This window comes from Phascolarctos cinereus, unplaced genomic scaffold, assembly GCF_003287225.1.
Source record: "Phascolarctos cinereus isolate Bilbo 61053 unplaced genomic scaffold, phaCin_HiC Scaffold_5;HRSCAF=322, whole genome shotgun sequence".
Lineage (NCBI taxonomy): Eukaryota > Metazoa > Chordata > Mammalia > Diprotodontia > Phascolarctidae > Phascolarctos > Phascolarctos cinereus.
Genome location: NW_027555958.1, coordinates 239,562,187 through 239,632,003, shown reverse-complemented (window position 1 = coordinate 239,632,003; position 69,817 = coordinate 239,562,187). Strand labels below are relative to the sequence as shown.

The 69,817-nt window shown below is 44.4% G+C and overlaps 2 protein-coding genes across 5 annotated transcripts; one reads left to right on the top strand and one right to left on the bottom strand.

Annotated features, from left to right (window-relative positions):
* The first annotated feature begins 9,529 nt into the window (after window positions 1-9,529).
* On the top strand, window positions 9,530-28,054 carry PI16 (peptidase inhibitor 16). 3 transcript variants are annotated; one of them, XM_020999571.2, is made up of 6 exons: window positions 9,530-9,772; window positions 21,048-21,269; window positions 24,883-25,016; window positions 25,279-25,367; window positions 26,260-26,718; window positions 27,058-28,054. In XM_020999571.2, exons 1-6 carry the CDS (start codon window positions 9,617-9,619, stop codon window positions 27,150-27,152), a joined length of 1,155 nt encoding a protein of 384 aa, XP_020855230.1. In that variant the 5' UTR covers window positions 9,530-9,616; the 3' UTR covers window positions 27,153-28,054. The 3 variants fall into 3 exon arrangements, with proteins under 3 accessions (XP_020855230.1, XP_020855232.1, XP_020855231.1); XM_020999573.2 differs by having other exon boundaries at window positions 9,531-9,772; window positions 26,260-26,490; XM_020999572.2 differs by having other exon boundaries at window positions 9,539-9,772; window positions 24,907-25,016.
* A 6,210-nt stretch (window positions 28,055-34,264) lies between these two features.
* MTCH1 (mitochondrial carrier 1) lies at window positions 34,265-64,322 on the bottom strand. Of its 2 annotated transcripts, none has more exons than XM_020999578.2 (12): window positions 63,925-64,322; window positions 59,436-59,520; window positions 53,131-53,237; window positions 52,211-52,288; window positions 50,221-50,278; window positions 48,298-48,349; window positions 46,129-46,185; window positions 43,368-43,461; window positions 41,624-41,671; window positions 41,406-41,473; window positions 40,940-41,015; window positions 34,265-34,675 (listed from the first exon to the last, which is right to left on the bottom strand). In XM_020999578.2, the coding sequence occupies exons 1-12, from the start codon at window positions 64,216-64,218 to the stop codon at window positions 34,604-34,606; spliced, it is 1,089 nt and encodes a 362-aa protein (XP_020855237.1). In that variant the 5' UTR covers window positions 64,219-64,322; the 3' UTR covers window positions 34,265-34,603. The 2 variants fall into 2 exon arrangements, with proteins under 2 accessions (XP_020855237.1, XP_020855236.1); XM_020999577.2 differs by having other exon boundaries at window positions 46,129-46,188; window positions 63,925-64,320.
* Window positions 64,323-69,817: the final 5,495 nt, after the last annotated feature.

Sequence of the window (69,817 nt, the reverse complement as noted above, 5' to 3'; positions counted from 1 at the left end):
ATGGAGAGGATGCCCATCCATTGGGGAATGGCTGAACAAGCTGTGGTACATGAATGTAATGGAATGTTATTGTGCTATAAGAAATGATGAGCAGGCAGACTTCAGAAAAACCTGGAAAGACTTGGATGGACTGATGCTGAGTGAAGTGAGGAGAACCAGGAGAACATTGTGTACAGCAACAGCAACATTGTTCGATGGCCAGCTTAGCTCTTCTCAGCAATACAGTGACCTAAGACAATTCCAAAAGACTAATGATGGAAAATGCTGTCCACATCCAGAGAAAGAACTATGGAGTCTGAAAACAGATCAAAGCATGCTATTTTCTCTCTCTCTCTTTTTGTTTTTTCTTTCATTTGTCTTTTTTATTCACCACATGACTAATGTGGAAATACATTTAATATGATTGTACATATATAGCCTATATCAGATTGCATGCCTTCTTGGGGAGGGGGAGGGAGGGGAGGGAGGGAGAGAGAAAAAAATTTGAAACTCAAAATCTTATAAAAGCGAATGTTGAAAACTATCCTTGCATGTAATTGGAAAAATAAAATACTATTAAGTGGAAAACAAAACAAACCAAAAACCCAACTCATCTGCCACTCACTACTACTCCTATGGCTAGCAAACTCCTATAACCTACCACCTATCTCTGTATTACTTAATCAATCACTAACTAGGAGAAAATTATCTCTAAACCCCACCTTCCATTCTCTTACTGCTGTCTTCTTCACCTCTAACTCACCCAGGTCTCACTCCAACCCTCTCCATAAAGTCCTTTTTAATTCCTGTTCCACAATAGACAAATTTGCCTTTATTCTAGACCTCTTTCTGTCCTACTCCTTCCATCTTCTTGCTGTCATTGAGATTTGCTGGGCCATCTCCAGTTGTCTTGATCTGTATCTGGCCGTTGGACCCAGATGGCTCCAGAGGAGAAAGTGAGGCTGGTGACTTTGCACAGCCCTCCATGTCATGGCATCGTCTTCCTGATGTCATGGTCCTCTTCAAGAATGAAGGACAAACCACACATGCGCGCACACACACACACACACACACACACACACACACACACACACACACAAAATCACTTAGATTTGCCTTCCCCTAGACATGAGCACCTCTCCTGGCCATCCCATACATTTTCTGGAATACTCCTTGCTCCTTCCTGCCATTTCCAGACTCTCCATTTGCCTCCTCAATCAGCAACTACTCCTTCTTTGAAATTTTCTCTATGAATACTTTTCACACTACATGGATCACATCAGTGATTGTCTTTGTTGTTCAGTTGTTTCAATCGCATCCAACTCTTCATGCCCCCATTTGGGGTTTTCTTGGCAAAGATACTAGAGTGGTTTGCCATTTCCTTCTCATTTTATGGATGAGGAAACTGAGGCAAAGAGGATTACATGACTTGCATAGGTTCACACAGCTAGTGTCTGAAGTCAGATTTGAACTCAGGTCTTTCTGACTCTAGACCAGGTGCACTATCCACTGGGCCACCTAGCTCTCCAGTGTTGGTTCCCAGATAATACTCCCTCCATTCTGAATGAGTTCAGCACCTGGCTCACTAATTTCTTTTCCCCATCTCATGACTAGATGACTTCAACATTCATGTTAACACTTTTTCAAACACCCTGTTCTTCCAGCGACTCAATCTCCTCAAAGCCTCTTACCTACCTCTCTGTTCCACCCCAGGGATATTTACACCTTGAATCTCACCCATTACCCACAAGAGTTTTACTTCATTAATCAAAATTCTGTCATTCCTATATCTGAGCATAACCTCCCATCTCTTCTCCTCTCCTTATGTCTTACTTCTCCTAGGTGTTTTCTTTGCTCTTATGAAACTCTGAACCCTCCACTCTTCAGTTTTTCCTTGCTCTGATTTCACTCTTCTTCCTTCCCAATCTGTACCCAAGTCAGTCAATCAATAGCATTTATTAAGCTTCTGCCATGTGCCAGGCCCGATGCAAAACACTAAAAAGGAAATCAGTTAGTATTGATTACTTTGATTTATTTTTAGTTGGATTAGAGGATTAAATTCTGTAGGAAAAGCTATCCCTAACAGCCAAGCCAAACTAACATAGATAGTGTCTTAAGTCTTAGGTTATCTGTTGTTTGTACTTTGAAGAGGACCATGACATCAGGGAGGTGATGCCATGACTTGCAAGTGAATTGTATTTAAGTAAGGGAAGTTTAAGTGTTTAAGTCATCAGCTCACTCTCTGCTCTGGAGTCATCTGGGTCCAGTGGCCAGATATAGATCAGGACAACTGGAGATGGCCCCACCTAGGTTACCTATAGCTTTAGTGAATAGATAGATTGATAAGACTTTATTATTAGTAGCAGATAATTTAAGAGGAATAAAATAATCATGGGATTATAAGATTTTTTTAAAGGCTAAGTTTCCCTTTCTAGCAGAAACGAGGGTTGACCAGATGTTAAATTCCCCTTTCCGGCAGTTGGGAAAAGGTTAGCCAGAGGTTAAGTTCCTCTGTCCCGTCTTAGTGGATAAGCTCCCTTTTCTTCTTGAGCTAGAATTTGTGAGTAACGGGCGTCTTTTAAGATTGGCAGCTGGAGAGGAGAGGCGGGGGCTGTGATTGCTAACTGCTGACCACAGGCTCCTCATTCCCAGAATGCTTTGTAGTTACGAAAAGCACCACCAGTAAGACAAGGACTTCTGGGGTAGGATTAAGAAAGAAGCCAACGAGTTAAGTGACCTGCCTTGTCCAATTGATTTATGTTCAAAACAAGTTTCTGTATTTTTTTAAATTCCTCTTTTGTGTCGTAAAAATAAGCTCTGTGAGTCAATCCTTGTCTCTGACATCTGAAGAGTGAGATGACCTGGTTTGATATGCAAATTCTAGCTTTGCAGATTAAATCACTGACGCTCAGTAATTTCAGTCCTCAGTTTCTTTTAATTTCAGATAATTAATTTTAACATCAGTGGGAATACAAAGAGAGACAAAAGACAGTCCCTGTTCTCAAAGAGTTCGTAGTCTAATAAGGAGAGAACACACAGACAACTGTGTACAAACAAGATACATACAGGGAAATTGGAAATTATTGTTTGTAGGTATTGTTCATTCTTTGTTCTTGAAGAGGACCGATGACCTCAGCAGGGTGATCAGCAAGTGAGCAGGATTGAAGTGAGGCAGGGCTATGCAGAGTCATCAGCCTCACTTTATCCTCCAGAGTCATGGGAGTCCAGTGGCAAGACATAGGTCTGGATGACTGGAGATGACCCGAAATTGGAAATAATCAATAGGGATAAAGTATTAGCATTAAGAGGGGTCAGGAAAGGCTTTTTGTAAAAGGGGATTTAAAGAAACTTAAAGATTGGGATTTAGGGGCAGTTTGGGGGCAAAGTAGATAGAGTCAGGAGAACCTGAATTCAAATCTGGCCTCAGACACTTAGTAGCTGTGGGACCTTGGGCAAATCACTTTAACCCCAATTGCCTAAAAAAAAAACCTATAAAAATTGGGATTTAAAGGAAGCCAGGAAGGGCAGGAGAAATGAAGGAGAGAGTTCTAGGCATGGGCGACCAACAGTGAAAATGCCCAGAGTTGAGAGATAGAACAACACATCTTATGGAAGGAGTGACAAGGAGGCCACTGTCACTAGCTCCAAGAGTACGTGAGGGAGGGGGCAGCTGGTGGCGCAGTGGAAAGAGCACCGGCCCTGGATTCAGGAGGACCTGAGTTCAAATCCAGCCTCAGACATATAACACTTACTAGCTATGTGACCCCGGGCAAGTCACTTAACCCCATTGCCTAAAGAAAAAAGAAGAATGAGTATTGAGAAAAGGCCATTGGTTTGGAGAGTATTTTATTTGAATGAGATCAGAAGCCCAGCCCCAGAGAACTAACCATCCCTGTTCCTTTGTCCTATCAATGTTCATCCCTTTGAGATCCCAACCCTGTGTTCCTACTCACCTGCCACTGAAAAAAGATGTAGAAGGCACTGTATCACACTGGTAAGGCACATTATAAAAGCCACTCTCAACTTTGCCCCTACTAAGACAAGGCAACCTTTTTCATTCTTCCCTGAGTCTCTCTCTCTCACTCTTTGGAACCTTCTTTTCTCTCCCTTGAGCATCTCACCCTCCTCCACCCTCTCAGCTGAGGATCTTCTTTACTGAAAAAATGGAGGTCATTCGACAGAAGCTCTCTTCTCTCCTTCTCTTCATCTCAGAACCCCTTGATGTCTTCACCCACTGTTTCCTTCTTTTCTCCAGTCTTTGATGAAAAGGTGGCCCTTCAGGGGCAGCTAGGTGGTGCAGTGGATAGAGCACTGGCCCTGAAGTCAGGAGGACCTGACTTCAAATCTAGCCTCAGACCAAACATTTGACACATACTAGCTGTGTGACCCCAATTTAAGTTGCTTAACCCCAATTGCCTAAAAAGGGGGAAAAAAAAGAAAGGGTGGCCCTTCTCCTTCCCAAAGCTAACCTCTCTATTAGTGCCCTTGAGTTCATCCCCTTCTGACTTTTCCAGCAGATCACTCTCCCTCAATCATCTGCATCCCTCTCTCTAATCTACAACTTTTCCAAGTTTACTGGCTTCTTTCCTTATTGCTTTCAAACATGCCCAAGTATCCCCCTTTTAAAGAACCTGTACTAGACCCCACCATTCTTTCAATCTATCTTCCTATCTCTCTCCTTTGTTTCTCAGTCCAACTCCTAGGAAAAGCTATTCACACTCATTTTCACCATGTTTTCTCACTTAATTTCTCAGTCTCATGCAATCTAGCTTCTGATTTCATCATTTGGTTGAAATTGCTCTCTCTAAAGTTACCAGTGGTCTCTTAGTTGCTGGATCAGATACACATATACATATATAGACATGTATATGTATACATACATTATATATATATATATATATCCAATCTTTTTTTTTTGCCAAATCTTGCCATTTGTATCTAGCCCCTTCTTTCTACTTTTTCAGCTGCCACTTTGGTTTAGGACCTCACCACCTCTCACCTAAACTATTGCAATGACACCCTAATTTGGTCTTCCTGCCTCTCCCTATTCCAATGCATCCTCCACACAGCTACCAGAATGATTTTCCTTAAATACAGATCTGCTCACATCATTCTTCTATTCAGCAAACTCAAGGGGTTCCCTATTGCCTTGGGGATAAAATGTAAACTCCTTTGTTGAGCTATTTTTTTTTTGGCAATTGGGGTTAAGTGACTTGTCCAGGGTCACACAGCTAGTAAGTATCTGAAGTCAGATCTGAACTCAGGAAGATGCATTTTCCTGCCTTCAGCCCCAGTACTCTATCTACTGGGCCACCTAGCTGCTCTCTCCTGAAACTTCTCCTGATCCTCATAAATGCTAATTGCTACCCATTAGCTACTTTGTACTTAACTGGTTTGTATTTATTTGTATTTATTCTCTATCTTTATTTTACATATACTTATCTACACATTTGCTGTTTTCCATGATAGAACATAAATTCTTTGAGAGTAGAAGTTGTTTCATTCTTTGCGTTTGTATCCTGAGCAGCTAGCACAGATAGGCACTTTGTGAATTATTAGTAATTAACTGATTGTCAGGAATTACAGTCAACCTTATTTGCTTCTGTTTTTTCCTTTTTTGAAAGCCAGGACATTCACCCGTTTCCAGTGCTGTGGTACTGGAGTCACATCAGTGACTTTCACCCTCATTTAGCCCATCTGCCGAGATGGTTTTACTGGGGTGTGGCCACTGCACATGCTACAGCTTTTTGGAGCCACAGGTGAGAGCTGAGTGCCATGTAGCCACCAAAGGTGGATGAGCAGCCCTGAGAAGGGCTCAGCAAGGAGGAGCTAGTTGTCCCTGAACAGCCCATGCACCCCATCTCCCATCACAGAGCAGGCTGGGAGATTTCCTGTGATGCCCAGGTACGGAGCAGAGGAGTATCTAGAGATTCCATCTTCTGTTGTTCCACCCACCTGAAGAAAATGAAAATGCAGACTACTGGATGAATGACTAAATGCCCTCAGGGGCTGATATGCAAGAAAAGGATCTCAGTGCTCTTTCACTTCAAGCTTGTGAGGACCAGAGCACATATTATCTTCATTTCATAGAAAGAAAGTTGAGAGATCAAATGACTTGCCCAGAGCCATACAAGCAATTAGAGTTCCTGTCCTGATCCCTGGAACTCCTTGTCCTTGTACTCTTTCTGCCCTTCATGTTCTCCAAAGGGAAATGTTTGAAATGTGACTTAGCTAAGAACTGGGGAGTACCAGGGCTGAGGTTACTATGGATGAATAAAATATTTATCAATCTCTCGCTAAGCTAGAGAAACAAATACAAACAAGATGATCCTCGCCTTCATTTCTCACATTTATGGGAAACTGAGCCAAATTTATAAAAATAAGAGCTATTCCCCAATTGATAAATGGTCAAAGGATGTGAATAGGCAGTTTTCAGAAGAAGAAATCAAAGCTATCAATAGTCACATGAAAAAATGCTCTGAGTCACTAATAATTAGAGAAATTAAAATGAAAATAACTCTGAGATACCACTTCAATGCCTATCGGATTGGTTGAGACAGAATGCTGGGAGGAATGTGGAAAAAATGGGACCCTAATGCACTGTTGGTGGAGTTTTGAACTGGTCCAACCACTCTGGAGGACAATTTGGAATTCTGACCAAAGGACTACAAAACTGTATACCCTTTGACAAGCAATGCCACTACTAAATATTTATCCCAAAGAGATCAAAGAAGAGGGAAAAGGACCTATATGTAGAAAAAAATATATTTATAGCAGCTCCTGTTGTGGTGGCAAAGGATTGGTAATTGAAGGGATGCCCATCATTTGGGGAATGGCTGAACAAGTTGTGGCATATAAATATAATGGAGTACTATCATGCCATGAGAAATGATGAGGGAGATGGTTTCAGAAAAACCTGGGAAGACATATATGAACTAATCAAAGTGAAGTGAGCAGAACCAGGAGAATATTGCACACAGTAACAGCAATATTGTAATGATTATCAATTGTGAAAGACTTGACTACTCTGATTAATACAACGATCCATGACAATTCCAAAGGACTCAAGATGAAAAAATGTTGTCCACCTCTAAAGATGTGATGAACTTGAAGTGAGATTGAGTCATTCCCTCCCCAACTTCATTTTTCTTTCTTCTTTTTTTAAACAACATGGCTAATGTGGAAATATGTTTTGTATGATGAAAAAAAGATAATCCCTATCTTCAAGGAATTTACGCTGTAATAGGGGAAAACCTCAAGGGGTGCTGGGAAGGCAAGAAGGGAGTGCAGTTTGGATGCGGTGCCCTGGAAATGAGGTGTAGTCCTCGTTCCAGGCAAAATGAGGCAAAAGCTCACTGTCAGAGCCCGGGGTGTGTCAGGGCAGAGCTAGGGGACGGGATGCAGGAGGAAGAGAGGAAGAGAAGGTGGTGAAGGCATCATGGTTTGGAGCTCATGGCCCATCTTACCTCCGGCACTGATCTCATCCTCTTTCCCCAACGCCATCCCATATTGGTCCTTGGCATCTTGCATAGTATGGCTTCACAAGCCTGGTCAGGACCAGTTTGCCACATTGAAAGGAAGCACTTGGAGAGGAGGTCTTAGGAGGGACACAGCATTGGAGGGAGTAAGGAATTAGCTATACCAAGGGGAAGGAATATCCCCCCTCCTCCCATATGGGCCCCTGGGTTTGAATCCTGCCTTTGCCATTTATGAACTGGGCAACCTTGGACAAGTCAGCTCTCTCTTGAGACCTCCTCCTCCTCCTCCTTTGCAAACTGGAGTTGGCAATACTTGCTTTACCTCACAAGGTTGTTGTGAGAAAAGCTTAGAGGGAGGAACATCTAAATTGATGGAGTCCCTCATGCCTTTAGAACAAGAAAAATGTCACAGTATGAGAAAATATATTTACCCAACTCAGGGTTAACATTTTACTTCATTGAATGCAGGGTTCCACAGCCCATGGACAGATTTCAGGGAGTCCATTAACTTGGATGGGAAAAAACTTACATCTTTGTTTTCAATATAATTGGTTTCCTTTTTAATCTTTAATCCTCTTTAATCTTTAATCTTATTTTGTGCGTTTGAAAACACTGTTCTGAGAAGGGGACCAAAGGCTTCACTGCCCTGCTAAGGGGGTGCAGAGCCATGACACACAAGAAAAAGTTAAGGACCTCTGACCCAATAGAACAAATCACACTCTGCCCCAAGAGACTCATTCCCCTAAAAATCACTCCATCCCTCTTTGACTACCCTCCCTTGCCCACAGCTAGACAGGATTTTAGTGGAGGGCATTATTTCCTGAGAACTTTGATTAAGTATTGATTAAATTTCCTTCCTTTGAGTAAGTCTGAGCAGGGTTTTAGACTAGAGAAATATTTATTTCTCAAAATTTTTAGTTGAACTAAAAAGGAGCTTTTAATCTGATTCCTTACAAGTGGGTGGGAGGCAGCCAGTGCCAAAACACAGACACCGGAATTATTTATTTTTTGTTCTCCTCCCTCCCAAAGAGCTTTCGTTTGAGTGGGTTATATCTATTGATATTGTATTAATAGCTAGCATTTACACAGAGCTTTCAAAATACCCTGGGATGTAAGGGTTATTATTAGCCCCATTCTATAGATGAGAAAACTGAGGTGGACAGAGTGACTTTCCCAGGATAACAGAGCTAGCAAGTGTCGAAGGCAGGATTTCTACATAGCAGTTTAGAAATGAAAACTTTTTTTTTGTTTTGACCTCAAGTTTTGAACTCAAGGACCCCTGAAAAGGTCTCCCAGACACCCAGACCACACTTTGAGATCCAATGATCTAGTTCCATCTTTTACAGATGAGGAAACTGAGAAAAGAGGCAGTTTGTTCAAATTCATACAGAAAGTCTTGAGCAGTGCTGGGATTCAAATCCAAATTAGGTAGAGGTCTTTACAATACATTAGGATGACGGCTCCCCAGGGCTGGGGACCATACCTGTCCCCTTTTCTGTGCTGGACCATGGCCTCTAGTGTGTAACAAATATTCAGCCTGGGTATGTGCTTAAGTGATCAGTGGCACTTTTGAGTGTGTAAGAAGACTCTGATGGAGGTATAGAGAGGCAGCTCCCCACCTCCACTCCCAATGGAATAAAGACTGGCCTAGGAGTTAAGAAACCTGGGTTCCAATGTTAGCTCTGCTAGGGACGTGATATGTGATCTTGGAGAATTCCTTGGGCCTTTGTTTCATCACTTTTATAAAGATCACTGTGCTGGGAGGGCTCTTATTATTCAACAGTGCACCCCACATTTAGGGTGGGACTTTGAAACTTGGAGCACTTGACCCGAACCTTCCCTCCCCTCCTTCACACTCCCCTCTCCCCGCCCCCAATCACAAAGACAAGCAGTTTTGCCAGGGATTCTGATGGGACGTTTTATGTTCGTTAGGAGTGGACAAGGCTTTGGCCAGCTCCCAAAGATCCATTCTTCCTCCACCACCCCATTATGTGAGCTGGGTGGGGTGTGCTGCAAGTGGAGGGGGCTTGGTTAAAGAGGAGCCCCACATCAGTAATCCCAGCCAGGGGTGTTGCTCTTTTTGGGGAGGGAGGGACTTCAGATTCTTTTAAATCCAGCTGCCAGACCCCTAGACTTGCTAGAGCTGGAGAGAGGGCAGGATGCAGAGCTCCCACTGCCTTCCAGCTGTGTTCCTCCTCTTCACAGCTGCCCAGCTGAGCTGTAGCCTAAATGATGAACAGAAGCAAATGGTGGTAAAGCTTCACAACTTGTATCGATCCCAGGTCTCCCCACCTGCGACCAACATGAAGAATCTGGTAAGCTGGGGAAGACCCTTCATCCACTTAGAAGGCAAAACTCCCAATGTGGGCTAAGCCCGGAAGGAGGCTCTGATGAGGGTGTGTGGTATTCTTCTTCCTGGAGGGGCTAGGGGCAGCAAGGTGCTGGGGGTACAATGCAATCAGAAGACCTAGTTCTTCGTGTATATAATTGATATCATGTTGCTTGCCTTCTCAGTGGGTATAGGAGGCGGTGGGTTGGAGGGAGAGAATTTGGAACTCAAAATTTAAAAAGAAAAAAATGGTAAAAATAAATAATAAATTAAAATGTTAAAAAACAAAAATAAAAGCTAGGTTTCAGCCTCAGCTCTGCTGCTTATTAGCTATGTGACCTTGACCTCAGTTACTTAACGTCACTGGGCCTGATTTTCCGGCTGTAAAGTGGGGATGAGACTCTTTGGCCTTGCCTACCTCACGGATGGAATCTGGAGTCAGGAAGAGCTGAGTTTAAACTTGGCCTTGGGCACTTATTAACTGTGCAACCCTGGGCAAGTTACTGTTTGCCTCAGTTTCTCCATCTGTAAAATGGGGATAAGAGTACCACCTACCTCCCATTTGTTGTGAGGATCAAACGAATTAGTAATTATAGCACATAGTAGGTGCTGCTTAAATGTTACCTATCATTAGCTATTACTATAGACACATGGACTCATTATTGCTTGGGGACAGTCTTGAAGGCAGATTACTTCAACTGAATATAAAGGCCTGTGACTCAGACACACTGTTCTGTGTTCTCTGCTCTTGGAATACTCACAGCAGCCCAGGGTCGTGTAGGAGCCTGGCCCAGCCCGAGTCCCTTCTGGCCACTAATCTGAGAAGTAACTTCTTCTCTGGGCCTCAGCCTTATCTGCAAAATGAAAGTAATAGGGGTGGCTAGGTGGCAGTGGATAGAGCACCAGCCCTGAAGTCAGGAGGACCTGAGTTCAAATTCGGCCCCAGAGCAAACACTTGATACTTACTGGCTGTGTGACCCTAGGCAAGTCACTTAACCCCAATTGCCTAAAAACAAACCAAAAAAAATGAAAGTAATAATAACCTTCCATCCTCTCCAATGATGAAACTGAAAGGGGAGAACACAAACCACTATACAATGCTGCTTTGGGTGCTGCAGAGTGTTGGGGTATCTCTGCCACTTGCCTAGCTTCTCCGGAGTTTGAGACCACAGAAAGTGATAGAGGGAGGTAGTTCTCCATCTCCACTCCCAATGGAGTAGAAAGAGCCCTGAACTGAGAGTCAAGAAACCTGAGTTCCAACCTTAGTTCTGGGAGGGAGATGATATGTGATTTTGGAGAATTCTCTGGGCCCAAATTTCTTCACTTTTAAAATAACTACGTGTTCCCTAATTCCATTTTCTCTGACATTCTTTCGTTCTCTGGACTTCAGTTTCCTCTATGGTCCCTCCCTCCACCTCCCACCCCACTTACAGGCCTGTTGTAAGGGAGGACCTTTGTAAAATGAAGCAATGTGGAACTCTGATGTGTTAGGGTCTTCTCTTTGATGGACCGAGGAGCAGGGAGGGTGTTGGAACCATGGACCTGTTGGGTGAAGAATTGAGTCTGCAGGGGCCCAAAGATATTGGAGAAGCCTCTGCCAGGCTTCGGCGAAGTCAGTGTATTCCTGGAACAAAGCTCTCTGAGACTGAGCACTTTCTGGATCATGAGCCCTAGCTCAGTTGTGAGGCTGGGGTGGGTGGGGGTTGCACTGTGGTGGGGGCGGGGAACGAGGATAGAGCCAGCACTGCGTATGGCCAGGACTGGGATCCCCAGACAGAGCCAGGACCAAAGTGGGATTAGGATTGTCAGGGATGGAGACAAAATAGGACCAGATACTGGGATAGATTCAGGACCCAAGTCAAGGATCATTGGGTCATAATCAGCATAATCAGAGGCTCTGGAAGTGGAGGGGACTTAGGGACCACTTAGTCCAACCCCTTTGTTTTACAGATGAGGAAACTGAGGCCCACAATCTTAAATAACTGACCCAAGATCACTAAAGTAGTAAGTGGCTGAGCAGGGACACTGCAGGAGGAGGTCCAACTGGGATCAGGATGAGGTTGGAGCCCTGCTAGGATTAGCGTGACTCTAGGGTGGGATAGCATCTTAGCTAAGGTTGGAAGTGAGCTGGAAGAGCTGTGTTCTAAACCTCCCTATGCCACAGTTATGTGGCTTGGTCTTTGACCTTCTTCCTTTGCTGGGAAAGGCACACCTAGGGACTTGAGCCAGAAGTGGGAAGCCACCGACTTTTCTAGGCACAGATGGACAATATCCTGTGTCTGAGTCATCCTTTCCATTCTGTACCTTCCCTCTCACCCAATATCCCTAAAGCCCCCTAAAGCAATCCCAGGGCTGCTGGGGAGGACCCTTTGGCTCTGTCCAACTTTGGGGCCAGGTTGGGAATGGGCAGGGTGGGGTGGAGGTGGGAGGTGGCAGATGTGGAGAGGAGATCTCACCACAGCGTCAAACCTGGTGGTGGTTTCAGCCTCCTCCCTCCAGGGTGGTAACCATGGACATTAGGACTGGAAGAGACCTTGGGACTTAGTCCAGTCTGCTGAGAGCTCTGTGGGAAGGATGTACTGAGGCTTGGCTATAATCCAGGGTGGAGTCTTTCCAGCTTTCCCCCATTTCCTGAGGCTAACCTGGTTTCAGTCCTCCTAAAGACTGACTGAGGGAGAGCTGTTCTTTCTTTCACAAATAAAGATAAGGAGGAAGCTTCTCCTAGTCCTTAACCGAGGGGTGACATGAGCATGAGGGTGAGTGTGAAAGCCTGGTGATCACAGCAGAACACAAGTGCTAAAGGAAGGCCCAGAATCCACATTCCTCCTGATGCAGGAAACACTCTTTGGGCATTTAAAGCCCATCCTCTAAGAGATAGTGGGAAGCTCACTGGCTCTATAGTCCATGGGCTTGGGTTCAAATCCTCCCTTTTACTCACTACCTGTGTGACGTTGGGCAAGTTGCTAAACCTCTCTGGGTCTCTGTTTCCTCCAATATAAAATAAGAGGGGTGGGCTAGATGGGCTCTCAGGTCCCTTGCTTTTTGCGATCAATACACATTATTTTCCTTTACATATTTTCCATATCTTCCATGCACAGACTCTCCTCCATGTCTGGAACACACTCCCTCGTTTCTGTTTCTTTTTGTGGTTGTTGGTTTTGTTTTTTTTGGCTAGGCAATGGGGTTAAGTGACTTGCCCAGGGTCACACAGCTAGTAAGTGTCAAGTGTCTGAGGCTGGATTTGAACTCAGGTCCTCCTGACTCCAAGACTGGTGCTCTATCCACTGTGCCACCTAGCACTGTGCCACTCCCTCATTTCTATATCTTAGAAAACCAAGCATCTTTGAAGACTCAGTTCAAGTGCTACCTTGCTCATGAGGCCTATCCTGATGCTCCCTCCTTCTTTCCCTCCCCACCACCCCATTGTTAGTTGTGGTTCAGTCTTTTCAGTCATGTCTGACTCTTCGTGACCTCATTTGGGGTCTTCTTGGCAAAGATACTGTAATAGTTTACCATTTCCTTCTCTAGCTCATTTGACAGATGAGCAAACTGAGGCAAACAGGGTAAGGGACTTGCCCAGGGTCACACAGCTAGTGAGTGTCTGAGGTCAGATTTAAACTTGGGAAGATGAGTCTTCCCCACTCCAGGCCAGGCACTCTACACACCAAACCACCTAGCTGTCCCCTGTCGTTAATACCTTCATGATAAAAGAACCAAATCACTTTGTAATTTTTATATTTGCATTATTTGTATATATTTTTAATTGACTTATCTGTGTACATATTTCCCCTGGTAGAATGTAAGCTTCTTGAGTGGAGGGACCATTTCATTTTTGTCTTTGAATCTCCAGTGCCAAGTTCAATGACTAGCACATAGCCAGCATTTAATAAATGATTAATTAATTGATTAATAGGAGGTAGTTACAAAAAATAGAGGGCAGCCTAGGTGGCTCAGTGGATAGAGTGCCATTCCTGGAGTTAGGAAGATTCACCTTCCTGAGTTCAGACACTTACCAGCTGTGTGACCCTGGGCAAGTCACTTAACCATGTTTGCCTCAGTTTTTTCATCTGTCAAATGAGTTGGAAAAAGAAATGGCAAACTATTCCAGTATCTTTGCTAAGAAAACCCCAAATTGGGTCACAAAGAGTAAGACACGACTGAAAAACGATTGAACTGAACAAAAAATGGAGGCTAGAATCCTCATTCCCAGAACAGCTTTCTTACCCCACAATCCACGTTGAACTGTGGCTGGATTAAGAAACAGGTGTTAGTCACCCTTAGCCAGGGCCAGCCCTGGGGCAAAGATGTGAATAGGCAGTCTGTCTTCACACCTTCTCCACTGCTTCTTTTAGCTCCTTGTCCTCTGGATTTCCTCCCTCCAGCTCCTAGCCCCTGCCCAAAGTCAACCCTCCTCCCCATGCTATGCACAATGGGCTTGGAATAACTGAAAAAAGGTAATACATATATATGTAATTTATTTGGTCTACAAAAGTTGTATCCCCCAGTAGAATGTAAGCTTTTTGAGAGCAGGAATCATTCATATTTGTCTTTTACCTCCCCAGCGGCTGGCCCAAAGAAGGCACTTAATAAACATTTGTTTAATTGAATTGCATGCTGGTTAAGTCCTTGCTCTCGGCAAAGTGTTATCATTCAGTTGAAAGAAAACTGGATTTGGAGGAAAAAGGACTTGGGTTTGTACTTCACCCAGATCAGCTACTTTCTACTGGGGTAGGCAGTGAGAGGTATCCAGGGTTGGGGATCCAGGGAGGGGAAGTTGGGCAGTTATTTTCCCTCTCTGTCTCTCAGTTGTCTCATCTGTTAAGATCAGGATACTAATGATGTTTGCACCAGTGACCTCCTAAGGTTGTTGTGATGATCAAAAAGATATCATTTGGGAAAGACCCTGTCGGTGGCAAAGATTGTTAAGAGCTGATTAAGAAGGAAAAAGTACTAGGTATTAGGGCTCCCAGGTGCTTTGCATTTTAATTTGTATTTATTTATTTATTTATTTTAAACTTAAATAAGAAAAGAAAAAGAAACATAAACTTAAATATTAAACCTGAAATACAAAATAAGAAAAGAAAAAAAGTATTGCCATGTGCACAGCAGGACATAAGAGAGTATTCAAAATATACAATTTCTATTTCAAGAAAGCCTATAGGATAAATGCTACACATTGTGTTCAGAGCTGTCCAACTTTTCTTTGCCTCCTTGTAAGTTTTCTTTTGTGTACTTCGCATTTTAATAAAGGACTCAGGGAAACCCAAATGTCTTAACTCTCAAAGGAATGACTCTCAAGGGTGGGATCTAAGGCAGAGGAGACAAGCATTGGTTTTTTTAGGCAATTGGGGTTAAGTGACTTGCCCAGGGTCACACAGCTAGTAAATGTCAAGTGGCCTGAGGCTGAATTTGAACTCAGGTCCTCCTGCCTTCAGGGCCAGTGCTCTATCCACTGTGCCACCTAGCCCCCCCCTTTTTTTGTAGGGGGACAAGCATTTGACAGAAAGTGGGTGCTATCCCCCTAGAGTCCCCTCCTGCTCTGCCTGCCCTCTTCTCCTCGGAGGGTCCCAGATCCTCTCTCAGGAGTGCCCTGGAAGTATGTCTGACTCTCCAGCTGCTTGGTCAGTGGCCAGAGCAGCAGGGGATGGCTCCACAAGGGTGGAGCTGAGGACGGGGAGCCAGGAGAACCCTTTTCCAGGCCCAGCAGGCCAAGCCAAAGGATCGTTGAGCTTAATTAGATCCAGGTTCCCCAGAGCTCTGGGCTGGGAGGTCTTGTAAGTTCCTTCACTGGCTCAACTTGTCCCGCCCTTAAGTCCACCCACTCCCTGACCAGCTGCAGTCATTCCGGCCTCTTCAAGTTCCTGTGTGTTCTGGCCTTAAACACACGCATAATGGAAAGTCACCTAAAAGCATGTGATCCAAAGCCTAATGGAGCTTCCCTCCACACCTTGAAACAAACCATTGGTGTGAAGTATAAATGGCACAGGATTTAGAATCAGGGACCTGGGTTCAAGTCCCATCCCTGCTACTTATTACCTGTGTAACCTTGAGCAAATCACTTCTACCTTACTGGACTTAGTTTTCTCTTCTGTAAAATGAGGGATTAACTAAGGCCCATTCCATTTTTAAAACCTATGATCCTCTATTCCTAGATTCCCTATTCCCATTCCCTCCCTGCCTGCCATTTTAGTGCCTGGAATTTCACCATTAGAGAGTAATTCCTTTGGGTCTTTAAGGCTTTTCCATCTTCCCGAGGCCCTAAGGGATTAGCTGACATGAACTGGGAAAGACTTTTGCTGGAGTAACACAAGATGAATCCTTGCAGGAATGAATGTGAAGCTTGGGAGAAGAAACTGATGGAAGGTGGGAAAGTAGACGCATGATTAGGTTTGCTTTTTGCCCTGAAAAGGGGGAGTGGGGTGGGGAAAGTTGGGAGAGGTGGAGAGAGGTACCATGGTTACTTCCAGGGAAGAAGGATGCTGAGGGATGTGTGATTACTTACCATGTATGTCCACAAGATGGTGCAGTAACTGCACATAGCTTACTACCTAAGAGAAAAAAAAATGATGTTCCCAAGAGCCTGGATTTCTTTTAGAGATTCTGGATGATTCGTGGGGGTCCTGGCAAGCCTAGACCATATGAACCCACTAATGAGAGCCTATGAGAACTACTGGTGATCTGTCTACACATGACAATTGCGTTTGGGTCCAGGTGCAGACCTCCATTACCCAAGGACTGACCCAAGTTCACATCCATTATGGGGAGGAAATATGGCATAGCCCAGTGGTTTCCCACCTTTTTGGGTTTGAAGACCCCTTTATAACATTGCAAAACTTCACCAATAGCAGTTGTATTATTAGTATCTGCTGACTGAGAAAACACAAGACAACAAAAACTATTATGAATTCAGTAATCCTTAAATGAATTAGTATTTTATTAATCATGATAGTACATTTGAAAAATGGTAGTACATACGTGTGTAAGACATATACTTTATTCAGTCTGTAAAAGGTCTATTTCCCCCTCCACCACTGGAGATTTTATTAGTGGAGGGAACTCTCAGTGAGAAAATTCCCTCTACCAATAGGTTCACAGATTTAGAGCTGTCGGGGGCATTACAGGAGGAGAACGCTCTGCAATTTACAATCTTAGTGACTTTTGCGGGGTCACAAAGGGGTTAAGTGTCAGAGGCAGCTCTTGAACCCAGGTCTTCCAGAGTCTGAGAACTCCCCATCTACTAACCCACAGATGCCCCAGAAGGTTTACTTATGGATTTGCATAAGGATTCTCTTACCCCCTTGGATAATTCCTGAGCCTCCCAAAGGTCCAAAGCCCATAGGTTGGAATCTATGATTTAGTAGGAAAGGTGCTACTCTTGGGGCAACTAGGTGACACAGTGGATAGAGCTCTGGCCTTGGAGTCAGGAGGACCTGAGTTCAAATCCTGCTTCAGACACTTGACACTTACTAGCTGTGTGACCCTGGGCAAGTCACTTAACCTCAATTGCCTCACCAAAAAGCAAGAGAAAAACCTGGCTGACTGAGTTCCAGCTGTGCTAATGTCGGACTTTCTTTTTGAGGAGAAGTATGGTAGAGTAGGTGGGGCAGCTAGGTGTCTCAGTGGATAGAGCACTGGGTCTGGAGTCTGAGAAGATTCATCTTCAAGAGTTCAAATCCAGCCTCAGTCACTTATTAGCTGTGTGACCCTGGGCAAGTCACTTAACCCTGTTTGCCTCAGTTTCCTCATCTGCAAAATGAGCTAGAGAAGGAAATGGCGAACCACCCAGTATCTTTGCCGAGAAAACTCCAAACGGGTCATGAAAAGTTGGACAGGACTGAAAACGATTAATAATAATATGGTAGAAGAGGTAGGGCACTGAAGGTTGGGAAGATCTGGGCTCAAATCCTCCCTCATACATTTATCAATTTTGTGCTGTGGGCCAAATCACTTAACTTTTCTGTTACTCAGTTTCCCCATCTGAAAATTGGGAGGAGGGATTTGACTCACTGGCCTCTAGGGTCCCTCTAAATCTATGAGCACTTTCTGTGCCCCATTAAGCCTCATTCACCCGTAACAAGAGGGGCACTAGTGTTCTCCAGGGCAGCTTCCAGTTCTGCTGTTCTGAGAATCTGCAGCTGGGCTCCTTCTGAGGGCAGACAGCTTTGGTCACATGAACCCTCCTCCCCCAGCTGGCAGCCACAGATGAGGCTGTTCCAGCCTCACAGTCTAGGCAACAGGGAGGCTTCTCATGAGAAGGATCAGGGTTCAGTAAATGTTCTGTGAAGGTTTCTCCAACTGGACAGCTCCCTGCAGCCTTGAGCTGCTGCCTCAGTTAGTGTTGAAGTATCTCCCATGTACCTGGTACATCAGGGAGTGCAGAGGGGTACCATACAAAGTCTGCCCTCAAGGAGCTAGAGAAGACCCCTTCCTCCCCATGAAAATAACAGCGACAGGATGTGAAGGATGGGGCAGTACAAATGTGCCAAGGCCTAGTCTACACAAGTCCTTTGGCTCCTGAGGACTGGTGGGTCACTAGGGCCTGGAGCAGCCCCGGGGGCCTTCTTGGTAGGAGTGGGATCCCAATCCAATTGTTTACCAAGCATTTATTAAGCCTGCTATGTGCAGGGTACTTCACTAGGCATTGGAGGAGACAAAGAGTTTTAGATAGGACACCATTTCTGTTCTCAGGGAGGTTAAATCTAGATGTAGTAAATAACTCATGCTTTATCATTTACAAAGTTTTACATCACATAGGTGGTAAACAATAGGGAAGATCTGAATTCGTGTCCCCTTGCCCGTAGAGCCAGGGCCCTTTCCTTTTTTCTGAATGTCTTTTTAAAAAATTTTTAGGCAATTGGGGTTAAGAGACTTGGCCAGGGTCACAAAACTAGTAAGTGTCAAGTGTTTGGTCTGAGGCCGGATTTGAACTCAGGTCCTCCTGACTTCAAGGCCGGTGCTCTACCACTGAGCCACCTAGCTGCCCCCAGGGCCCTTTCTACTATGCCATGTACTGCACTCTATAGCACTTGGCCATGAAGGGCTTTAAATGCCAAAATATGCATGTTCTCTAACAAAAAGAAGGTGGATTCTGGGTCTTTCTTAGCACTTGATTTATTGTAATCATAGGGTGTTCACCTTCACCCTTGTGTTTCTTGTTACAGCCTCAGCTGGCAGGTGCCAGCAGACTTGGAGAGGCTTCCCTCACCTTGGCCTGCATTTCTTTATTTGTGAAAGGAAAGAACAGCTTTCCCACAGCTTCGAAGAGGCCTGGAGCCAAGCTGGCCTCAGGCAACAAGGAAAGCTGAACTGACTGCCCTGGGCCATAGCCAAGCCCTCAAACCATCCTTCCCACAGAACCCAGCAGACTGACCCACCATCTCTTTCTAGCCTTGCGCTAGGAGGGGCAGTGGATAGAGTACTGGGCTTAGAATCAGGAAGGCTCATCTTCATGAATTCAAAACCAGCCTCAGACACTCCTTAGCTGTGTGACCCTGAGCAACCGCTTCACCCAGTTTGCCTTGGTTTCCTCATCTGCAAAAATGAACTGGAATGGGGCAGCTAGGTGGCACAGTGGATAGAGCACCGGCCCTGGAGTCAGGAGGACCTGAGTTCGAATCTGGCCTCAGACCAAACACTTGACACTTACTAGCTGTGTGACCCTGGGCAAGTCACTTAACCCCAATTGCCTAAAAAAAAAAATGAACTGGAGAAGAAAATGGCAAACCACTCCCATATCTCTGCCAAGAAAACCCCAAAGAGGGGTCAGGAACAGCTGGACATGACTGAACAACAAAGCTTTACAAAGCCTTTCCTTTACACTAAAGGTATCCTGCCTCTGACAAATACTAGCTGTGTGACTCACACGGAACTTCTGTGTTATACCATAGGGGATGCAATGGTTAAAATGTTGGATCTGGATTCAGGAAGATCTGAGTTCAAATCCAGCCTCAGACACTCCCTAGCTGTGTGACCCTGGGCATGTCACTGAACCCTGTTTGCCTCAGTTTCCTCATCTGCAAAATGAGCTGGAGAAGGAATGGCAAACCACTCCAGTATCTTTGCCAAGAAAACTCCAAATGGGGTCACAAAGAGTCAGACAGGACTGAAACAACTGAACGATAACAACAAAAAATGGTGATAATCCCAGGTTTGTTGGGAAGATAAAATGAGATAATATTTAGTTCTTTCCTAGCTAAAAGTCTAGTGTACTTTTCATGATATTATGTTAAATTATGTAAACCTGGATAGCACAGAGTCCTGAATTATAAGTGTACCACATAACACATTATCGCACCCCCTTGAACTAGTTATTGAAACTCATCTAGTTGTTACTGAAGGAAATTTAAGGTATGGGCGTGAGCTGAGGGTTAGAGAGACATTTTATAACAAAGTCAAGAGAAGTCTAAATTTACTGAAACATACATTCCTCCTCTGTTTCCAGATTGTTTTTAGCCTTAAGGCTGACATATAATATATTTGTTAGACAAGGCCATCCCTAGACTATAAACTGAATTCCTAAAATGAGGTCTCTTTGAAAGAAAAAATAGATAGGTATCTAATAAAAATGACTACCATTTTGTGGGTCACACTGATTTTATATGAGACAGATTTGGAGGAGGGACAAAGTATGGCTTATGTTTAGACCCATACAGTGATATAAACCAAAGTCAACTGGTAACCATTAATTAATTCAACATTTATTAAGCACCTACTGTGTGTAGAGAGAGCACTATGATAGGCAGGCACTGGGAGAGATATAGTCTAGTAGGGGGACAAGACACAAACCCAGCTAACGATAGTACCTCTTCTGTTTTGTTTTTTTTTTTTGGGGGGGGGTTTGGCTAGGCAATGGGGTTAAGTGACTTACCCAGGATCACACAGCTAGTAAGTGTTATGTGTCTGAGGCCAGATTTGAACTCAGGTCCTCCTGAATCCAGGGTCGGTGCTCTATCCACTGCGCCACCCAGCTGCCCTGATAGTATCTCTTCTGGACCATGGTATCCGTAATTTGCTGGTGTGTGGAATAATCCCTACCTACTTAAAGAGAAGTGCTGGTCATAGCGATATCCACCTTCCGCCTCGTACCATACACCTTTATAGAGTGCTCTGATTCTTTCATTTAATTCTCACAACAGCCCAAGAGGCCAGCAGAGATTATTGTCCCTATTTTACAGATGAGAAAACCAAGACCCAGAGAGACTGAGTGACCCAGGCCAAGCTCACCCCCAACACTAGATCTTGTGCTTCTCCTTTCTTTCCAGAAATGGGACGAGGATCTGGCTGCCTTCGCCAAAGCCTATGCCAGCAAGTGCGTGTGGGGCCACAATAAGGACCGAGGCCGCCGGGGAGAGAACCTCTTTGCCATCACAGAAGGGGAGATGGACTTGCAGCTGGCCGTGGAGCAATGGTACAACGAGCATGAGCATTACAACCTCAGCAATGCCACCTGTGCAGAAGGACAGATGTGCGGGCACTACACCCAGGTAGGCTGGGTGAGGGAGCAGCGCAGGCCAGGCCCAAGGACTCACCCGCTTCCTCCCCCCACCCCAACCTTACCCAGCTCTATCCACTTGAGCTTGCTTTTCTTTTTTTTGGCTAGGCAATGGGTTAAGTGACTTGCCCAGGGTCACACAGCTAGTAAGTGTTGTATGTGTCTGAGGCTGGATTTGTACTCAGGTCCTCCTGAATCCAGGGCCGGTGCTCTATACACCTGAGCTCTTTCAATTCAACAGTTACCCCCATCCTTGCCTCTAAAAGAAACATAGATCATGAAACAGAGACTAGGACCATAGAATTCTAGGAAAAGGCAGGGCTCCAGGCTTTGCCCAGGCTCAAGTCATCCCATGGGCCGCTAGGTGGTGCAGTAGATAGAGTGACTCACATTCCTGAGCTCCAGTCTGGCCTCAGACACTCCCTAGCTGTGTGACCCTGGGCAAGTCACTTAACCCTGTTTGCTTTAGTTTCCTCATCTGTAAAATGAGCTGGAAAAAGAACGGCAAACTACTCCAGGATCTTTGCTAAGAAAACCCCCAAATGGGGTCACAAAGACTCAGACATGACTAAAAAAGGGCTGAATAACAACAAGCCATCCCAGACATATAGAGGATCACTTATTCTTTATTATTGTTATATTTTATATAACAATATATATTGTTATACTATATATTATTATAATGTAATATTGTTATAATCATTATGGTTACACTGAATTAGCCCCATAAGTAGCTTTACACTTTCTGGATGGTTGAAGCTTAATCTTTTAAGTATTTTTTTTTTTTTTGCTTTTTGGTGAGGCAGAGTTAAGTGACTTGCCCAAGGTCATGTAGCTAGTAAGTATCAAGTGTCTGAGGTCGGATTTGAACTCAGGTCCTCCTGATTCCAAGGCAAGGCTCTATTTACTGCACCACCTACTTGCCCCTTAAGTAATATTTAAATTTTCTTTTTGTTTTAATTATTTAGGATGTAAATTATTTCTAAAATGTTTTAGAAATGCATCCACTTTCCTGCTTCTTCAGCAGAGAATAGAACCCAGAGAGAGGGACCCCAGATCTGAACCAGGACGATGATGTTCATGTGTTTACAGCCCCACTCTTGTCTTTCCCAGTGTTGGGGGTTCCATGGCGTCTGACACGGACGAGTTAGGTAAAGAGGAGAGTGTGACCCAGCGTAAGGCTGTTCCTGACTCGGTGACACGGGTTCATCTCTGCTCAGCCCTTTGCTGGTCTCTGTGCCTGAGAACTCGGGTAACCCACAGCCTCGTCCAGTTCTCAGGGCGTACCAGGATTCCCCAGATCATTGTTCTGTAACACATGAAATCTCACGCAATTCTTCAGTCGGCTCTCTCTCCAATCAAGAAAATTACTCTCTAATCAAAGAACAAGAGCCTGTTTAGGAATACCAGCCCAGAGGCTTTGGCCTTCCCTTAGTATCTTTTGCCTTCAGGAAGCCTCAGAGTAGAGGAGTGGCTGATGACCTTGTGAAAACCATGAGAAGCAGCTATTGCCTTCTGACTCCCACCTCCCTGATTGTAGTTACACTCAATGACTCGGGGTCGTCATTGTGAACATCATTTATAGCGTTGGGCTATATATGATGTAGCAATGCAGAAGGCCCTAGGACCTGACACTATCACAGGATGTTCTGCTTTTATAGTTCTGAAGGGAGGCCTTCCTGACATCAGCAGTTACTTTTTGCTACCATCAAAATGCCTGCGTCTAGGAGCTATTCTCCAGCTTTCTAATCTGATATGGACTTATAAACCAGGTCATCAGGCTTGTTAGAATTTTATGGAAAGCAAAAGTCAATAGGCTGTAAATGAAGGCTTGCCAGAAATGAAGTGGATGAGCAGGACATCTATGCCACTCAGAAGCCTTCCCATACACCCCAGCCCCCATCTCTGTAGTTGAGGCTTCTAGGAATCTGACCTCTGATTAAGTGAGGCATGACTTTATTGTTTTTACTCTTTATAGAAGATTGCGGGTCACCCGTTCCTGTATTCCTTATAATCAGGAAAATCTAAGGGGATCTGATAAACCCTTCCTTTCCCTGTGGGGTCCCAGATGAGGCCCCACCAACGTGCTGGATAGAGTAGGGTCTGAACACATGAACATCACTGCCCTGGTTCAGATCTATGATCCAGCTGGCTGTGTTCTGGCTTTGTCAGGGGCTTGGGAGCCTTTCCTGTTTCTTCCTCTATGTTTCCTGGGGTCAAGAATAAAGGGTATTTGTCAGGGGAGGAAAGTCAGGAAGGAGTACATCTCCAGGGACAGCAGAGAACTATGGTGAAATGTGGGGAGGAGAATCCTCTCCTGAGTTGTATTAGGCCAGTTTTTCTTGGAGGGGGGGTTATCAAGATCTAACCTCCAGTCAGACTAAGAACAGATCTCCCAAGCTTGTTAGAAAGCGAGAGTACTTAGGCACTGAGTGAAAGACTGCCTACAGAGTACATGAGCTTTGTGATAGTTGTCTCTGCCACTCAGAGATCCCTTTTTTCCCTTTCTGGCATCTCAGTTATGTTCTGGAGAGCTGGGGAAAACCTAAGGAGGTTTGAAGTAGTTGCCAGGTCAAGTGAACCCTCAAAAAATAGTTTTAAGACTCTACCTCCAGACGATAGGTCCATTCCGCATCGGATTCTCACCACCTCTAGGGGATGCCTTAGTCTGGGTCGGGCTCCAGGACACCAGGAAGGCCACCAGCCCCAGAAATATTTTCCCTCCCAACCTCCTGGCCTAAGAGTCTAACTTTAGAGATCTGTCCTTTTCATTGAAGGCTGTTAAAATGCAAATACCCCTGAGAAAGCATTGTTAAGCTATCTTCTCTTAACATCTTAGAATTAATGATGTAAATAATTTCAAATGGTATCCAATCTGACACTGGAAACTTCATAGCAGAAAGAAAAAAAAAGAATGGTTTTGGGTTAGGGTATTGACACCTCCTTCTCCTGCCTTTCAGTCCCCCAAACCTCTATCACTGAGCCTAAAATTCCAGAGTTACAAATTCAGCCCTTTGCCTTATTAGAGTCTTTTTTCCCTTAAGATGAAAATCTTCCCCTACCCTACCCTCTGCTTCCCCACATCACAGATGCTAAAGTGGCATGAACACTGGAGTGAATCATTGCCATCAGCCAGGACTTAGCTTTGAACTTGGGAGAGGAGAGATCTAGCTTTGATAAGGGGAGGGAAGGAGAAAGTGTTATAGACAAAAGTCACTGAGCCAGATGGCTCAGTGGACAGAGCCCTGGGCCTGGAGTCAGAAAGACCTGAGTTCAAATCCAGCCTCAGACACTAGCTGTGTGACCCCTGGGCAAGTCACTTAACCTGTTTGCCTTAATCCACTGGAGAAAGAAATGGCCAACCATTCCAGTATCTTTGCCAAGAAAACCCCAAGGTCAGTATGGTCCACGGGGTCACAAAGAGTCGGACGTGACTGAACCACTGAACAGCTACCTTGGCCTCCCACAGGGACCGTGCACATATTTCCAGGTTGTAAGGTGGGTGGTCTTGAGGCAATTGGCCTTGTCTCTAGATTGATCGCTAGGCTGGATTCCTTGGGTTTTCAGGCTTCGAGGGCTTTTGCCTGCTCTCACCAGAAAGAAAGGCCTTTTGTTCTGGCTTCTTTCAGGTGGTCTGGGCAAAGACAGAGAGGATTGGCTGCGGCTCTCAGTTCTGTGAGAAGCTGGAAGGAGTGATGGAGACTAATATTCACGTGCTGGTCTGCAACTATGAACCCCCGTGAGTGCCCATCAGAGCCTGGGGAAGGACGGAGGAGAGGGCAAGGGCAGCAGTCCAACATGAGGGAGGTGGGAGGGGAAAGTGAACTCGCCCAAGGTCATGTGGCTTAGTGGCTGCCAGAGCCAAGACTAAGACCCTGGAGTTTTTCCCACTTTCCCAGGCTGCCTCCTGGAACGTTTGGGAGGTAGGGGTGGGAAGAAGGGAAGAGAGAATGAATTAGGCTTCCCTTTTCCATCTCTTCCTCCTCCTTATCTTCTCCCAGAGGAAACGTGAAGGGCCAGAAACCCTACGTGGAGGGGCCGCACTGTTCCCAATGCCAGGAGGGCTACGAGTGTAAGAACCAACTTTGTCGTAAGTAGTGGTGGGGCTGGTGGGGACAGGGAGGGCCTGGGGTGGAGATGTCTTTTGTCAGTCAGTCGTGGAGCATTTAGAGAGTACCTCTGGGTCCTGCCCGGTAGGCTTGGTCCTAGTTGGGGACTCTGTAGTCTAACAAAGAGGAGTTCCCTCCCACTTCACCCCAAGGAGACACCTCAGATAAAAATGAAAACTTGATGGATCCTGTGTGTGTGGTCTGGGAACTCACAATGGGGTGAAAGGTAGAGGTGATAAGGAAGGCCATAGAGGGGAGATGAAGCCTGAGAGAGTGTGGCTGGGGATGAAGAGGCTCTGGGTATGGTTAGAGAGGGGAAGGCGGAAAGGTGGAAATATGGGTGGAGAGGGGAGAAGAAAGGTGGTGGTGGTGTGTCGTGGAGAACGGGGGAGTTGTTGATGCACAACGGTTAGGGGGTGCAGCGAGGTCGACATCCAGAACTGTCAGAGAATCACAGAACCGCAGTTGGAAGGAAGCTTTGTGGCAAGCAGATCAGCCCATACACAGAAAGAGTGCCCACTAGCCTCCTTCTGAAGACCTCTAAGCTGAGGGGTCCATCCCTCGGCCTCTCCAGGCCGCCCATTCCACTTCTGGAGAGATCTAACAGAATTCGTTCCTGACATCAAGCCCTAATTGTCCTCTTTGCCACTTCTGCCCACTATCCCTGGTTCTCAAACAGAACATGGTTTCTAATCCCTTTTCCTCATAAATACTTGGGAGACATCCATCTTGCAAACATGCTCAGTTCATTCAATTAGTCCTCACATGCACATCCTTTTAATACATGATGCATTACATCTTAGCTGGAGCAGATAAAGGATTGAAGACCCTGTAGACCGGCACTAATGCCCAGCCCTGTCTATTTCTTGTCAGAACCAATCATAGGCCCAGAAGAGGCTGGGGTCTCACACTCTTTACCAACCGCAGCCCCGACCTCTATGGCAACTGAGACCTCACCCAACTTGGCGACTGAAACCCCTCCCTCTTTGGCTACCAAAACCTCGACCTCCCTGAGTGAGGGGACCTCCCTCTCCCCTAGGCTAAGTATTGAAACCACCCTGAAATCATTAGAGACAGAGGCCAGCAAGCCAGAGCCAGACAGAGGTGAGCCCACCCAGGATGAACTTCAAGAGTTGCTTCCTCCCTCCTCCTCCTCCTCCTCCTCTGAGACTCTGGCTACCACTTCCCTGGCTAATGATGAGCTGGAAGAGGTCCCAGGCACCCTGTGGCCAATAGGGCACACCTCCAACAGTGCCCCCTCTGACCTCCCCCAAACCGGTGGGGCCAATGCCATAGGTGGGCGCACCCTGGCCCTGCACTCCACTTTAGAAGGTAAGGCCCACTGCTTCTGCCCTGCCTGATCAGGTCTCCAGGCTGCACAGCTGTCCTCTTCTTTCTTGTAGTCCTGCACCCCTAGGCCTGATGCCAAGGAATGGTGGTGGGACATTCCTGACCTCCGATATCCCAGCATGTGTAACCGCATGGAGCATGTAGTCAGCATGCCACGTCGGTACTCACAGCATCCTGTTCCCTTTGTTGGCTCGCAGGGGCCTCTCTTGTACACTTCCTCGGGTTGAAAGTATGTTTGGTGGAAGATGGATGGGGTGGGGATGGGGGCACCCCAGGAAATCTGCTGGGGCTGAACCTTCTCTCTCTCTTCTCCGGATACAGATCCCGCTGGGAAAATTGTGCTGGGTGCTTCCAGTCGTTTTGAGTTTTCTCTCTTTGGGCTACTCAGTTGCCTAATCCTGAGATACTTCTTCTGAAGGCGCCATTCTTCGCACAACCCCATGCCCACACTCTAGTGTATACCACGCAGCCAAAAGGCCTTATCTTCCCCTGGCAGTAGAGCAGATGGATGGGTGGATGGATGGATGGCAGAACAGATGCCCAGATGTGAGCTTGGACACACCCTGGATCTACACCCAAAGAATTAGAGTTTCAGTCCAAGAGGCCCACTGACATGCTCACACTGCCCCTCTCTCAGCTGTGCCCCTTCCTTGCACACACGCCCCTTCAGAGGCTCTCCAAGGAGGTTTCTGCAAAACCCCGAAACCAGAGTACGTGGGCCATGAAACACGTAGAGCTCCAAGAACCACTGAATCCTCTAAAAGGAAGCGACCTCCAGATGTCATCTCCTTCACCCTTGGACACACCTAAGCCTCAGTGCAGGTCCAAGAGAAGGGCCATGTCACAAAGAGTTCTGCCGTGGCTGACATGTCTACAGCTCTCCCTGCCCTTCCAGGCCCCCTAGTGAGGTCTGCCCTCTTCCCTCTGTCCCCTTTTCACCCTCCTCCAGGGGATGCTCAGAGAGGTAACTTTTGCTTCTCTAGCAGAGACAGCATCCATCTGGCGGATGTCCCCCCTCATACCCACAGGGGCAAGGCATCCATGTCTGTTCCAAACCCAAGAGGAATGGAGAGCCGCAGGGCAGAGAGCCAGGGGGTGGGGGCAGGGCTACATATGAAAGTCCCTATCCTGGCGACAGCCCCCAGGCCTGATTCTGCCCAGACCTATACCTGGTGTGTGGTGGTGCTGAGATCTCTCACTCACCTTTTGGGGTGAGGATTACACTGATGAAGGACAAGCTTCTCCCTGAGCCACAGAAGTGGCAGGGCCTCAGGAGGAAGCAACCTCAAAGTCCTGAATAAAGTCTGGTCTGAAATCACTTTCCTTGAATGAGTGGTAGGGATTGAAAGGGGAAGTATGGGTAGTGGGGCCAAGCCTTGGGCCAGAGGCAGAGGATTCAGGCATACAAAAGCCACAGTGCTTCCATTTGTCTAGTCCCGAGCAAAATCAAACAAACTCAATTTTTAAAATTAAAATTAAAAAGTAGCCCTGCCCTTCCCTTCCCTGTACTCCCCTCAGACTGTGCTCCCCACTTGAACCCATCACCACTCTACAAACCCTCATGCTCTCCACTAAACACTTCCCTTTCTTCAGAGATTCCGCTTTATTTTCTTCCTATCAAACTTTATTCCCCTCAGAGCCTCTTTGCAAATTCCCCTCTGTGGCTAGGTGGCACAGGAGATAGAACTCTGGGCCTGGAGGCAGGAAGACGTGTGCTCAAACCTGACCTTAGACACTTACTAGGTGTGTGACCCTGGGCAAGTCACTCAACCTGTTTGCCCGTTTCAACTGCCTCCCAATGTTGTTGTGAGCATCAAATGATATATTTGCACAGTGCCTGACACAGCAGGCACCTAATAAATGCTTGCTCCTTTCTCTAACCCCGCCTTGCTCCTTCCTGATCCCCGTTCTCCCCCAGACACCTCCCCAAAGCCAGGGTTGGCCCCACAGTGGTGTGTGGAGGGGGTGGCACCAAAAAGCCCAAGTGACCCCAAACATCATGTCCATCATCATGTCCTGGTGCCCTGGATGCCTGTCACTAGCCATCCTTTTGTGTTAAAATTTGTGCTACCTGGAAGGGGGTGGGGAGGCCACAGATCAGTCTATCCATTTAGCTAATAACAAGCCGAACTCATTATCGAGGGATGAGGTACAGCGTCACTAAATTTGTTTTTTGCGGGGAGAGGGGAGGAAAGGATAAGGACTGTTCCTTTCCCACCTTCCCCCAGAGAGAGGATTAGTAGGCAGGGGATAGTGTAGTATTAGACACAGCTGCTTAGCAGGGTGAGGAGCCTGGGGTGACCTTAGCTGGCCGGTTGGACTTCTCTTCTGGCTGGGGACAGGCCTGTACCCTCCCCTTCTCGGTGGTTCCAGGACTACTCTACACTCAACCTTAGCCTCCAAGACAAAGCAAGAACTGAATGGGCTCACTCCTCCTCTAGCTGGGCCAGCCCCGAGGAGTGCTCTGGAGCTTGGGTAAGGACAGGCTCTTGAACACAGGTGGATGGCTAAGACAAGACCTCAGATCTGCCGGCATGGCCCCCACACCTCGGGATGATTGGGCGATTGGATGACAACTCAACCAAGCTGGGCTTTCTAGGGGTAGTATAGGAGGCAGTAGGGATAGAATGGAGATACTGTGGTATGAGCACGTCATGGGCCTAGGACTCGGGAGACCTGTATGCTAGTCCTCATCCTGGCTTTCCTCACTGTGGCCTTGACACATATTAGGTGCTTAACAAACACTGAAGGCAATGTTGTTAGAGGAATGCCTATCAATTGATCCAAGGATTAATCCTTGGTCTACCACTGATTAGCTGTCCCATTGGATAAGTCTAATCTTCTGGGCCTCATGTAAAGGTCCCTTCCAGTCCTGAAAAAGAGGCAGTGGGGCAGAAGGCTCCTGGTGGAAGTCCAGCCCTGGCCACACCTCTGCTCCCTGAATCATATTATCTCATCAGCCATCAAGACCAACCCCTCATTGTACAGCTGAGGCCCACAGAGGCTGTGACCTCACCTCACCTGAGGTAGGATTAGAACTCAGTTCTTCTTGACTCTAAGTTCAGCACTCTATCCACATGGTGATAGTATGATGAATGCAAGGCTTGAGAAACCTTTTATGCTAAAGGAAAAACTAAAGAAACAGTACAGGTGTAAGAGTTTATTTCCATGGGGATTGACAGACGTTGTGGGATCAAGGCCATGCAAACTTGGCCACTTACTTTCAAACAACTATTGGTAGAAAGGGAAATTCAGAGGGACCATCCCAAAACGCGAAAAACCAGCTCATTCCATCCAACGCCAGGCTGTTTCCGAAGATCCTGGAAGCAGTCAGGCCCAAGCTGGGCTGTCAGGAATTGATAACAGGAACTGAAGGGCAGGTCCGTGGTCCTCTTTACATCACACTGTCCCCTCCCTGTCAGTGAGAAGCAGGCCTTGACAAGGCACGACCTTCGAAACGGTGCAGGTACTCATGTTCTGAGGATGGAAAAAGTCACTGGGTCCCTCTTCCCCCTGTTCTCCCCATGCTCCACTGCAAATGAGATGCCTGGCTGACTCTGTGGGCAGCTACGGCTGCTGCTGGACAGTCACCTCATGGCCTCCTGCCCCACCGTGCCTTCAGACTTAACCTGAAACAAGTTTATTGGTACCGGCCCAGTGTGCACATTAAGTCAATATTCAGAGAAGCTTCTGGGCTTAGCCTCCTTCACAGCTGACTCGAGTGTTTCCAAGGCTCTTAATGCACATGGAATTAACCTGGAGCTCACACACACACACACACACACACACACACACACACACACACACACACACACACACACACACACACACACACACACACACACACACACCACACACACACACACACACCCCTTAACTCCTTCACTCTCCTGGATTTAGAAGCAAATGTCAAAGCCAGAGTGAGCCTTTCTCTTCAGATGATTCACTAATGTGCTCACAGACAGTTCTCTCTCCCCTTCCCCCCCAGAGAAGCTAGGTAGTATAGTGGATAACAGAGCTGGACCTGGAGTCAGGAAGACCTGAGTTCAAATCCAGCTTCAGACATTTATTGTGTGACTCTGGCCAAGTCACTCGACCTCAGTTTCCTCAACTGTGAAAGGGGGATGACAGCCCCTACCTTGCAGGGTTGTTATACAGATCAAATGACCTATTTGTGAAGCACTCTGCACAGTACCTGGCACATAGCAGGCGCTCACTAAATGTTTATTCCATTTCTCCAGGGAGCCACGCACCCCTTCCTAGCTTCACCCTAACCCAAGGGCCACCCTGACTCAAATCCACATCTTCCTTGGGTTCCCCACCCAGCAGTGTGACCATGTTCAGGAATTTTGTACAAATGAAGCCCAGAAATGTCATGAAGCACACCCAAATGCCGTCTGGACTGCTCCTGCGTGCTGACAAGCTCAGTGATGGGGAATCCAGGAACACTGAAGGATCCCAGACCTGCCCTCTTCCCTAATTCAATGCCAGATGAGCAGGACAATGTTTTAGAAATGTCAGCAATAGTAAACATTAAATACTCATACCACTGCCTGGCATTTTCCTTTCGTGGCCACTTAAGAAATAATTCTAGGAAGCTGGAGGTACAAGGATGTAGAAGAAAACACTTCCATTAAATGGGGTCTCTACTCTCCCCTCCTCTACGCCCCCGGATCAGATGGCCCTACCCAGAAATCCACTTTCTGTTCTCAGTACTGATACTTTTCCAACCTATTGTACTCCTCAGGACTGCTGAGCCCGGAAAAGATCCTGTTTTTCAGTGACAAGGGCTCAGATAGGGTAGGTATGAACTGGAAAAATTAAGCCGAATTCTCACATACCCCCTAAGCAGACTCCATTCAGCAAACAGTAAGTGCCTAATGTGTAATCAGCACTGGCAAAGATGGAAAAACCCCCAGTGAGCCTGCTAATAGCTCATACCAAAGGGAATGTGGGCTAAAGGGCTTGAGCCTGTGAGGGGAAAGGGGAAGATTTGGCCCAGGAAGGTTTTGACTCAGCAAAGAGCTCCAGCGCCTGCCACATCTGCTCCTCCCTCAGGGGCCATCAGCACCTGGCTAGAACTGCAGATGATTGGCCTGATATGAACGCTCAGCCCCGGCAAGGAAAGAGATGGGGATCACTCTGCTCTACTTAGCTCAGGCATCCGGCCTGCTCGTAGGAGACCCAAAGGTGAGATGTGAGGCCGTGGCCTCTGCACCATAGCCTGCTTTGAGCACAGAAACGCTCACTCCAGGACTGTTATTAATCATGGGTCGAGTGCTGAGAATGCCTTAAAGGAGTCACTGTTTTCTCTGGTGATCCTAATGGAGCGTCCTGGACGTCGGCATACAACTAGAACTAGGACACCCTATTTATTGTACTGGGGCAGTGCTTATGTCCCAGGATCCCACATTTAGAGTTAATAAGGACCCTGGAAAGCTATCCCATCCCTCTCCCCCCTTATTTTCCAGATACAGAAACTGAGGTGCAGAAAAGTGATTTGCCCAGCATCACACAGGGAGTCAAGGTGGCAGAGACAGGATTCAAATCCAGGCCTCTTGACTCCAAATCTAGTGCTCATTCCAGAGCATGTGGCCTATGGAGAGATGAAAAAGAATGCAATTTACAAGAGCAGTTTCCCTTGCTCTACCATTATCTTACTGTCCCCACCCTACAACAAATGGATCCGTAGCAAGGAAGAAATTTTAGCTGCGCTCTTAGAAAAGGGAGCTAGTTATTATGCTACCCCGACGGACCCCCTGAGATATCCTCTCTAGGCGTGGTTATCAGAGACCTAGAAAGTTCCATTCAACAAGCATTTACATACAGCACCCAATTAATGAGCCCTAGGATTCTGGATCAGGTCTCCTTACAAGAGCAAGAACAGTGCCCAAGAGGGCAGAGGACCAAGGATCATGGCTGATGGAATGCTGCACGTGGCCCGCCGACGGGGACCCCTCTGGCCAATAACAAGGAGCTTGGATGCTACATTGTACTGAGGTCCCTTAAATGGGGCTACAAGGGAACACAGTGTTGTTCACTGGATCTTGTCCTATGCTCACATAAGACCATGTGTGAGCAGCCACACTGGGGGTGAGGAATGTGCAAAGACTCTGCCTGCCCCAGGTAACGTGTGCCTCTATCTCTTCTGCTGTAAGGCTTTCTAACACCCCACCACAGCATTCACAAAATCTGACATGTCAGTTTGTTGGTGATGTTTGGGTCTGGGGAAATTTGGGGGAAGCAGCTTGCTGCAGCTCTGGACAAGGGCAGGATGTCAATGCCTTCCGAGCCCCCAGAGGGATACCACTTAGTGTGCCAGCTGAAGGGCTGACTCATGGCTACTTCAGAAATTTCTCCATGCTTTCTTGCAAGATTTACCCCCAAACAATCACATCTGCCTCCACACTGATGAGGTCTGGCCCCTGTCATTTTGCAGTCCAATTCTGGCTGGGGCAGCTAGAGGGTACAGTGGATGGAACACCAGGCCTGGTCTGAATTAAAATCCAGCCTCAGATGCTTACTAGCTATGTGACCCTGGGCAAGTCACTTCACCCTTATTTGCCTCAGTTCCTCATCTGTAAAATGGGGACACACTGGAGAAAGAAATGGCAAACTATGCCAGTATTTTTGCCAAGAAAACAGCATGGACAAAGTCTGTGGGGTCACAGAGTTGGACACAACTGAATGAATGAACAAACACCACCAACCCCATTGCTAATGGCCAGGAAACACTCTACAAAAATACAAATATCCTGACAGACACCTGGACTCCAAATCTGCTACTCGGCACATTTAGAAAGACCACATTTGATCAAGCGTATTTAATCACCCAGGTAATCAAATACCAGTCCTCCGTAAGACCCTTCTATATAGGACATTTTCATATTCGGAAAGCCAGGACATGAAATAGAAAGAGCCCCCTTACCTAAGAGAACAAGCCTTAGATCTGCCACTTACTGTATGTGATAGGCAAGACAATTTTGCTGAGCCTCAGTTTCCTTGTCTGTAAAAAGGGAATAAAAAATTCTGCCCACCTTAGTGCTATTGAGAGCCTCAAAAGATACATAAAGTGCTCTGGGAACTATAATACACTACACAAGCTTTATTAATCAACGGAGTTAAGTGACATGAGTACTTAGTAGAACAGGCCATCCCCCCACTCTCAGCTGTTATGAGGAAAATGTTCTCTAAACTTTTAAAGGCTATATAAGTTTTTGTCTTGTTTTGTTTTTGCTTTTTGCTAAGGCATTCAGGGTTAAGTGACTTGCCCAGGGTCACACAGCTAGTTAAGAGTCAAGTATCTGAGGCCGCATTTGAACTCAGGTCCTCTCGACTCCAGTGCCAGAGCTCTATCCATTGCGCCACCTAGCTATTGCTATTATTATTATTATTACTGTTTATTGTGTTTACAAAGCCAAGCAGAGCAGAGGTTTGCTCATCTGTTCTCTGCCTGAGTTTTGGACAACAGGGGAAATCTGCTGCCACCCTGGCTATGGTGTGATGGAAGAAACCTCTGAGCCCTTACTAATAATACTTTTCACTTTATTTGCAATCACTCTGATGTTTCCAGAAACTGCTCCAAAACCCCTCGTCCCACTCTACCCAGCAGTCCTAGAACTTCTTAATTCAGAACCAGTATGGAGTAAGGACTTTTTCAAACTGCACCAAAACTCCACTCCCCCTTCCTGGACACTTCACCTCCTTGTCTGCACAACAGAAGGATGAGTAATAATCACCAGAAGGCAAACATCCAAATGCCATGGTGTCATACAGTCAGTTATCTTACAAGGCAGCCCAGTGATCAGGCCCTCACTTAGGCTGGGCGGAGATGGTGTGTTTATTATTGTAGTCAAACTATTCTGATTTAATCAATGGAGAAGCTTGATGCTGCTGAGATTCGGCGGAAAAGCAGACTTGATCCCCGGAAAAGCTGACCCTGCAAAGAAAGAACAGTGTGATAGTCAGAAAAGGGAAACCTTACTTCCTCTCTCAATTGAATCCCAGCTTCAGCTTTGGGGTGGGTATTAAAAAACTCAATAAATAAACACAACCTATCAAAGGACCAGAGTTTTAATGCTGGGAAGAACTTTAGATACCATTTAGTCCAACCTGGTCATTCTGCGGATGGGCACAGAAAGAAGTGATTTTCTCAAGGTCGTTCAGCTAGTCTCCTAAGGGCCAGTCCCAGGGCTTTTTCCACCATAGGGTACTATTTCCTGGTGCCTTTTAACCAGGTCCTATATAGATCTGGTGAAGGGCAAAGACACTGAGAATACAGGGAGTCAGACCACAAATGCCCAGAAAGGAGGGTCCATCCATCTACATCTAGTTTATGTTGTTATCAAGTTACAGGTTTTAAAAGTTTTATTTGATGATGACAATGTGGGGCCACAGGGCTTTGTGAAGGGCTACTGAGACCAGGTTCCCAAGAGGAAAAGAATTTTTTTGGTACCAGCAGCCAGGTGATCTGGAACCATGCCCAAGGGAGTTTGTGTTTCATTCAGAATTGGCCAGTATCACCAGAGAAAATTAGCATCTTCTGCAGACTCTCCTGTAGTGGAACTATAATTGGGATTGTTCTCTGAAATGGTTTCATTCTGCTTAACCTACCCTTAGGATATAGCTGCTGATTGATCCTCAAGTTAAAGTTACTGCTCCATTTTACAGTGAAGCAAACAGAGACATAGAAAATGAAAGTGAACTATTCCAAGGTCAGAGTCAGAACATATCCAAGAACAGAATTTAGGTCTGTAGGCTCACCACTGTACTGGGCCTCTCAGGGACAAGATGTCTTTGGCCAGTAAATACATAGCTAGGCAGAGAATATAAAAATACAAGGATGGCCAGATGAATCAGATCAATGCTTCATCTTCATCGCTATATACAGTGAGATGGGCACAAAAGGACTGCTGAAGGATGACATGGATGATCTGCTTGATCACCATGAAATATTAAGACTGAGCCCTTACTATAGAAAAGGGGCCTGGGACTGAGCATGGGGCGGAGCCAAGATGGCGAAGCAAAAGCAGTGACTTGCTTAAGCTCTCCCCCAAACCCCTCCAAATACTCATAAAAAATGGCTCTAAACAAATTCTGAAGCAGCAGAACCCACAAAATGACAGAGTGAAACAAATTTCCAGCCCAAGACAACCTGAATGATTGATCAGATAGGTGTATGATGCCGGGCTGGGACCACAGCGCAGTGCGGCATGGGTGCACAGCAGGCCGCAGTGAACCTAGAGCAGGCCTCAGAGGCCTGAATCATGGGCAGCTGTGGAGGTTTCCAGACTCCTCAATCCACTAATGCCAAAGACAATTTAGAAGGTCAGTGGGAAAAGTCTATTTCCGTTGGTGCTGAGAAAGGAAGGCGGAGTCTCAGCTCCATTCCCCAAGAGCATGGCCCTGGGGGGGGCAGCTGCTTCCCGAGCTTCGCCCACAGACTGAGGGGGAATCCAGTGGCTGATCAGAGAGGGACTGCAGGGATCTCTTTGCCAGTGCTGAGGCAGGAATCTCTTGCTTTGCCCGTGTTTGGATCTGGGTCACAGTTCTGGGCGGCAGTGCTGGGGTGAGGAGGAACGCTGGCGTGGTGGAGCTTGTAGTGGCTGTGGAGAGGAAGGAACCCCTCCTCACAGTTACAGGACAGAAAGGAATACTTGTGGTCACAGGCCAGGAAAGGTCTCAACAGGCCTCCCCCTTTATCATACCACCTTGGAAGAACTAAAAATTTACAGGTCCCTACAAGTATCTCTGAAAACAGCTGTACAAACCCCTGAAGCTTGGGACAGTACACTCTCCACATTGGAAGCAGACTCTTACCTTAACAAAGAGTTTAAAACTCAAGTAATTGGCCGGGATCATGAGCAAGCAGCGCAAAAAGAGTCAGACTATATTATCTTACTTTGGTGAAAAAGAAGATCAAAATATACAACCAGAAGAAGACAACAAAGTCAAAGCTCCTACATCCAAAGCCTCCAAGAAAAATATGAATCAGTCCCAGGCCTTGGAAGAGCTCAAAAGGGATTTTGAGAAGCAAGTAAGGGAAGTAGAGGAAAAACTGGGAAGAGAAATGAGAGTGATGCAAGAAAATCATGAAAAACAAGTCAACAGCTTGCTAAAGGAGACCCAAAAAAATACTGAAGAAAATAACACCTTAAAAAATAGCCTAACCCAAATGGCAAAAGAGGTCCAAAAAGCCAATGAGGAGAAAAATGCCCTAAAAAGAAAAATTGGCCAAATGGAAAAGGAAGTCCAAAAGATTACTGAAGAAAATACTTCCTTAAAAATTAGAATAGAGCAATTGGAAGACAGTGACTTTATGAGAAATCAAGACACTGTAAAACAAATCCAAAAGAATGAAAAATTAGAAAACAATGTGAAATATCTCATTGGAAAAACAACTGACCTGGAAAATAGATCCAGGAGAGAGAATTTAAAAATTATTGGACTATCTGAAAGCCATGATAAAAAAAGAGCCTAGACATCATCTTTCAAGAAATTATCAAGGAAAACTGCCCTGATATAGTAGAACCAGAGGGCAAAATAGAAATTGAAAGAATCCACAGATCTCCTCCTGAAAGAGATCCCCAAAGGAAAACTCCTAGGAATATTGTAGCCAAATTCCAGAGTTCCCAGGTCAAGGAGAAAATATTACAAGCTGCCAGAAGGAAAATTCAAGTACTGTGGAAACACAATCAGGATAACACAAGATTTAGCAGCTTCTACATTAAAGGACCGCAGGGCATGGAATATAATATTCCGGAGGGCAAAGGAGATAGGATTACAACCAAGAATCACCTACCCAGCAAAACTGAGTATAATCCTTCAGGGGAAAAAATGGTCATTCAGTGAAATAGAGGACTTTCAAGCATTCCTGATGAAAAGACCAGAGCTAAACAGAAAATTTGACTTTCAAATACAGGACTCAGTGGAACATGAAGAGGTAAACAGGAAAGAGAAATCATAAGAGACTTATTAAGATTGAACTGTTTACATTCCTGCATGGAAAGATGATATTTGTAACTCATGAACTTTGTCAGTATTAGGGTAGTTGAAGGAAAAAAATTTATGTATGTATATATAGATAGATAGAGGGCACAGGGTGAGTTGAAGATTAAGGGGTCATATCTGGAGAATAAAATTAAGGGATGAGAGAGGATGATACTCGGAGAAGAAAGGGAGAGGTAGAATGGGGTAAATTATCTCACAAAAAAAAACAGAAAAGAAAAGTCTCTCACAGTGGAGGGGAAACAGGGGAAGGTGAGAGGGAATGAGGGAATCTTATTCTCATAGGATTTGGCTTAAGGAGAGAATAACATACACATTCAATTGGGTATGGAAATCTGTCTTACCCTACAGGAAAATAGGGGAGAAGGGGACAAGAGAGCAGGGGGATGATAGAGAGGAGGGCAGATTGGGAAGAGGGTAATCAGAAGCAAATACTTCTGAGGAGGGAAAGGGTCAAAAGAAAGAACAGAATAAATGGGAGGGCAGGATAGGATTAAGGGAAACAGAGTTAGTTTTTCACAACATGTCTACTAAGAAGTGTTTTGCATAACTGCACATGTACAACCTATATTGAGTTGCTTGCCTTTTCAATGAGGGTGGGGGGGAGGGAGGAAGGGAGAAAATTTGGAACTCAAAGTTTTAAAAACACATGTTTTAAAAAAATGTTTTCACATGCAACTGGGAAATAAGAAATACAGGAAATGGGGTACAGAAGTCTATCCTGCTCTACAGGAAAATAGAAGGGGAAGGGGATAAGAGAAGGAGGGGGGAGAGATAGAAGAGAAGGCAGACAGGGGAAGGGTATTCAGAATGCATGCCATCTTGGGGTGGGGGAGGGGTGAGAAATTTGGAACTCAAAAACTTGTGGAAGTGAATATTGAAAACTAAATAAATTTATATTTTTTTAAAAAAAATTAGGATAGAGCAATTGGAAGATAGTGACTTTATGAGAAATCAAGACACTGTAAAACAAATCCAAAAGAATGAAAAATTAGAAAACGATGTGAAATATCTCATTGGAAAAACAACTGAGCTGGAAAATAGATCCAGGAGAGAGAATTTAAAAATTATTGGACTAGCTGAAAGCCATGATCAAAAAAGAGCCTAGACATCATCTTTCAAGAAATTATCAAGGAAAACTGCCCTGATATAGTAGAACCAGAGGGCAAAATAGAAATTGAAAGAATCCACAGATCTCCCCCTGAAAGAGATCCCCAAAGGAAAACTCCTAGGAATATTGTAGCCAAATTCCAGAGTTCCCAGGTCAAGGAGAAAATATTACAAGCTGCCAGAAGGAAACAATTCAAGCACTGTGGAAACACAATCAGGATAACACAAGATTTAGCAGCTTCTACATCAAAGGACCGCAGGGCATGGAATATAACATTCTGGAGGGCAAAGGATGATAGGATTACAACCAAGAATCATCTACCCAGCAAAACTGAGTATAATCCTTCAGGGGAAAAAATGGTCATTCAGTGAAATAGAGGACTTTCAAGCATTCCTGATGAAAAGACCAGAGCTGAAATAGAAAATTTGACTTTCATATACAGGACTCCAGTGGAACATGAAGAGGTAAACCAGAAAGAGAAACCACAAGAGACTTATTAAGATTGAACTGTTTACATTCCTGCATGGAAAGATGATATTTATAACTCATGAGACCTTTGTCAGTATTAGGATAGTTGGAGGAAAAAAATTATATGTACGTATATGTAGATAGATAGATAGAGGGCACAGGGTGAGCTGAAGATTAAGGGGTCATATCTGGAGAATAAAATTAGGGATGAGGGAGGATTATACTCGGAGAAGAAGAAAGGGAGAGGTAGAATGGGGTAAATTATCTCACAAAAAAAAACCCAGAAAAGTCTCTTACAGTGGAGGGGAAACGGGGGAAGGTGAGAGGGAATGAGTGAATCTTATTCTCGTAGGATTTGGCTTAAGGAGGGAATAACATACACATTCAATTGGGTATGGAAATTTGTCTTACCCTACAATAAAATAGGGGGTGAAGGGGACAAGAGAACAGAGGGATGATAGAGAGGAGGGCAGATTGGAAAAGGGTATAATCAGAAGTATATACTTCTGAGGAGGAACAGGGTCAAAAGAAAGAATAGAATAAATGGGAGGACAGGATAGGATTAAGGGAAATAGACTTAGTTTCTCACAACATGTCTACTATGGAAGTGTTTTGCATAACTGCACATGTAGAACCTATATTGAGTTGCTTGCCTTTTCAATGAGGGTGGGTGGGGAGGGAGAAGAAAATTTGAAGCCTAAAGTTTTAAAAACATATGTTTAAAAAAAATATTTTCACATGCTACTGGGAAATAAGAAATATGGGAAATGGGGTACAGAAGTCTATCCTGCCCTACAGGAAAATAGAAGGGGAAGGGATAAGAGAAGGGAGGAGAGAAAGAAAAGAGGACAGACTAGGGGAAGGGATATTCAGAATGCATGCCATCTTGGGGTGGGGGGAGGGGTGAGACAGAGTGAAAATTTGGAACTCAAAAACTTGTGGAAGTGAATGTTGAAAACTACAAATAAATAAATTTATATTTTTAAAAAAGGGCCTGGAAGCTATTTCCTGTATTAACATAGTAATGGTATCAGACAAGCCTCAGAACCATAACACAGCTCCTAATCAAGTAGCCCACATAGGACCTAGAGGCCTAGTAAAGGGAGTGATTCCCTACAAAAGAGATGGGGGTGGGGAACTTTTTTCACCTAACTCCTTTACAGATATGAGGATCTGTGAGTGTGGAACACTGCCTAAAATATCAGCTTTTTTTCAGTGTGTTGATTGGTTTCACTGATTTTCTTCTTTTCCTTTTAAAAAATCTTTATTATCTGGGATGGCTTTCTGGGAGGAAGATAAACAAGGATACTGGGGGAAATTTAAATAATATAAAACCCAAAGTTATCAATAAAATTTTATTTTTTATAACTGGAAAAAAAAAAGAGACTTTACTATCTCTGATTTGCCTCAATAACCCATTAAGTTATTGTTCACTGTTCACCTGATTCATATTATTCACAAACTTCCAGACTTTGATTAAATCACCTCTGTTTTTCTACATTGAAGGCTATTACTTTTTAAAGTCTGCTCTCATAGAAAAAGAACTTGGTAATGACAAAAGGCATCAATAAAACATTTAAAAAGAGAGAAACCAGGGAGGTCATTTTCCCCAAATACCTGCATACTCAGATATCTCCAACAATGAATCCAGGACTTGAACACAGGGGAATAGGGAGGAAGGCCCACCAGCAACCTGCCCAGAAGGAAGATCAAAGGGTCAGAACCAAAAGAAGGCAAAAAGAGGATTGGTGGGCACGGCCTGAATAAAGCTAAATGAATGGGAATGCCCCGGGAGAGGAGCTCTAGTTCAGTCAAACAGGCATTAAGTGATCAAAGAACATTTCTACCTGCTTTTCATATCTGGGGTGGGGGAAGGAAGGGAGAAAGTGGGAAAGCTATGAAGCCAACCAGAACTATCTTTAATCAGTGGATAAGGGTGGATGTGGTCTTTCGGCTTAGAAAATCAGAGAAGGAGAACCCTTCCAGGACTTCCCAAGTCCCATCTGTTGGGCCACAGAGACCTTCAGGCTCTCAAAGCCCAGCTCCAAGGAAATATGAGTAAGAACTCTTCACACATACATACCCACAGTTATTGACAGCCATGAGGTCACCCACCAAGAGGAAAGGGTAGGTCAGCATGCTCACTGCAATCTGAAATCCAGAAAAACCAAAATTCTCCTCAGCATATCCCTACTGATATCAATTGTACTGACAACTACCCTGAGTCTCACCTCCACCCACATCCCAAGTCCCCATATGGAGTGGTGCGCCAAGCCTCACCCTAGCTGGCTGCATACGTACCCCCATTACAAACTTGGTGTAACTCCGAACTGCCAAGGCTTGGCTGAACTGAAAGGCAAGAAAAGAGGAGAAACCCAAGTTTCGTATAGGTCTCTGGCTTTCATCTGTCCTGGCCACCTCCTACCTAAAACTGTGGCATTCTTTCCCTTCAAAAAATGTCCCGGAAGCAGTTTTAGTTAATCCTCATCAATGCTCCTGAAATGTCAAATTTTCTTTGACTTTCAGCAGAGTTCTTCCTAGGGCCTTAAAATTGGCCTCCTTTACTTTATGTTGGGACCAAGACAAGATACAGGGAGAAAAGTATAGAATAAATTTGGCAGAATAAAATTTTAAAATGCACATAAGGTAGACTTGCTAGAATTATGGAGGGAGGGTAAAGGAATCAAGGGTCAACATATGTGTGATAACTTTCAAACACCCACTGAAGGTCTTCTTTGAAGCAAAGGAATAAGAAGTTACCCATTTAAGGATCTGGACTTCAACACCTACTGCTATTCTTCATAAAAAACAATTGCTCACCAAGATCCCTTTGGCTAAACAGCTCCTAAAATTCACCAAAGGATTTGCCCTGTGCGTGCAGGTTTTATTGCCTATTCTTCTTCAAAATTTGCTCAATGTTTAAATGTATGTCCTTGGTGCATCTTAGATTTCAGGCCACAAAGTGCTAATTAATACATGCTTTGGATTATTATGCTGATTCCATACATGACCCAGTTTAGTGGCCTAACTGCAAGTGCTGTAGCTTGGATTCCTATCTCTCCTCCTCTTCCTCTCACTCCTTTCTCCCCATCACATACACATTTTCAACCAAAAACTAGAGGAAATTAGAAATGACAAATATTTACTGCATATCAGACAGAGCATGAAGCATTTAGTATTGCCTCAGTGATGGACCAGATCGCCCACCTTAGTAGACCTGATCAATGAAGTCTCTATGGAACAACTTGTCCTGTCTAAAATTCAAGGTCCAGCAACTTCCATCCACAAAATTAGGGTGGTAGTCTTTTCCTATAGTGTCTCTGGCTACCAAGAAACCCCAACTCATCCCACTTCTCCCAAGTCTATTTGACTGGAAAGGAAATCAAACCCCTCCTTTCTCAAGATTCTCCTTCAGAAAAGACCTTTTTAAAAGGTATAATAAAACCCTTTCACATAAATGAACCAATCTGCCAAACAGCATTAAGCAGGCCAAGTTCTAAAAAGATTTTTTTTAAGAAAGACATTTAGACATGGAACATCATGTCAATTTAAGGAGAGGGGCAAAGGGAAGTCTCACAAGACAACATGTTCTTTAAACATCAGACTTTGAGTTAATCATGGAAAACTTTTTTTTTTTGAAACACAACAATCACAGACTCATAAAATCCCAGAGCTGGAAGTTACCTTAAGAGGCTCTCTGATCCAGGATGCTATTTTAAGATAATCCACTTTCTAAAGGCTGCCTAGATGTATAGGAGTCAAGCCTTTTTGTAAAAACAGGTATTTCAGATCTTTGAGAAATTAAGAGAAACCTAACACTTAAGGCAGCTGAAATGTATGTTCTTCGTTCAAATTGAAAAGCTTCTCCCAGGCCTAACATTTATTTGCAAAATCCAGACTCATAGAAGCTCCATGCAGAATCTCTGATCCCTTAAGAAATAGGTTTCTGCTTCTGAAATGTTTCCTTCATACATGAAGGCAGATGAGTCCCTGTTCTACTTCTCTGGGAACTAGCCCTTCCTTAATCCTAATCAGAGTGACTCACACTGTCGTCCACCAGGTAGGCATTGATGAAATGAGCCAGGAGGTTACAGCCCCACAAGAAGACCACATCTCCCAGGAGGTGAGGTATCAAGCCCCTAAAAACAAAGTTAAGAACCAGATGTTACATTCAGGTATTATTTTATTTATTTTTGGTGAGGCAATTGGGGTTCAGCCCAGAGTCACACAGCTAGTGAGTGTTGTGTGTCTGAGGCTGGATTTGAACTCAGGTCCTCCTGACTCCAAGGCCGAATCTCTATCCACAGCGCCACCTGGCTGCCCCTAGATGTTACATTCTCTACTCAAGTTATGAGTCCCAACATTGAAGCAATATTCACTGAGTCCCAAGGGGCAAGGACGGCAGGAGAATGCCCGGATCTTGGCAGTGTGATGTAGTGGAAGAGAACAAAACCTCTGGAGTCAGATGACCTGGGTTCAAACTCTGACTCTACCACTGACTAGCCATGTGACTTATTAGTAAGCGACCTAAAGGTTACTTTTGAGGGAAAACCCTGTTGGGTCTCCATTTCCTTATTTTCAAAACAAAGGAGTTGGTCTAGATCTCTAAGGTGCCTTCCAATTCTAGTCTATCATTCATGATCTTAGGTGAAAGGTAAGTAAGGGAAAAGTCTTCCTTACAGCTTTAGTACACCCAAGCTTCAGAACAAATAAGGCCCTGACTTATAGTTAAAGTAGCTAGTAACGTGACCAGGGGGCTAAGGCAAATACGGTATCTGATAAGTCCAGTGTTTCCCTATTTGTAGAAGAATGTTTGCTTCTCTTCCTGAGGTTACAAATTAGCTCACCATATCAGTTTCCTTTAAATTACACACGATATGTACTCTTCTCAAAATTGAGGTTTTGCACACTTCTAAGACTGTATTGACCTGAACAGTTTCTCACGGGCAGTTTAATCTAGAATATTATATGAATGTACATTTTTCAATTCAAATGAAACAAGTTCCTCAAATATCTCCCCCTTCCAGAATGTTCTGCCTTTGATATCTTACAAATCTCAAGAATGCCCTGCAAGGTGGGCTGAATTTTTTTAAAACCTTATTTAATATTTTATCTTTTCCCAATTACTTTAAAAAATGATTTTAACATTCTTCTTTTTTTCCAAATTTTGAGATCCAAATTTTCTCCCATTGAGAAGGCAAGCAATTTGACATAGGTTATACATGTGCAATCATGCAAAACACATTTCCATGTAAGTCATTCTGTGAAAGAAAACACAGACAAAAAACCAAAAAACAAAAAACCCAAGAAAAATAAAGAAAGTAAAGAAAAAGTATCTTTGATACGCTTTCAGGCTCTACCAGCTCTTTCTCTGGAGATGGACAGCACCTTTCATCAGAAGGCCTATAAAATTGTCTTGGATCACTGTATTGTTGAGAAGAGCTAAGTTTTAGTAGATCATAAAATATTGGGGTTACTGTATACAACGTCCTCCTGGTTCTGCTCATTTCACTTTGCACCAGTTTATCCAACTCTCTCCATGTTTTTCTGAAAGTATCCTACTCATCATTTCTTCCTTCCTTCCTTTCTTCCTTTCTTCAAAGGCAATTGGAGTTAAGTGACTTGCCCAGGGTCACATAGCTAGTAGGTGTCAAGTGTCTGGTCTGAGACTGGATTTGAACTCGGGTCCTCCTGACTCCAGGGCTGGTGCTCTATCCACTGCACCACCTAGTTGCCCCCTGCTCATTATTTCTTAATGCAGTATTTCATCATAATCATACACAACTTGTTTAGCCATTCCCCAACTGATGACATCTCCTCAATTTCCAGTTCTTTGACACCACTAAGAGATGCTATAAATATTTTTGTACACATAAATCCTTTTCCTTTTTGTTTTTTTATCTCTTTGGGATGCAGACCTAGCAGTGGTATTGCTTGGTCAAAAGATACGCGTGGTTTTATAGCCCTTTGGCCATAGTTCCAAGTTGCTAGGAGCTGAATTTTAACCAATGCTCTTCAAGATGAATTCAGTGAGCAAACAATTTCTATGTGGGAAACCTACTTGCACACGGCCTCCAGGCATAGGACTCTTAAGGCATGACAGCTACTTAGGAGGTCCTTGCATGAAGTGTTACAAAATAACCAGCACACCAAATACAGGCATGACACAAAATGCACAGGGTCCTGCTTTGGGCCCCGTTTAGAGTTTCCTGCATCTAAGCATGTAATAACACAGCGACATTTCCAGGATGCAGGTAGCTCAGAGATAAATAACCAAATGAGCACCTCCTAAAGATGTGAAGGCAGGAGACAGAGGGTAGCACAAATAGCCCTGGGTGAGAAAGAAGAAAACCAAGATTCCAAGGCACACAACAGTCACCAACAGGGTGATCCTGGACAAACTAGTTAACCCCTCTGGGACCCATCTAAAAAACAAAAAATAGGGGCAGCTGGTGGTGCAGTGGATAGAGCACCAGCCCTGAAGTCTGGAGGACCTGAGTTCCAATCCGATCTCAGACCAAACACTTGACACTTACTAGCTGTGTAACCCTGGGCAAGTCACTTAACCCCAATTGCCTAAAAACAAACAAACAAACAAAAAACCAAAAAAAAACACCTTACAGCAAAAAAAAATGTAAATAAAATGGACCCTTCTAGTTCTATTCATTCGCTTTTGAGAAAAGGACTCATGAAAGAGCTCACGTTTGGGATACAAAGTCCTGAAAAGTTCCATTTTAATCAAAGTTTAACTGTCTGCTGCCTCAGAGGTCAATGATACAGAAGAAAGGAGAATTAAACTCACGTACACAAAGAACCCCAGCAGTCCTTCTTCTTTGAAAATCTTCCCAATGGAGCTCAGTACACTACTGTGGAGAAGACAAAATTATGCATAAGAGAGGTGGACAGAAGACAATTCTCAGTTACTGGGAAGCCCTCCAAGTAGAGAACAATACAGGCTTATTTTCTTTATTTGGGAAAACCCTAACGTTCAAAGGAACTGGGGAAAGAGGAGGGGGAAGTGAAAATCTCTCTTAGGAGACTGGGAAAGGGGTCAATTCCACAAGTCTGTGGGACCTGAATTTCCAAGACTTTTCTCCCAGCCTTATCTCTGCTTTTCCATGGCTAAACAAACTTTCAATGCAGGAGATGGCTGGTCAAACAGTAGCACTAGAAAGGACAAAGGGAATTGGAGGGGTAGAGCAGGAAGAACACTGGATTTGGAGTCAGAGGCCCTGGCTTTGAATCCCAGCTGCGTTACTGAATACCTCTGTCACTTTGGGAAAGACATTTAATCTCAGCTTCCTCATATGTAAAATGAAGGAGTTAGACCAGGGGAATCTCTAAATCCTAGATCCTATGACAAGGAACTGTATTGCATGGAAGGGGACCTTCCCAGGAGACACAGAAGCTGTGTGATGAAAGGTAAGCCAACAGCAGCAGGAGAGCACACACAAAATCATGGGCCTGGGGAATGGGGGGATGATGCTGGAGGCCGTTTAAGCCTCCTGCTGCCTCTAAGGCCTCGCAGAACAGGTAGGTCTTTCCAAGTGGTAGAAGCAGTTGTGGTGTTTGGGAAGAGCATCAGGCCCTACCAGAAAGGGAGGACCTGAGCTTTTGATGCCCAGCTTTTACAGCCAGGTTCGTGCCTGGCATGGGGCAGGGTAGCAGCTACAATAGCATCATGGGTGTAAAAGGCAAAGGAGATACAACAGCAACTTCTGAGGCCTAAAGCTATATACTATCAACTGTCCTGACCTGAGTGGAGCATATTCAAAGGCTAGCTGAGCTTGGGCAACCTAGGAAAGAGAAAGACAGTGGGAGTCAAATCCCTTGAAACACTGTGCCATTAGGTTTACCTCCCCTTTCTTCCTCCACAGGACACCCTCCCCACCTGTCACGCCTCTCTACCCTTTCCAAAAAAGGATTCCACCAGGTTATGTCAGAAATATTGGCCAGATCTTTGCCTCCTGGCCTCTCCCACCATTTCCCCTCCTTGGACAAGGACACCAAGGTCAGGTTCCCAGTGGCCAGCCCAAGACACCGCATCACGGCTTGCTTAAACATTATGCTGTCTTGAAATGGCAGCCATGCAGCAGCCTGAGTCCAGCACATATGAGTTAGAGAAAAAGAAAAGTGCTGAGGAAGAAGAGTACTGGGGAAGTTTTCTGCACCAGGGTAGAGAGTTTCTCCACAGCCAGCCTCTTTCCTACATGCAGGGCTTCAGGGAGGAGCAGAGGATACACAATCATCACTGAATAAAGACTGTGGGTGAGCAGGGATTGTGTCTCTATCACCCACATCACAGTGCCCTGTCCATAGTTTATATTCAGCAAATGTCTACTGAATGAATTCATGAATGAACGAATGAACCCAGAGCACACAGTGACCGTGATAATATAGGTTGATGAGAAAGCCAAGTTATTAGGAGTTGCCAACAAACTTTAAGACAGCCTGGAAAAAAGTGTGAGCATGAACTTTAGAGGATCTAGCCAAGACCGACCATTAGGTCCTGCTGGACCTGATGTCATCTTGGGGAGTTGGGTCAACTCCAGAGCCCAGGGAATTCGGGACCAGAGTAGCCCTCATGCTAGAGCAGAACACTGGGATTCAAAGATGTAAGGGTGCTACTTGTCTTCTCCAGTCCTCAGTAGTCCTGGAAAGGCTAGCTCAGCTGTCCTCAACCCTGACCGGGAATCTGGAAAAGCACAGACAGGCACCTGAGCAGCTTGCAGCCACCTGAGTATAGAATTCTTTTTTCTCACGTGACTGGACATAAGAGTAATATGGCTTTCAGGTTAGAGAAAGATGCAGTGTGGGTTCTGGTAGACTAGCTGCCAGCACCATTTATCTGGGCAATGGATGGAGATCTTGGGAGACCTCAGGTGAGACGGTAAAGAGATCAGACCCAGGCATTCCCACTAGAGAGCTAAACGGCAAACAGATGTTTGCGTCAAAGGATACTCAGAATCACCCACCTGTATTTGACCTCCCGCCCCACGAACTGGACCATACAGCGCATCGAGATGACTAAGGGAGGAAAACAGAACTAAATACAAGTAGTCAGGTGTACCGACGCCCATACTCACCAATGTCCTTAGCCCCAGTATATCTAATAGGGAAATTGGTATGAATCACAGGAAGGGAAGAAAGGAGAATGTAGGTGTGGAGTGTCAAGTCCAGTGGAAATGGAGTGAGAGAGTGTGGATTTGAAGCCTGCCCCTGCTACTTGCTAGCTATGTAATTTTGGGCAAGTCCCTCCTGTGGACCTTAGTTTTCTTATCTAAAAAATGATGAGCTGAGCAAGACTCCTTCTGCCCTCAATCTGGGATGCAAGGAGGGGAGGGGTGTCTACAATTCCCAACACACACCCTATCTTCTAGTCAAACTGGGACTACTTGATTCTGAACACGTCCCCCTATGCCTTCCCACTTCTTCAAACCTCAGCTCGTGCTGTTTCTCTGCAAGGCGTGCCACGTCTGATCCTCCCCACTTCATCTCCACAGGTCTAGACTCTGATCCCAATGCGTTACTTCTTCTGATCAGATTAACAGAGGACCTGAGTTCAAATTCTAGCGTTGCTCCTTACTTATCCCTGGGTGGTCTCAGGCATCTCATTTGGGGCTGGAGTAGGTGATCTTTTTTTTCTTGCTCTATACTTACATGACACACTAAGATCTCCGTGAGCAGGTAGATATTATCATGGGAACAGCCAGGATGCTCAGAAGATTTTCTATCTCAATCTAGTGTGAATCAGGGGGAGAAGATACTCTGGAAAAACCTCAATCCTGCTTTGGTGGGAAAAGCTATCACTTAAAAAGCTGGAGTTAGGTAACACATAGGTAAATGTGTGACAACTAGCCGGTTATCACAATAACCACTGGAGAAAGTGCTGGACAGACTGGGAAACCAGAAGCCAAACCAATATGGAGAAATTTCTGGTAGGAAGCAAGGGCTGGAGCAAGTGAACACCCTTTAGTTTATACTAAGAAAAAGTCAACACCAGGCAGGATGCAGGGAAAGGACCTAAAGTTTTTCAAAATGCTAAATGAATTTTCTTGTTTTCATTACTTGACATTTCTTTTTCTAGAACAGTATTTTATTAATTGTACATTGATATTCGCATGAAGGACTTTGTTGTCAAGTAAAAAAATACTATGATCCCTCCTGAGAGGGAAGAGGACAGGGATGAGGAAATTTCTCCTCACGCCTACCCTGTGCTCTTGTCAGACTGGACTGTTTTCAGTTCTGAACATACTGCAAAGTTTTCTCATATCTTTCCATTAGTTTATGTTGTACCTTTGCCCAGGCTGTTGTCACTGTCTTGTCGCAGGCTGCGGGCCCCCTCCCCCCAATCCCTCCATGTCCATTGGGTTAGTTCCGATCAGATTAACAGAGGAGCTGAGTTCACATCCTGGCTTTACTTATTACTTTGTGAAGTGGGTAAGTTCCTTAATCTCACTAGGACTCAAATTTGTCCCCTAAAATGAAGAAGTTAAATTAGTTGATATCTAAGGTCCCTCTGTACCTCCTAAAACCTAGGATCTGAAAAAAAAAAGAGAGAAAAACAAAAAGAAATACATCACAAACATAACACCATGGACAAGGTTTGGGCAGAGATAAGATTCTTGGAGACTTTATTCTCTTTGACCAAGAAAAATCATAATTACCTTATGATAGATGCCTTTCTTTTCATCCTAACAATGCAGTGCCAAGGGCACTACAATTTACTAGGAGGTTTCAGGTAACTAACCACCTGGGAATATGAGCTTTTGAACCCACCACCTCTAGCTGACAGGCCAAAGGGAGAGTCCTTACTTGTCTCCTACTTATCTCTAGGACTTGGACCAAATGGAAACTAGTTTAGATTTGATTTCAAATGTACTTTTCCCCAGACTCACCATGCAGGGGGTGAGAGAGTACCCTGGACACACACTGCATCACCATCTCATGGGAAGTCTGGGAAAAAAAGGAGAGAGTTAGGAGCAAAGTTTGGCTCGGGATATAAGACCCAAGGCGCTTGGCCATGGACCGTAAGTAGCCTTTACAGGGAAAACAACCCAGATCAGTAGTTCACAGGGTGCATTCTAGATCAGATACCCCATAAACGATACCCTGTAAGAACTCTTTCTCTGCTCCACCAAATTTCCTCAACCCAGGATGATGGGATTTGCAACCCTGGCTTGAGGAAGAATTCTCAGTTGAGATAATTCAAAGACTAAAGTGAGGTGTGACTTAGAGTCACATACATATCACTTAAATCAATAAATATTTAGCATTTACACTGTGCTAGGCACCTCGGGAGATTTAAGAAATGAGCAGTACAGTTTCTGAGACAGTTAAGTCCCATAGTTTAGAATACTGAGATTGCACTTTGGACTGGAGTAACTGTTTCAGTTTCAGTTCAGTTCGGGAGAAGGTAGGCCTTGACTGGCTTTTGTTCCTCACCATTCCTGGTGTCCTGAACTATGTGCTGTAGGCAAAGATACATCTATGCTTCCTTTAGTTCTCAAAAGAATTCTTCTGTTATCATTTCATTCCTAAACCTTTCTCCTTGGTCCCATTTTGCCCCACAAATTAAACTATAATATTTCTTAAACTCTATATAACCTGTTACCAATTTTTTCTCTACCATGATTATAGTAGAGACAGCTACTCATTTTCCTTCCGTACATTATTTCTGGCAAGATCACAGCACCAAATTCTCAAATAACAAAGGCTCAAGGTCATTTTTAATTTATCTCTTTCTTTCAGTCTGCACATCCAGCCTGCTGCTGTTATTTCTTCTACTATATTCATTCCTTTCTCTCAGTCTCTACAGGTAATGTGGTAGAGTCATGGTTACAGTAGACAAGACAGAGAGTCAGAAAACCTGAGTATTGGTTCTGTTGCTACCACTAACTACCTAGGTGAGCTAGACAAATCACAAATGAATTCACTTCTTCGGGCCTAAATTTCCTGAAATGTAAAATGAGCCTGGCATAATCTCTAAGCCTTAACATGCTATGATTTCATAATGGTAGTCATAGCCAGGTCTGATATGGATTATCATAACCTCTTTTTTACAAGACTTTAGGCCTTTAGCATCAGGCTTGGTACTAGGTTAATGCTTAATGTTGCTCTCCAAATCAACTGGCTATATGGTCACTTGGCCACATGTCCCTTGTGGACCTGCTAAGGATCTTCACTCTGTGCTCCAAAACTTTTCTAAGACACTTCAGATAATATTACTTACCTCATTTCCTTCTTCACTTCCAACGGACATTTCCTCAATTCCCTTTTCATTCAATTACCCTCTTTCTGCCTCTAAGCCTTCTCCTAAATCATGAAGGCTTATACCACATAGACCCTGGCAGCTTATCATTCAAGTGACTCTTAAAAAATCTCAACCTTCTCCAGAAAAATAAATTCCCCTATCCCATCTCATCCAAGCAGTATTTAGAGTTCATCAATTTGCCCTTCTTTCACCTTCCCATAATATATCCCAACCCTTTAGTTCATTACTAATGTTTCTGACTCATTCAATCCATACTTGAACGGTCATTCTTAGATCTTCAGTTCTGAGAATATAGGGAATATATCTAATTGACAATGTAGAGTAGAATATTGTATAAGTGCTTGACAAATAACTCTTTTATAATGTTGATAGTTAAACAGATCTCCAACTCCCAGAATAAAACTGAGGGAGGAATAAGTTGAAGAGACAGAAGCTGCCAAATAGGTTTTTTCTAGACAGTATTTTACTGTGACAGGACATGTTAGTGACCACTGTTCACTACTTCTCAACCTTCTTTTCTTTCCCCACCCCCCACCAGATGGTGATCAACTCCAGCTCAAAGCTCTGGTGGCTAGCTCTCCCCTGGCCCAATCTAATCTTTAAGCAATACTAACCTCTTTCACTACCTTCCTCAGTGACGTCTTCACATCATCCCTGTTGGATACATGTTCTAACTCCTCCAAAGGGAAGGCCTGTGAAGGAGAATGAACAGAGAGGAAATGATCTCCTAAATGCAATTGGACATGGCCATCAGCTTTGCCCCTGAGATCAACTGTTAAGAAAGGAAACAGTCACAGAGAGGTAGCCAAGATGTAACAGATCCTGGTGAGCCCTTCAGCAGACTCTACCCCTTGCTCAGTTTTTCTTCTGCAACACCCCTCTGATGAGTCTAAGATGATTCCCTCAGTACAGGGTTATTCCTAAAGTTACCTGGACAAACAAAGCAATCATTTGCTTTCATGGGTCTACAGTAAAAATCTGTGGTGGACTAGGAAAAACCAACATACACTGAACTAGGCCCTGTGTCAGTCTAACTAGACCAGGCAGCACAATGTAATGGAAAAATGAATGGATTTGCAATCAGTATGTTTGAATCCAGGTTCTGCCATTTACTAAATATAGGAGGGACCATTCAGGCAAGTCAAGTACTTAACCTTTCTAGGCTCTGGCTTACTCATCTATACAATAAGGGGGTTGGGAGAAGCCCTCCAAAGTCTCTGATACTTCTAAATCTATTAATCCAGAGAACAGTCACTCTTTGTCTTAGTTAATCAACTATGTAAGGAACACATTATAACTTTTTCAGAAAGGTCTATAGCCAGATAAGAGAATCTGTACCAGGACAATGTCCCCCAAAGTCAGGAAGTGATGGTCAAGTGGTTTTAACCAAAGGTACAAAATAGAGAACAGCACTTTAGAACACAGCCAGGGCACATGCTGTCCCTAAAGTGAAGTCACAGATGGCTTAGTACAGCTCCACACAGATTAAGTGTGTGGCATGATGCATGGACATGAGACATGTCCATGGCCTCACCTTTTTGACGCTGCCCCGGGAGAGGGTGGAAAGAGCACTAGACATGAGCCTTGGACCCAGGCCTCGGAACAGTCCCCTCTTCCCATCCACTTGCACGATGTATCTGGCTGCACAAAAGCAGAGAAGAAGAAAAAGATTTCATTCCCATCCCATTTCACAATTAATTTCCACTTCTGGCCTACCACAACCTAAATTTGATCAAATAACTATGTCCTCACAGTATCCCAAAATGCCTTGACCTTGGATGAAAAGTAATGAATGCATATTTCAGTGGTGACTTAAAAGAGAATAGGTACCAAACCAAGAAAAAAAAATCACCTCTTCTTCTGTTTATTTGTTTTTTGGTCAGGCAATCAGGGTTAAGTGACTTGCCCAGGGTCACACAGCTAGTGCGTATGATGTATCTGAGGCTGGATTTGAACTCAGCTCCTCCTGACTCCAGGGCTGGTGCTCTATCCACTGTGCCACCTAGCTGCCCCTATCATCTTTTCTTCTGGATAGCAGGAAGAGCACTGGTTCAAGTCTTGGTTCTGACACCTGCTAGCTGAGTGACCCCAGGTCACTTCCCCTCTTTGAGACTCAGTTTCTTCATTTGTAAAATGAGGATAATACTTGCATTGTGTACCTCACAGGACTGTTGTGATGAAAGCACTTTGTAAATAGACTAAAAAAGGTTAAATATTTTCCACAGTCAACTTTAAAATAAATCATTCTTTTCTAAGTTTCAACTGTAATGTTTCAGCTCATTAACTCAAACAATATGAATAAGAAATCCATTTCACTCTGTACAAAACCTTAAGGAGAAAAACAAAGTTTTTCAAAAGGCAGTGAGAAAGTTCTGGGCTGTAAGTGTGGCCTGCCAAGTTGTGAGGGAGATGTCATTTATAACAACTCAGAGAAAGGTCATGGAGAGCAGAGAGGAGAGAACAAGAGAGTATTCTCCTCCAAAGGCCACTCACTGAATCACTGAAGCCAAGGGAGCCATCTAACTGGTTTCTGTATTGGGTACATCAGGGCTTTAGGGGAGAGAGGGCCCAGCCTTCGAATGCCAGCAGACTGTTTTCAGAAACTTGTAAGCAATTTTTGATGGCAAAACCTATCAGTGCATAAGAGATAGGTTCTTCTGGAGTCTAACTGCTCCAGAAAAGTCTCCCTGAAGCACACTATTTCACTTGATCAAGTTTTTTGTCATTTTAAGAAAACTAGAATCTTATTTAGAAAGCCTGAAAGTTCTCTTACTTCTAGAAACCAACATATATTTCCCCCTTTGTGTCCAGACGCTCAGCTCTCTACAGACATCTGGTGGCTGTGAACATACATTGCATGAACAAAAGAAGATGTAAAGGAGCTTTCACATGCCAATTTGACCCAGCTAGGGAAAGGCTGGAGACTCTTTGTAAAAACTATTCAAGTATATTTGTTCCAGGCATAAACTTTGATACTTGGAAGCTAAGAAAAAGAAAAAAAAGAGGTCAGGGTAAGAAGGGAGGGAGCCTCAGGAAATGGCTACACAGTCACAGTGCTGTATTAAGGCACTGGGCTTAGAATTGAGAGACCTGGGTTCAAATCTTCATTCAAAACAAAAAGCTGCTTCTCTGAGTCTTTATCTGTAAGATGTGGACAATCCTCAAGCTACTTATTTCACATGGCTGTTGTGTGGAAAGTACTTTGTGAACCTTCCCAGGGGGACAGGGACTGTCTGTTTGCTCATATTTGCATGTCCGGTGCCTCCTTAGCACAGTGTACACAGCATACCGCAAATAGTGAATGCTTAATGGTCCTACTGATATTTATTCCCTCTATCTCTAGCCATAAACCTAGAATGGTAATCCAGATCTAGATCATTTAAATCTTAAATTTTGTTTAACCTTCTTCATTTATTACAAGGGAGCATCTCGGGAGGACCAGGGTTTTGAGGAGGCAGTGTTGACTGGTGTAAAAAACAAAAGATGTCAAGGAGACTAAAAAACAAAAACAAAACAAAACAAAACCAACCATTGAGCCTCTAATGTGGGAGGTTTTCCTAGATCCATGTGGTGGTAAAAGTAGGAGGAAAAGCTGTTGGTGGTAATAGCTTCCTAGTCCCTTAGAACATTGGTGTCAAACTCAAACAGAAACTAACTCTAGTGGGCCACCTATTAACTCAGAAAAGCAAAAATTAACATCATCTCTGTTGTACTACATCTTTATTTATTTTGTTACATCTTTCGCCTTACATTTTAATTTGGTTCAGGGGCACTCCTGAGCCAGGAGGCTTCATTTGACATCTGTGCCTCAAGAACATGCATCACAGCATAGTGGAGACAGATAACCACCATAAAGACTCACTGGATAACCCTGGGAAAACCACCTAACCTCTCTTTTATCATTAATTTTCTTCTCTGTGAAATGGGGATAAGAATCCTTATTTCTTCCCAGCTCAAAGAGCTGTGGGAAGGGCAAATGATCGAAGGCGAGAGCATATTTTCTGAAGAAAAACAAAACAAATCCAAGGGAATATATGTTTGACTATTATACTTAGAGCTCTTTAAAGCCACCTCAATATTGACAACCAGCTAGGTAAGCTTGAAACTGATGGTGTTCCCCATTCTCTGGTTAGCTTGATTCCCAAAGAAAGGGAGTTTACAAGGACAAATTGTGCAAATAAGCAACAGCAAGTATGAGACAAAGTGCCTGCCCAGTTCAGAGCATGGCAACCGCCTTTCCAGATCTGGTAAGCTGCTGAGACAGGAGACTAGCCACCCTCTGGTTAAACCAACACCAATGGATCCTTAGGAACCAGCTTCTGTGGGAGCTTCTCTGGCCCCTAGAAATTTCTTCAATGGGAAAGGAAGCAACTGGGGTAGGGGTTAGCATAGTGGAAAGACTGGGAACACAAGAGACCAGGAAGTAGGAGAGAAAAGAAGAGGGGTTAGAAGAAAGGTATGTGGAAATGAAGCAATGAAAAGGAGGCACCAAAAGAGACGGGGACTAGAATTGTGCAAGAGAAACCAAAGCCTTGTTTGTGTACAAGCACAGACATTAGGGAGTCATTAGTGAAGTTGGCATGAGTATCTACTACATATCCCTGATACATTGGATTGAGCATGGCTCTGCTACAACCTGAGCTAATTCATTTCATTTCCCTGGGCCTCAGTTTCTTCCTTGGACTAGATGATACTTAAGGGCCTTCCCATCTCTGCCGTTCTGTGTCTATGACTTTAACTAATTCTCCTGGCAATAGATTTAATATGGCTGCTTGTGACATTTCTCAAGGTGCTCTTCCCACTATTTAAGACCATAGGAGGTAGAGCAAAGAGTGCCACACTTGGAACTAGGAAATCTGGATTTAAATCTTAGTTCAGACATTTAATAGCTCTCCTTTAATGTTAAGCACTTTAATGTACAGTCACCTAACTTTTCTAAGCTTCAATTTCTCCATCTTTAACACAGAAATAAAAGTACTCTCATTCCCCACCTCACTTTACTAACCAAAGTGCTTTGTAAAACTTAAGAGCTAAAGAAATGTGAATGATTATTACTGTTTTTAACATTCTTAGTTGGGAACTCCCCAGACTGTCCAAAGCACCCTCTAGGATCTGGACTGTCATTAAAAAAGAAAGCAATGATGACAGAATTTTGAATCTCTATTCTTAATACCTAAGCTCAGGTCAAATATAAAGCCCCTCAGGCCACTGTCCCCATCTGGAAGTGGGGAAAGTGGGCAAAAGGTATCTTAAAGGGCACTCCTTAGTTGCTTTCCAAAGTTGGAAAGAGCAATTTGGAGAGCAATTTAGAGCCCAAAGGGCTATAAAAATGTGCATACCCTTTCACTCAACAATAGCACTTCTAGGGTTGTATCCCAAAGAGGTCATACAAATGGGAAAAGGAACCCCAAATATTTATAGCACCTCTTTTCGTGGTGACAAAGAACTGGAAATTGAGGGTATAGATGCCCATCAATTGGGGAATGGCTGAACAAGTTGTGGTATATGAATGTAATGGAATACTATTGTGCTCTAAGAAATGATGAGCAGGCAGACTTCAGAAAAACCTGGAAAGACTTGTATGGACTGATGCTGAGTGAAGTGAGCAGAACCAGAAGAACGTTGTACACAGTAACAACCACGTTGTCCCATGACTAATTTTGATAGACCTAGCCCTTCTCAGCAATGCAAAGATCTAAGACATCTCCAAAGGTGTCATGATGCAAAATGCTATCCACATCTAAAGAGCTATGGAGTTTGAATGCAGATCGAAGTATACTATTGGCTATTTTTTTCTTCTGTTATGTTTTGTTTCCTCTTTCTTGTGGTTCCTCCTATTGGTTCTAATTCTTCCTTACAACACCATTAATGTGAAAATATTTTTAATAGGAATGTGTGTGTATAGCCTATATAAAATTGCAAGCTGTCTTAGGGAGGTAGGGATAGAAAAACTTAAAATTCAAAAGCTTATGGAAGTAACTGTTGATAAATCAAAAGAAATTAATTTTTAAAAAAAGGAAAAAAAAGGGCAGCTAGGTAGCATAGTGGATAGAGCACCAGCCCTGAAGTCAGGAGGACCTGAGTTTAAATCTGGCCTCAGACCAAACACCTGACACTTATTAGCTGTGTGACCCTGGGCAAGTCACTTAACCCCAATTGCAAAAAAAAAAAAAAAGATAAAAGAAAAAAAGATTTTCTGTTTTAAGATACTGATTTCTTTCAATCTCCAAGCTTTTTTTTTTAACTTTTTTAACTTTTCCCAGGTGTCTGTACCTGTACCACCACCACTGAAAAAGGACTCTTGTTCCTGATCCTTCATTCCTCATTGAAGTTCAGGCGGGCCCCCTTAAATAAACAAACCAACAAAAACAATGAAATAACTTCCCCAAAGGACTCCTACTTCTGCCTGGCTCTCCTCTGCTTCCAATACCACGGAGAGAAGGGATAGGAAGAGAATTGACCTGTTCCATTCCCATACCAGTTAATGTAAGAAATGAAAGGTGGCAGATGGAGGTCAAAAGATCTAGGGCAAGGAGAGGCAGATGGCCTCAGGTTGGTTTTTGTTTTGTTTTGGGTTTTTTTTAAAGTAGTAAAGTGTCCCTCAAAGCCATTCTGAATTGACCAAAGGGAAGAGAGGTAGAGTTTTATGAAAACAATTAGGTGTGAGATGACTGCAGCCTGAACTTAAATTTGGCTATAGGATTAGAGAAAAGGAACCATTTCGAAAGAAGTCACATCCATGTCTCCTGAAGTTCTTTGAATGTTGGGAAATAAAAATGACTATGATTACTAGAAAGAAAGACTGAGGGAGGAAAATGAGAACTTCCAGAGTAGTGCTAAAGGAGAGGCACTCAAGTAGCTACACTGGTAAGCTGGTGTAGGAGACGTTAGAAGGGAGCATGGAGAGGCTAACCACCTCATTTTAGGATCACAGAATCATAAAATGTCAGTTCTAAAAGAGACATTGGGGCAGCTAGGTGGCGCAGTGGATAGAGCACTGGCCCTGGATCCAGGAGGACCGGCGTTCAAATCTGGCCTCAGACATATAACACTAGCTGTGTGACCCTGGGCAAGTCACTTAACCCTGTTTGCCTCAGTCTCCTCATCTGTAAAATAAACTGGACAAGGAAATGGAAAACCACACTAGTATTTTTGCCAAAAAAACAAAACAAAACAAAACAAAACCAACATGTCATCATGATAACTACAAAATGATAATTGATGATGGCCGCTAAAAAGTAGTCAGTACTTGTAATCAACACTGTGTCTAAGGGAATGGAGACTCAGCAGCTTCCAATTCTAGGTGTCTTCCCTCTATATCTGTTTACTCACAAACTGAGCAGGGCTGAGTATTGGTATGAGTACAAAATCCTTCCTATGAGGAGCTGGAACCAAAGCTTTCTATCTCCAGCGGCCCAGGCACTGTATCACTAGTTTCTTAGTCTGGCTACATTCTCCAAATTCTCTTCTCCACCCCTGGCTCAAACCAAACTGAATGACTGTACTGTTCCCCTGATCCAACAGATCAGGCGTGGGGAACCCGAGGCCTTGAGGCTACACGTGGCTTCCAGGTCCTCGGGTGTGGCCTTCTGACTGAGTCCAAGTTCTACAGGACAATGCCTTTTAAGCGGATTTGTTCTGTGAAGTTTGGATTCAGTCAAAAGGTCACATTTCAGAACCTAGAGGGCCACACATGGCCTCGAGGCCACAGCTTCCCCACCCCTGCACTAGACTCAGCCAGCAAGCAGTCTGATTGCTCCTCTTCCATCTCAGCTGAGCATGGTTAGGCCTGAGGCCTCTTTACCAAGCATTCCCATGATAGATGTAAACACCACTCACCATAGGTGAAGAAATTGGGCAAGTAGAAGACTTTCCTCCCCAGCACATTGGTCCCTACAGTGGGAGGCAGTGGTTCATGCCCAACCTTCAGATAAAGAAAACAAGCTTAGGCCATTCATGTTCAACCACATTTACCCCATTAACAGTCTCCTGGTACCTCTTTCCCCTTCTAAGTACCAATCGTGGCAAGGACCTACAACTCCTCTTGTTCTGTCCCTCTACCCTGGCACCCATCTCCCCCATCCCCTCCATATGCCTTGTACCCACATATAATTTCTCCAGGTAGTAATTTCACTAGATAATCAAGCTGTTCATCATCCAGAAGTCTCTCAATTAGCCCACACAGACACATACAAATACCCTAAATGCCAGTTTCTTCATTCCCAATCAAATCTATTTCTCATCTAGGTCTATTTCCAATCATCTCCTAAATTCCAGTCATGCCTACTATCAACCATAACCAAATCCCATTCATATCCTCTCCAACATGCCCCCAAATCCTAGCTTTGAGACCTTAGATAAGTCACTTTACTTCCCCAGACCCATTTGTTCCTCCATAAAATGAAGGGGTTGGACTTCCCAATCTTTAAGGGGTGGGGTGGCTCTTCAAACCCTGTCATTTGATGAGTTGGGTAAAAATCTGAGAATCTCAGTCTGAGGGAACCTCAGAGGAATTTCAGCCTAACCCTAAATAAAAACCCCTTCTTTAACATACCCAACAAGAGTCTATTCAGCCTACACTTGACGATCTTCAATGAAGGAGAACACACGACCTCCCCATGAAGCCTACTCCAATTCTGAATAACCTACTTGCTAGGAAAATCTTCCTCACATTGAGCCTACATCAAGCAGGAACTTGCAGCCATTGCTCCTAGCTCTGCCCTCTGTAGCCAAGCAGAAGAGTCTCCCTTCTCTTCAAATTACTAGAAGGCTACCCTGTTGTTCCCCACCCTCCCCCACCTCCCAAATACTCTCTTCTCTAGACTAAATATTCCTCAGTTCCTTTCATCAATACTCATAACAGCATGATCTCAAGGCCCTGCACCATCCTGATGACTCTCCTCTGAACACCCTCTAGCTTATCAATGTCCTACCACAGATTAATGTGGTCCCCCAAAATCAACAATAATAGTTCAGATTGGGTTCACCAATAGGACTATAGCCTCTGTAATGACAGACTCTATGCTTCATCTTAACTTTTCTGACCTCCACAACCCACTGTCAACTCATAATGAGTTTATAATCCACTAAAACTCTCAAATCTTTCATATTAGCTGTTGTCTAGTGACACGTCCCCCATCTCGTACTTTATGAAGATGACTTTTTGGACACAAGCATTAGACTTATCATCAATCCTTATTAATTTTCATCATTATCAGCCAACACAATGTTCTAACTCATCAAGATCTTTTGAGGTTTTGACTCATGTATCTACCTTTTGAATAATTCTTCCTGTTCTGTGATATCCATAAATCTGATGAGTATGCCATTATTTAATCACTGATTTAAATTGTTAAACTGCACAGCACCAATCACAAATACCTGGGGCACTCCAAGTGGAAACCTCCTTTCAAGCTAACATAAAACTACCAATGATGAGTTTTTGTGTCCAACTACTTAACCAGTTCTGATTCCAACAAGCTTTCTGGCCCACAAGAATATCAAATGCTTTTGCTAAAATCCAGGTATGACATTTTCCTGATCTATCAGTCTAGTTAGCAAAAAAAAAAAAGGAATTATGTGAGTTTGGAATGATTTCTACTTAATTAAGTCAAGCTGCTTTACCATCTCATTCCTATTTCACTCTCAAATCTCAGTTATAACAAGTTCCCAACATACCAAACCTGTCATCCCCATTCCCAATCATCTCTAAATTTCTGCCACAATTATTTCCAATTACCCTCAAATATCAGTTATTCCAATTCCCAAGTCACATTCATTCCAAACTTACTTAGTTTCAAACCTGTTAAATCTAGTTTGTGCAACACCCAAACATGCCACTCTTAAATGTGAGTTACTCCCATTTTCTGGCACCGAGTCTGTCTACTCCAACTCTACTCATCCTCCACACTGAGGTAGTCCCACTATACACAAAGTTGTCTCTCTCATTTCACAACTCCCCCAAGCTGTCACCCAAAATCTCAAATCCAAATATCATACTCATTTTATACTTCCCCAGATCTCTCTAACTCAAAATCTTAGTCACATCTAGATGTCATATCCATTCCACAACTCCTCAAATCTCACTCACACATAAATATCTCATTGGATTACCTAATAACCAGAAATTCAGGCTCAGGAATATTTGCCCTTATTCCATTCACACCCCAAATTTCCTATTACATTGATCACAGGTAACTGCACACCCAAATCTTATTTCCATTCCTTAAGAAGCATCACTCTAAAATCTAAAACTAGTCACCCCTAGCTCACACCCCAAATCTTTCTACCCCATTCCACTGTCACCTAGAATTTTTGCTCACCTCCATTCCACACACACACCCAAATCTTAATTGCTCCTGTTACTAGTTACAAAATGGAAAGAGCTCCGGATTTGGAGCCAACCAATCAATAAGTTTTTATTAAGAGCTTACTCTGTGCTAGGTACATCAGGCACTGGGGATACAATCACAAAGAATGAAAAAAATCCTTACTTGCAAGGAGCCTACATTCTAACAGGGGAGATGACAAGGGCATATAAACATATACAACATAAAAAAGTAGTTAGATACAAAAGAGTTTGGGAAGGAGGGTACTAGCAGTTGGAAGAATTAGGGAAGGCTTCATGCAGAAGACAGTGTTTTTAACCTGTTTGTTTAATAGAGGGACTCTGAGGAACAGAGGAAATGCCAGTTTGGCTAGATCAGAAGAGGAGGAGGCACTCCCTCCAAGGAGGGGGAGTAACATCCAATTAGGCTGGAAAGACAGTTTGGGGCTAGGTTGTGAAGAGCATTAAAAGTTAAATGAAGGAGTTCATATTTAATCTTAGAGGACAAGAGGAACCTACCAGAGTTTATTGAAAAAGTTAGTCACATAGTGACTGCTTAAAGAAAATTATTTTGGCAGCATGTGTAGGATGGATTGGAGGGGGAAAACACTTGAAGCAGGGGGACCTACTAGGAGGCTGATGAAATAACCCAGGTCAGAAGTAAAAAGGGCTTGAATGAAAGTGGTAGCTATGTGGGTGGAGTGAAGAGATTGAGAGATATTGTGACGGTAAACCCATAAGAAGTGGCAACTGATTGGATATATGGGGTAACAAAGTCCAAGATAATCAGCTGCTTACTCCCAGTGTGACCTTGGGCAGGTCACTAATCTCTGAGTCTCAGTTTCCCCATCTATAAAATGAGGAGGTCTATGATTCCAGAGCACTGGTAATGAAGAGTACTACTCATCCCTTGAAAGAGAGATGATGGACTCAAGGTGTAGAATGTGACGCACATTTTTGGACACAGCCAATGTGGGAACCGGTTTTACCTGTCTATTTGTTATATGAATTTTGTTTATCTTTCTTTCTTTTTTTTATAGTTAGGGAGGTGGAAGGGAGAAAATAAAAACCAAATGCTTGCTAATTGAGAATAACAAAATTAACTTCAAAGGAGCGGGTTGGACTGGATCCCTTCCAGGTCTCAGGGACTTTAGAGCTCCAGATCTGAATTTCTCCTGTTCCTAGATCTACCTGTCACCCAGGAATCTCACTTTCATCCCACTATCCCCCAAATCTCACTCCTCTCTCCAGTATCCATCACTAGCCATAGTCCTCCATTACCACATCCTCTCTCTCACTGGTCCTTTTCCTCCATCTGGATTCCTCGCCCCCCCCCAACACACACCCCTCCTGCTATCTCCTAACCCTAATCTCCCTCTTACTGGTCCTCTCCACACCCCCAAAGCCCCTCCACTCCTCTGTCTTCCCCTCTCCTCTCTCGGCCGCCTCCCCCCAGACTTCCCTTCTCCCCCTGCTCTCTTCCAATGCCCCCCACGCACGATACTCCCCCAGCCCCACCCTGACCCCTCCCCTTACTTTTCCTCTTGCCCACCCTCCCCCAGGTCTCCCCCCCCCGTCTCCCTTCACTTTCTTTCCTCCACCCCCGTGCCCCCCCCCCGCTTCCCCTCTTGCTCCCCCTCCCCCAGGTCTCCCCCCCCCAGCTTCCCCTCCTCCTCCGGCTCCCCTCACTTTCCCTCTTGCTGCCCCTCCCCAGGCCTCCCCCCCCAGCTTCCCCTCCTCCTCCGGCTCCCCTCACTTTCCCTCTTGCTGCCCCTCCCCAGGTCTCCCCCCCAGCTTCCCCTCCTCCTCCGGCTCCCCTCACTTTCACTCTTGCTCCCCCTCCCCCAGGTCTCCCCCCCAGCTTCCCCTCCTCCTCCAGCTCTCCTCACTTTCCCTCTTGCTCCCCCTCCCCCAGGTCTCCCTCCCAGCTTTCCCTCCTGCTCCGGCTCCCCTCACTTTCCCCGTTCCCTTCCCCTGCCTCCCCCCAGACCCGGGGCGCACCTGAATGAGCAGCTTCACGTAGAAGAGCGGGTGGCTCAGCGCCGTCACGCCGGCCCCCAATGCCAGGAACAGGGCCTCGGTGGCCGCGGAGCCATCCCCGCTTCCCAGGGCAGCCACGGCCGCCGCCTCCACGCCCCGGGACGAGGACTGGGGCGGCCGCGGGGGCTGCAAGCCCCACATGCCAGCCCCCGGCTGGGCTCCCGGCTCGGCGCCCCCCGCTCCAGGCCCCGCTCCCACCATCCCCCCGGCGCCGCAGCGAAGCCAAGGCGCCACTTCCGGGTCAGAAGCCCCCATGGGGTCCAGGCGCGAGGTCACTCCCAGTCACGTGAAGGGGGAACGGCGTTCCCCTCTCCACCCGCCCCGACGGGATCCTCGGCTTCTCTGGGAAGGAAGCGGGGAGTGGAGCCGGGGCCGGGCCGTACCATTCGATATGGGGAGGAGGCGGGGCGCGGGAGGGAGGAGCTGTCCGCACGGGCTGGCCACGCTGGCCTGGGGCTGGGGGTCTGGAGGCTGGGCGTGGGAAGAGGAGCGGGGCTCGAGGAGCTTGAAAGCCCGGCTTGAGTGGCGAGCTGGCCGGCGTCAGCTCGAGACCCTCGGCAGGGCTTCTCCTGCGGCCCCAAGGGGTGGCACCTGCCAGCTGCTTGGACACACGGGCAGCTCCGCAGAGTGGAGTAGGAGGGGTTACTGTCGATACCCCAGAGAGCGCTGCCTCTGCAGGACTCTGGAGAGCTCCCTGCTCACATGGTGAGAGGCAGCGCGCGGCTCCAGGCTGCAGGAATCCCAGGACCGCAGTTCCAATGCGAGCCCTGCCACTTAGCGCGTGACCTTGAGCAAGTCACTTAACGTCTCTCCGGGCCTCAGCTTCCTTAGTAAGATGAGGAGATTGGACTGCATGATCTCTTCCAGCCCTAAATCTAGGAACCTGTGAAAGGGCTTGGGTTCATATTCGGCCTCTGGGGCTTAGTACCTGTGTGACTTGGGTTGGGGCAAGTTAAGTCACTTAATCTCTGTGAGCCTCAGTTTCTCTTTATGTAAAGTGGACTTAAATGACCTTTAAGCCCTTTTTTATGTAATTTAATTTTTTTGAAGCTTTTATTTAGTATTTTATTTTTTCCCAGTTACATGTAAAAACAATTTTTAACATTTGTTTTAAAATTTTTTGAGTTCCAAATTCTCTCCCTTCTTCCCTCCCCACCCCCCACTCCCATTGAGAAGGCAAGCAATTGGATATAGGTTATACATGTGAAGTCATGCAAAACATATCCCTAATAGTCATGTTGTGAAAGAAAACGTAGACAAAGGAAAAAAACTCAAGAAAAATAAAGTTCAAAAAAAACTATGTTTCAGTCTGTATTCAGACATCATCAGTTCTTTCTCTGGGGATGGATAGCATTTCTCATAAATTCTTCAGAGTTGTCTTGGATTGTTGTTTTGCTGAGAATAGCTAAGTCATTCACAGCTGATCATCTTACAATATTGCTGTTACTTGTACACAGTACTTTCACTTTGCATCAGCCCATGCAAGTCTTTCCAGGTTTTTCTGAGAACATCCTGCTCATCATTTCTTATAGTACAACAGTGTTCCATCACAAGCACATATCACAACTTGTTCAGCCATTTCAATTGATGGGCATCCCCTCAGTTTCTAACTCTTTATTCCCAGAAAAGAGCTGCTATAAATGTTTTTGTACATATAAATCCTTTTCTTTTTTGTTTTTTTATCTCATTTGAGATACAACCTAGTAGTGGTACTGCTAGGTCAAAAGGTATGCATGGTTTTATAGCCCTTTGGGCATAGTTCCAAATTGCTCAGAATGGTTGAATCAGTTCACAATTCCACCAGCCGTGCATTAAAGTCTCATTTTTCCCACATCCCCTCCAACATTTGTCACTTATCTGTTCTGTTATATTAGCCAATCTAATACGTATGTGTTGCCCACAACCAGATTGTACACCGAACGGAGAGGCGTGAAATAACTTATGACATGGGCCAGGTGGAGTAGAATTACTGACTCAGTTTATTCATCTGAGGGCACAGAATATATAGGGAAGATCTAGCCTAACTTCAAAGAGTCTTCCCCGTGAGATACTCCCCAGAACATCTGCTGAGGATGGGACAATCATGAATTTCCTCCTTATCAGGGTTCCTAGATTGGGCTGTAGATTCCAAGGTTTTCCAGGTGCCTTGGTGCCACCTGCATAGAGGAGTGAATATGTAAATCTAAGGTTCAAAGAGAGAGAAGGAATGTCTCAGAGACCTCTAAATTAGGAAGGAAGTGGGGAGCCATACCACTTAATCAGCGAGCCCTTTTTGGGTAAAAGCCTGGGCAGAGGTCAAACTCTGCCTTGGATCTTAAACCCTTATCAGACTCTTAAGATCGGCCCTCAACAGGTATGAGGTAGTGCATCAGAATTGTTTTAATCTGCATTTCTCCAATCAATAGTGAGTTAGAGAATTTTTTCATGTTGCTATAAATAACTTTGATTATTTCATCTGAAAACTGATCATGTCTTTTGATCATTATCAATTGGGGAATGGCTTTTATTTTCATAAATTTGCTCAGTCCTCTATATGTTTGAGAAATGAGGCCTTTATCAGAGAAACTTACTTCAATTTTTTTTTCACAGTTACTATTCTACCTGTATTTTCCTCCATCCTATTCCCAGCACCCTCATTTATTCTGTTCTTTCTCCTTTCACCATGTCCCTCCTCAAAAGTGTTTTGCTTCTCACTACTCCTAATGAAAATGGGAGCTAGACCCTAAAAAGGAAAAACCCTAGACTTCCCCACCTGGCCAAATCTCTGGCGTTTGCCTGAGGCTATAATGTCATCAACTGGCCTTTCATTATGGCTACACCCAATCTCCCAATTCTGTTACCCTTAACCTAGCCTAGCCCTCCATTGTTTTACCTCCCTATGGCCTCAGGCCGCTTCCCACCCTTAATCCTAGCTGGGCTCCATTTTCCCTTGGCCACATGGTCCAGCTCCCTGGCATTCTATTACCTCAAGGCCCCATGGACTACTTGGTCACTCCTAGATAGCTCCCACAGTCTTTCTGTATATAAGGTCCATATTGTCTCCATTAAAATGCTCAGACTCTTAAAATCTAGCCAATAGCTTACTAATGTTCAGACTCCTTAAGAGTCTGCCCAGTATGAGGGATGTTCCAATAAACCTTGTTTTTGGCTGAAAGAAGGCTTGGGCCCAATTCTTTCGGGCAGGGCCCTCATGTTGTGATTTTGAGGTCCCAGCACTCCTAAACCTCTAAACCTCAACACTCCCTCCCACAATCCACCCTCCCTTCTATTCCACACATTCCATCCCTTCTGTTATCCTCTTCCTTTCCTGTTTTCCTATAGGGTAAGTAGGGTAGATTTCTATATCCAATTGAGTGTGTATGTTATTCCTTCTTTGAGCTAATTCTGATGAGAGTAAGGTTCACTCACTCCCCCTCACCTCTCCACTGCAAAAGCTTTTTTCTTGACTCTTTTATGTGAGATAATTTACCCCATTCTACCTCTCCCTTTCTCTTTCTCCCAGTACATTCCTCTGTCTCTCTCTCCCTCCCCTTAATTTTATTTTTTAGATATCATCCCTTCATAGTCACACCTGTGCCTTCTGTCTATATATATTCCCATCAACTATCCTAATAATGAGAAGGGTCTCATGAGTTACAAATATCATCTTCCCATGTAGGAATGTAAACAGTTTAAACCTATTAAGTTCCTTATGATTTCTATTTCCTGTTCACATTTTTATTCTTCTCTTAAGTCTTGTATTTGAAATTCAAATTTTCTATTCAGCTCTAGTCTTTTCAACAAGAATGCTTGAAAGTCCTTTATCTCATTGAATATCTATTTTTTCCCCTGAAGGATTATACTCAGTTTTGCTGGGTAGGTGATTCTTGGCTGTAATTCTAGCTCCTTTGCCCTCCAGAATATCATATTCTAAGACCTCCAGTCCTTTAATGTAGAAGCTGCTAGATTTTGTGTTATCCTGACTGTGACTCCACGATACTTAAATAGTTTCTTTCTGGCTGCTTGAGATATTTCCTCCTTGACCTGGGAACTCTGAAATTTGGCTATAATAGTCCTGGGAGTTTTCCTTTTGGGATCTCTTTTAGGAGGTGATTGGTGGATTCTTTCAATTTCTATTTCATCTTCTGGTTCTAGACTGTCAGGGCAGTTTTCCTTGATAATTTCTTGAAAGATAATATCTAGGCTCTTTTTTTTGCTCATAGCTTTCAGGTAGTCCAATACTTTTTAAATGATTTCTCCTGGATCTATTTTCCAGATCAGTTATTTTTCCAATGAGATATTTCACACTGTCTTCTGTTTTTTCATTCTTTTGGCTTTGTTCTATTGTTTCTTGTGTGAAAGGAATTATAATTTTTATAATAAGCAATATATATGTAATGAATATATTAATATATTAATAATAATTAATATTAGATTTTTTTCAGAACTGCCTTTCTTGTGAGAGAGCTCACAATGCAGCTTGAACTGATCAATCAAACCTTGACAAGGCTCACAATCACTGGCTTCTTCTGTTTGCATACCTGAAGTGAAGTGAATCAAAGACTGTAGAACTTGTTCCCATCACAGGACTCTGGTCCTGTGACTCACCATGTAATGACCCCCCAAGGACTCAAGCAATATTGCTCCCACAAGACTCCAGAATTGTTGTATTGTCTTCTATTTGTGGGTTGGTTATGGGAAACCACTCTGGCCCTGGAAACAACTGTTTGTAATCCACCTTCTCTCTTGTGATTTATGTATATAATCTCTGTCTTCACTTCAACAGGGTGGAATTCTGATCAGAAGGATTCCTGCTTTGCAAATTTTTCCTCATAATGAAACTAATTAATTAAACAGCTACCTGATTACCGACACTTTGTCTCTGGCCTGCCATTTCATCATTCTCAGGTTAGAGACTGGCTCAGTAAAATCCCATCAACACTTGATTTCTCATAAAGTCATTACCTTCCACTTACTCCATTTCAACTTTTAAGGAATTGTTTTCTTCAGTGAGCTTTTGGACCTCCTTTTCCATTTGGCCTAATCTGTTTTTTAAGGTGTTTTTTCCTTCAGTATTTTTTGTGTGTCTCCTTTACCAAGATGTTGACTTGTTTTTTATGATTTTCTTGCATCACTCTCATTTCTCATCCCAATTTTTCCTCTATCTCTCTTACTTGATTTTCAGAATCCTTTTTTGAGCTCTTCCATAGCCTGAGACCAATTCATATTTTTCTTGGAGGCTTTGGATGTAGGAATTTTGACTTTGTTGTCTTCTTCTGACTATGTTTTGATCTTCCTTGTCACCATAGTAACTTTCAATAGTCAGAGGTTTGTTTTTTTTCCCCATTGTTTGCTCATTTCCCCATCCTATTAGTTGACTTTTAACTCTTTGATAAATTGGGCTCTGCTTTCAGGGTGCAGGGTATACTGTCCCAATTTTCAAGGATTTTGTGCAGCTGTTTTCAGAGATATTTCTAGAGACCTGTAACTTTTCAGTTCTTCCAACGTGGTTTGATCTAAGGATCCAAGTATGGGCAAAGCAGTCCTGCCTCAGTGCTAGCAAAAAGATCCCTGTAATCTGCTTCTGACCAGTTGTTCAACCCCATTACTGTCTGTGGGCTGAAGAGCTCCAGAAGCAGCTGTTGCTGCTGCTGATTCAGTGGCTCCTAAGGTCTTCTCTGGGTTGGTGGGGCTGGGTCTGCACTGGCATGGCCTGTGCTGACCATACTCCTCTCTCCTCTGGTTCAATAGATCTTTCCTGCCGACTTCCAAGTTGTTTTGGGCTGGGAATTTACTTCATTCCATCTTTTTGTTGATTCTGCTGCTTTAGGATTTGTTTAGTCATTTTTTTAAAGGTATTTAGAGGGGTTTGGGG

Bases quoted from the DNA above. Each gene is read 5' to 3' on its own strand.
- PI16 (XM_020999571.2), top strand. From the start codon at position 9,617: ATGCAGAGCTCCCACTGCCTTCCAGCTGTGTTCCTCCTCTTCACAGCT. The intron at 9,773-21,047 runs GTAAGCTGGGGA...CTTTCTTTCCAG, and splicing joins CGACCAACATGAAGAATCTG to AAATGGGACGAGGATCTGGC. The intron at 26,719-27,057 runs GTAAGGCCCACT...CTCCGGATACAG, and splicing joins CCTGCACTCCACTTTAGAAG to ATCCCGCTGGGAAAATTGTG.
- MTCH1 (XM_020999577.2), bottom strand. From the start codon at position 64,218: ATGGGGGCTTCTGACCCGGAAGTGGCGCCTTGGCTTCGCTGCGGCGCC. The intron at 50,279-52,210 runs GTTAGTATTGCT...TTTTTTTCCCAG, and splicing joins TGAGGAAGGTAGTGAAAGAG to ACTTCCCATGAGATGGTGAT. The intron at 41,474-41,623 runs GTACGTATGCAG...TCTGGATTTCAG, and splicing joins ACACCAAGTTTGTAATGGGG to ATTGCAGTGAGCATGCTGAC.